We start from the raw sequence: 72,089 nt of genomic DNA on the forward strand, positions 1-72,089 counted from the left end.
GAAAAAGACCATTCCTTCCGTGTCTTGAACTCCATATTCCAGCCTCAAAATCAAAGCTCACATCAGAAAATTCATTACAAACCATGATAAAGAAGAACAATGTGAAAAGAGCCAAAGAAATGGAAGAGTCCTTGTTGATAGTGGGCTTGATTTCGTCACAAGGAAACAGGCTGTTTCCGCATTCATCCACCCCTCCCAGCTGACTGGCTTTGGAAAACTCATTCAATTCACCTGAAAATCGCTGGCAAACTGATTTGGGGAATGAATTATCGTTCCCCTGTGCAAAAGGGTTCCATTTCTTTGTCCAAAACACAAAAACTCATGTTGGTCGTGCTGCCTCTAGAATTCTAAGCATGACACGCTAATTGGTTTTGTTTGTTCTTTCCTAATGGATCTGCTGTCTAAACTCGTGTTTGTATTGCGTCAGAATACAAAATTTGGGAAGGAAGAAGGAAAAACCTACTCAGACCCAGAAATCCTTTAGGAAATTGCCGCTCAAGAAACCAAAACTCGGCTGAGGCACCCAAAACCATGACAGAAAGCCAGAATTGGAGGAAGCCAACAGCTGTACCCTGATTGAAAAAGACCATGCCTTCCGTGTCTTGAACTCCATATTCCAGCCTCAAAATCAAAGCTCGCATCAGAAAATTCATTACAAACCATGATAAAGAAGAACAATGTGAAAAGAGCCAAAGAAATGGAAGAGTCCTTGTTGATAGTGGGCTTGATTTCGTCACAAGGAAACAGGCTGTTTCCGGATTCATCAACCCCTCCCAGCTGACTGGCTTTGGAAAACTCATTCAATTCACCTGAAAATCGCTGGCAAACTGAGTTGGGGAATTAAATATCGTTCCCCTCTGCAAAAGGGTTCCATTTCTTTGTCCAAAACACAAAAACTCATGTTGGTCGTGCTGCCTCTAGAATTCTAAGCATGACACGCTAATTCGTTTTGTTTGTTCTTTCCTAATGGATCTGCTGTCTAAACTCGTGTTTGTATTGCGTCAGAATACAAAATTTGGGAAGGAAGAAGGCAAAACCAACTCAGACCCAGAAATCCTTTAGGAAATTGCCGCTCAAGAAACCAAAACTCGGCTGAGGCACCCAAAACCATGACAGAAAGCCAGAATTGGAGCAAGCCAACAGCTGTGCCCTGATTGAAAAAGACCATGCCTTCCGTGTCTTGAACTCCATATTCCAGCCTCAAAATCAAAGCTCACATCAGAAAATTCATTACAAACCATGATAAAGAAGAACAATGTGAAAAGAGCCAAAGAAATGGAAGAGTCCTTGTTGATAGTGGGCTTGATTTCGTCACAAGGAAACAGGCTGTTTCCGCATTCATCCACCCCTCCCAGCTGACTGGCTTTGGAAAACTCATTCAATTCACCTGAAAATCGCTGGCAAACTGATTTGGGGAATGAATTATCGTTCCCCTCTGCAAAAGGGTTCCATTTCTTTGTCCAAAACACAAAAACTCATGTTGGTCGTGCGGCCTCCAGAATTCTAAGCATGACACGTTAATTGGTTTTGTTTTTTTTTTATTTCATAATGGATCTGCTGTCTAAACTCGTGTTTGTATTGCGTCAGAATACCAAATTTGGGAAGGAAGAAGGAAAAACCTACTCAGACCCAGAAATCATTTAGGAAATTGCCACTCAAGAAACCAAAACTCGGCTGAGGCACCCAAAACCATGACAGAAAGCAGAATTGGAGCAAGCCAACAGCTGTGCCCTGATTGAAAAAGACCATTCCTTCCGTGTCTTGAACTCCATATTCCAGCCTCAAAATCAAAGCTCACATCAGAAAATTCATTACAAACCATGATAAAGAAGAACAATGTGAAAAGAGCCAAAGAAATGGAAGAGTCCTTGTTGATAGTGGGCTTGATTTCGTCACAAGGAAACAGGCTGTTTCCGCATTCATCCACCCCTCCCAGCTGACTGGCTTTGGAAAACTCATTCAATTCACCTGAAAATCGCTGGCAAACTGATTTGGGGAATGAATTATCGTTCCCCTGTGCAAAAGGGTTCCATTTCTTTGTCCAAAACACAAAAACTCATGTTGGTCGTGCGGCCTCCAGAATTCTAAGCATGACACGTTAATTGGTTTTGTTTTTTTTTTATTTCATAATGGATCTGCTGTCTAAACTCGTGTTTGTATTGCGTCAGAATACCAAATTTGGGAAGGAAGAAGGAAAAACCTACTCAGACCCAGAAATCCTTTAGGAAATTGCCACTCAAGAAACCAAAACTCGGCTGAGGCACCCAAAACCATGACAGAAAGCCAGAATTGGAGCAAGCCAACAGCTGTGCCCTGATTGAAAAAGACCTTTCCTTCCATGTCTTGAACTCCATATTCCAGCCTCAAAATCAAAGCTCACATCAGAAAATTCATTACAAACCATGATAAAGAAGAAAAATGTGAAAAGAGCCAAAGAAATGGAAGAGTCCTTTTTGATAGTGGGCTTGATTTAGTCACAAGGAAACAGGCTGTTTCCGGATTCATCCACCCCTCCCAGCTGACTGGCTTTGGAAAACTCATTCAATTCACCTGAAAATCGCTGGCAAACTGATTTGGGGAATTAATTATCGTCCCCCTCTGCAAAAGGGTTCCATTTCTTTTTCCAAAACACAAAAACTCATGTTGGTCGTGCTGCCTCTAGAATTCTAAGCATGACACACTCATTGGTTTTGTTTTTTCTTTCATAATGGATCTGCTGTCTAAACTCGTGTTTGTATTGCATCAGAATACAAAATTTGGGAAGGAAGAAGGCAAAACCAACTCAGACCCAGAAATCCTTTAGGGAATTGCTCCTCAAGAAACCAAAACTCGGCTGAGGCACCCAAAACCATGACAGAAAGCCAGAATTGGAGCAAGCCAACAGCTGTGCCCTCATTGAAAAAGACCATGCCTTCCGTGTCTTGAACTCCATATTCCAGGCTCAAAATCAAAGCTCACATCAGAAAATTCATTACAAACCATGATAAAGAAGAAAAATGTGAAAAGAGCCAAAGAAATGGAAGAGTCCTTTTTGATAGTGGGCTTGATTGAGTCACAAGGAAACAGGCTGTTTCCGGATTCATCCACCCCTCCCAGCTGACTGGCTTTGGAAAACTCATTCAATTCACCTGAAAATCGCTGGCAAACTGATTTGGGGAATTAATGATCGTTCCCCTGTGCAAAAGGGTTCCATTTCTTTGTCCAAAACACAAAAACTCATGTTGGTCGTGCTGCCTCTAGAATTCTAAGCATGACACGCTGATTGGTTTTGTTTGTTCTTTCCTAATGGATCTGCTGTCTAAACTCGTGTTTGTATTGCGTCAGAATACAAAATTTGGGAAGGAAGAAGGCAAAACCAACTCAGACCCAGAAATCCTTTAGGAAATTGCCACTCAAGAAACCAAAACTCGGCTGAGGCACCCAAAACCATGACAGAAATCCAGAATTGGAGCAAGCCAACAGCTCTGCCCTGATTGAAAAAGACCATTCCTTCCGTGTCTTGAACTCCATATTCCAGCCTCAAAATCAAAGCTCACATCAGAAAATTCATTACAAACCATGATAACAAAGAAAAATGGGAAAAGAGCCAAAGAAATGGAAGAGTCCTTTTTGATAGTGGGCTTGATTTAGTCACAAGGAAACAGGCTGTTTCCGGATTCATCCACCCCTCTCAGCTGACTGGCTTATTTGTTTTGTTTTTTATTTCATAATGGATCTGCTGTCTAAACTCTGGTTTGTATTGGGTCAGAATACAAAATTTGGGAAGGAAGAAGGGAAAACCAACTCAGACACAGAAATCATTTAGGAAATTGGCGCTCAAAAAACCAAAACTCGGCTGAGGCACCCAAAACCATGACAGAAAGCCAGAATTGGAGCAAGCCAACAGCTGTGCCCTGATTGAAAAAGAACCATCCTCCTGTGCCCTGAACTCAATATGCCAGCCTCAAAAACAAAGCTCACATCAGAAAATTCATAACAAACCATGAAAAAAAGAAAAAAAGAGAAAAAAGCCAAAGAAATGCAAGAATCCATAATGATATTGGGCTTGATTTAGTTGCAAGGAAACTGGCTGTTCCCAGATTCATCCACCACTAAAGCTGACTCCCTGTGGATTTCTGACTGAATTAACCTGACAATCGTAGTGAAACTCAAGAAACCAAATTTCAGCTGAGGCACCCAAAACAATGACAGCAAGCCAGAACTGGAACAAGCGAACAGCTGTGCGCTGATTGAAAAAGACCATTCCTCCAGTACCCTGAACTCCATATTGCAGCCTCAAAATCAAAGCTCACATCAGAAAATTCATTACAAACCATGATAAATAAGGGAAATGTGAAAAAGCCAGAGAAATGCAAGCCTGTGGAATCCTAACTGAATTAACTGAATTAACCTGAAAATCGCAGTGAAACTCAGTTTGGAGGCAATTAATATCTGTCACCTCAGCCAAAGTGTTCCATTTTATTTTCATAAACACAAAAACTCACCTTGGTCATGTTACCTGTAGATTTGTAAGCTTCAAACACCTATTTGTTGTGTTTTTTATTTCATAATGGCTATTCTGTACAAACTCTTCTTTGCATTGCATCAGAATACAAAATTTGGGAAGGAAGAAGGCAAAGCCAACTCAGACCCTGAAAACATTTGGGAAATTGCCACACAAGAAACCACAAATCGGCTGAGGCACTCAAAACAATGACAGCAAGCCAGAAGTGAAGCAAGCCAACAGCTGTGCCCTGATTGAAAAAGAACCATCCTCTTGTGCCCTGAACTCAATATGCCAGCCTCAAAACCAAAGCTCACATCAGAAAATTCATTACAAACCATGATAAATAAGGGAAATGTGAAAAAGCCAAAGAAATGCAAGAGTCCTTTGTGATATTTGAAAGGATTTAGACACAAAGAAACTGGCTGTTTCCAGATTCATCCCCCCCTTCCACAGACTGACTTTGGAATTCTGATTGAATTCACCTCAAAATCGCTCTCACACTCCATTTGGAGGGAATTAGAATCTGTCACCTCAGCAGAAGCGTTCCATGTCATTTTCCAAATCACAGAATCTCATCTTGGTCGTGTTGCCTATGGATTTCTAATCCTGAAAGGGCAATTTGCTGTGTTTTCTTTTTTTCTTTCATAATGGCTACTCTGTCCAAAATCTTGCTTGTATTGCATCAGAATACAAAATTTGGGAAGGAAGAAGGCAAAACCAACTCAGACCCAGAAAACATTTAGGAAATTGCCACACAAGAAACCACAAATCGGCTGAGGCACCCAAAACAATGACAGCAAGCCAGAATTGGAGCAAGCCAACAGCTGTGCCCTGATTGAAAAAGAACCTTCCTCTTGTGCCCTGAACTCCATATTGCAGCCTCAAAACCAAAGCTGACATCAGAAAATTCATTACAAACCATGATAAATAAGAAAAAAGAGAAAAAAGCCAAAAAAATGCAAGAATCCATAATGATATAGGGCTTGATTTAGTCGCTAGGAAACCGGCTGTTCCCGGATTCATCCACCACTAAAGCTGACTGCCTGTGGAATTCTGACTGAATTAACCTGAAAATCGCAGTGAAACTCAGTTTGGAGGCAATTAATATCTGTCACCTCAGCCAAAGTGTTCCATTTTATTTTCATAAACACAAAAACTCACCTTGGTCATGTTACCTGTAGATTTCTAAGCTTCAAACGCGTATTTGTTGTGTTTTTTATTTCATAATGGCTATTCTGTACAAACTCTTCTTTGCATTGCATCAGAATACAAAATTTGGGAAGGAAGAAGGCAAAGCCAACTCAGACCCTGAAAACATTTGGGAAATTGCCACACAAGAAACCACAAATCGGCTGAGGCACTCAAAACAATGACAGCAAGCCAGAAGTGGAGCAAGCCAACAGCTGTGCCCTGATTGAAAAAGAACCATCCTCTTGTGCCCTGAACTCAATATGCCAGCCTCAAAACCAAAGCTCACATCAGAAAATTCATTACAAACCATGATAAATAAGAAAAAAGAGAAAAAAGCCAAAGAAATGCAAGAATCCATAATGATATTGGGTTTGATTTAGCTGCAAGGAAATCGGCTGTTCCCAGATTCATCCACCACTAAAGCTGACTGCCTGTGGAATTCTGACTGAATTAACCTGACAATCGCAGTGAAACTCAAGAAACCAAATTTCAGCTGAGGCACCCAAAACAAAGACAATAGCCAGAATTGGAGCAAGCCAACAGCTGTGCCCTGTTTGAAAAAGACCATTCCTCCGGTGCCCTGAACTCTATATTGCAGCCTCAAAACCAAAGCTCACATCAGAAAGTTCATTACAAACCCTGATAAATAAGAAAAAAGAGAAAAAAGCCAAAAAAATGCAAGAATCCATAATGATATAGGGCTTGATTTAGTCGCTAGGAAACCGGCTGTTCCCGGATTCATCCACCCCTCCAGCTGACTGCCTGTGGAATTCTGACTGAATTAACCTGAAAATCGCAGTGAAACTCAGTTTGGAGGCAATTAATATCTGTCACCTCAGCCAAAGTGTTCCATTTTATTTTCATAAACACAAAAACTCACCTAGGTCATGTTACCTGTAGATTTCTAAGCTTCAAACGCGTATTTGTTGTGTTTTTTATTTCATAATGGCTATTCTGTACAAACTCTTCTTTGCATTGCATCAGAATACAAAATTTGGGAAGGAAGAAGGCAAAGCCAACTCAGACCCTGAAAACATTTGGGAAATTGCCACACAAGAAACCACAAATCGGCTGAGGCACTCAAAACAATGACAGCAAGCCAGAAGTGAAGCAAGCCAACAGCTGTGCCCTGATTGAAAAAGAACCATCCTCTTGTGCCCTGAACTCAATATGCCAGCCTCAAAACCAAAGCTCACATCAGAAAATTCATTACAAACCATGATAAATAAGGGAAATGTGAAAAAGCCAAAGAAATGCAAGAGTCCTTTGTGATATTTGAAAGGATTTAGACACAAAGAAACTGGCTGTTTCCAGATTCATCCCCCCCTTCCACAGACTGACTTTGGAATTCTGATTGAATTCACCTCAAAATCGCTCTCACACTCCATTTGGAGGGAATTAGAATCTGTCACCTCAGCAGAAGCGTTCCATGTCATTTTCCAAATCACAGAATCTCATCTTGGTCGTGTTGCCTATGGATTTCTAATCCTGAAAGGGCAATTTGCTGTGTTTTCTTTTTTTCTATCATAATGGCTACTCTGTCCAAAATCTTGCTTGTATTGCATCAGAATACAAAATTTAGGAAGGAAGAAGGCAAAACCAACTCAGACCCAGAAAACATTTAGGAAATTGCCACACAAGAAACCACAAATCAGCTGAGGCACCCAAAACAATGACAGCAAGCCAGAATTGGAGCAAGCCAACAGCTGTGCCCTGATTGAAAAAGAACCTTCCTCTTGTGCCCTGAACTCCATATTGCAGCCTCAAAACCAAAGCTGACATCAAAAAATTCATTACAAACCATGATAAATAAGAAAAAAGAGAAAAAAGCCAAAAAAATGCAAGAATCCATAATGATATAGGGCTTGATTTAGTCGCTAGGAAACCGGCTGTTCCCGGATTCATCCACCCCTCCAGCTGACTGCCTGTGGAATTCTGACTGAATTAACCTGAAAATCGCAGTGAAACTCAGTTTGGAGGCAATTAATATCTGTCACCTCAGCCAAAGTGTTCCATTTTATTTTCATAAACACAAAAACTCACCTTGGTCATGTTACCTGTAGATTTCTAAGCTTCAAACGCCTATTTGTTGTGTTTTTTATTTCATAATGGCTATTCTGTACAAACTCTTCTTTGCATTGCATCAGAATACAAAATTTGGGAAGGAAGAAGGCAAAGCCAACTCAGACCCTGAAAACATTTGGGAAATTGCCACACAAGAAACCACAAATCGGCTGAGGCACTCAAAACAATGACAGCAAGCCAGAAGTGGAGCAAGCCAACAGCTGTGCCCTGATTGAAAAAGAACCATCCTCTTGTGCCCTGAACTCAATATGCCAGCCTCAAAACCAAAGCTCACATCAGAAAATTCATTACAAACCATGCTAAATAAGAAAAAAGAGAAAAAAGCCAAAGAAATGCAAGAGTCCATAATGATATTGGGTTTGATTTAGCTGCAAGGAAACCGGCTGTTCCCAGATTCATCCAGCACTAAAGCTGACTGCCTGTGGAATTCTGATTGAATTAACCTGACAATCGCAGTGAAACTCAAGAAACCAAATTTCAGCTGAGGCACCCAAAACAAAGACAATAGCCAGAATTGGAGCAAGCCAACAGCTGTGCCCTGTTTGAAAAAGACCATTCCGCCGGTGCCCTGAACTCTATATTGCAGCCTCAAAACCAAAGCTCACATCAGAAAATTCATTACAAACCCTGATAAATAAGGGAAATGTGAAAAAGCCAAAGAAATGCAAGAGTCCTTTGTGATATTTGGCTGGATTTAGACACAAAGAAACTGGCTGTTTCCAGATTCATCCCCCCCTTCCACAGACTGACTTTGGAAGTCTGATTGAATTCACCTCAAAATCGCACTCACACTCATTTTGGAGGGAATTAGAATCTGTCCCCTCAGAAGAAGCGTTCTATGTCATTTTCCAAAACACAGAAACTCATCTTGGTCGTGTTGCCTGTAGATTTCTAATCCTGAAAGGGCAATGCGCTGTGTTTTTTTTTTTTTTCTTTCATAATGGCTACTCTCCAAAATCTTGCTTGTATTGCATCAGAATACAAAATTTGGGAATAAGAAGGCAAAACCGACTCAGACCCAGAAAACATTTAGGAAATTGCTACTCAAGAAACCACAAATTGGCTGAGGCACCCAAAACAATGACAGCAAGCCAGAATTGGAGCAAGCCAACAGCTGTGCCCTGATTGAAAAAGAAACTTCCTCTTGTGCCCTGAACTCCATATTGCAGCCTCAAAACCAAAGCTCACATCAGAAAATTCATTACAAACCATGATAAATAAGAAAAAAGAGAAAAAAGCCAAAAAAATGCAAGAATCCATAATGATATAGGGCTTGATTTAGTCGCTAGGAAACCGGCTGTTCCCGGATTCATCCACCCCTCCAGCTGACTGCCTGTGGAATTCTGACTGAATTAACCTGAAAATCGCAGTGAAACTCAGTTTGGAGGCAATTAATATCTGTCACCTCAGCCAAAGTGTTCCATTTTATTTTCATAAACACAAAAACTCACCTAGGTCATGTTACCTGTAGATTTCTAAGCTTCAAACGCGTATTTGTTGTGTTTTTTATTTCATAATGGCTATTCTGTACAAACTCTTCTTTGCATTGCATCAGAATACAAAATTTGGGAAGGAAGAAGGCAAAGCCAACTCAGACCCTGAAAACATTTGGGAAATTGCCACACAAGAAACCACAAATCGGCTGAGGCACTCAAAACAATGACAGCAAGCCAGAAGTGAAGCAAGCCAACAGCTGTGCCCTGATTGAAAAAGAACCATCCTCTTGTGCCCTGAACTCAATATGCCAGCCTCAAAACCAAAGCTCACATCAGAAAATTCATTACAAACCCTGATAAATAAGGGAAATGTGAAAAAGCCAAAGAAATGCAAGAGTCCTTTGTGATATTTGAAAGGATTTAGACACAAAGAAACTGGCTGTTTCCAGATTCATCCCCCCCTTCCACAGACTGACTTTGGAATTCTGATTGAATTCACCTCAAAATCGCTCTCACACTCCATTTGGAGGGAATTAGAATCTGTCACCTCAGCAGAAGCGTTCCATGTCATTTTCCAAATCACAGAATCTCATCTTGGTTGTGTTGCCTATGGATTTCTAATCCTGAAAGGGCAATTTGCTGTGTTTTCTTTTTTTCTTTCATAATGGCTACTCTGTCCAAAATCTTGCTTGTATTGCATCAGAATACAAAATTTGGGAAGGAAGAAGGCAAAACCAACTCAGACCCAGAAAACATTTAGGAAATTGCCACACAAGAAACCACAAATCGGCTGAGGCACCCAAAACAATGACAGCAAGCCAGAATTGGAGCAAGCCAACAGCTGTGCCCTGATTGAAAAAGAACCTTCCTCTTGTGCCCTGAACTCCATATTGCAGCCTCAAAACCAAAGCTGACATCAGAAAATTCATTACAAACCATGATAAATAAGAAAAAAGAGAAAAAAGCCAAAAAAATGCAAGAATCCATAATGATATAGGGCTTGATTTAGTCGCTAGGAAACCGGCTGTTCCCGGATTCATCCACCCCTCCAGCTGACTGCCTGTGGAATTCTGACTGAATTAACCTGAAAATCGCAGTGAAACTCAGTTTGGAGGCAATTAATATCTGTCACCTCAGCCAAAGTGTTCCATTTTATTTTCATAAACACAAAAACTCACCTTGGTCATGTTACCTGTAGATTTCTAAGCTTCAAACGCGTATTTGTTGTGTTTTTTATTTCATAATGGCTATTCTGTACAAACTCTTCTTTGCATTGCATCAGAATACAAAATTTGGGAAGGAAGAAGGCAAAGCCAACTCAGACCCTGAAAACATTTGGGAAATTGCCACACAAGAAACCACAAATCGGCTGAGGCACTCAAAACAATGACAGCAAGCCAGAAGTGGAGCAAGCCAACAGCTGTGCCCTGATTGAAAAAGAACCATCCTCTTGTGCCCTGAACTCAATATGCCAGCCTCAAAACCAAAGCTCACATCAGAAAATTCATTACAAACCATGCTAAATAAGAAAAAAGAGAAAAAAGCCAAAGAAATGCAAGAATCCATAATGATATTGGGTTTGATTTAGCTGCAAGGAAATCGGCTGTTCCCAGATTCATCCACCACTAAAGCTGACTGCCTGTGGAATTCTGACTGAATTAACCTGACAATCGCAGTGAAACTCAAGAAACCAAATTTCAGCTGAGGCACCCAAAACAATGACAGCAAGCCAGAATTGGAGCAAGCCAACAGCTGTGCCCTGATTGAAAAAGAACCTTCCTCTTGTGCCCTGAACTCCATATTGCAGCCTCAAAACCAAAGCTCACATCAGAAAGTTCATTACAAACCCTGATAAATAAGAAAAAAGAGAAAAAAGCCAAAAAAATGCAAGAATCCATAATGATATAGGGCTTGATTTAGTCGCTAGGAAACCGGCTGTTCCCGGATTCATCCACCCCTCCAGCTGACTGCCTGTGGAATTCTGACTGAATTAACCTGAAAATCGCAGTGAAACTCAGTTTGGAGGCAATTAATATCTGTCACCTCAGCCAAAGTGTTCCATTTTATTTTCATAAACACAAAAACTCACCTAGGTCATGTTACCTGTAGATTTCTAAGCTTCAAACGCCTATTTGTTGTGTTTTTTATTTCATAATGGCTATTCTGTACAAACTCTTCTTTGCATTGCATCAGAATACAAAATTTGGGAAGGAAGAAGGCAAAGCCAACTCAGACCCTGAAAACATTTGGGAAATTGCCACACAAGAAACCACAAATCGGCTGAGGCACTCAAAACAATGACAGCAAGCCAGAAGTGAAGCAAGCCAACAGCTGTGCCCTGATTGAAAAAGAACCATCCTCTTGTGCCCTGAACTCAATATGCCAGCCTCAAAACCAAAGCTCACATCAGAAAATTCATTACAAACCATGATAAATAAGGGAAATGTGAAAAAGCCAAAGAAATGCAAGAGTCCTTTGTGATATTTGAAAGGATTTAGACACAAAGAAACTGGCTGTTTCCAGATTCATCCCCCCCTTCCACAGACTGACTTTGGAATTCTGATTGAATTCACCTCAAAATCGCTCTCACACTCCATTTGGAGGGAATTAGAATCTGTCACCTCAGCAGAAGCGTTCCATGTGATTTTCCAAATCACAGAATCTCATCTTGGTCGTGTTGCCTATGGATTTCTAATCCTGAAAGGGCAATTTGCTGTGTTTTCTTTTTTTCTTTCATAATGGCTACTCTGTCCAAAATCTTGCTTGTATTGCATCAGAATACAAAATTTAGGAAGGAAGAAGGCAAAACCAACTCAGACCCAGAAAACATTTAGGAAATTGCCACACAAGAAACCACAAATCAGCTGAGGCACCCAAAACAATGACAGCAAGCCAGAATTGGAGCAAGCCAGCAGCTGTGCCCTGATTGAAAAAGAACCTTCCTCTTGTGCCCTGAACTCCATATTGCAGCCTCAAAACCAAAGCTGACATCAAAAAATTCATTACAAACCATGATAAATAAGAAAAAAGAGAAAAAAGCCAAAAAATGCAAGAATCCATAATGATATAGGGCTTGATTTAGTCGCTAGGAAACCGGCTGTTCCCGGATTCATCCACCCCTCCAGCTGACTGCCTGTGGAATTCTGACTGAATTAACCTGAAAATCGCAGTGAAACTCAGTTTGGAGGCAATTAATATCTGTCACCTCAGCCAAAGTGTTCCATTTTATTTTCATAAACACAAAAACTCACCTTGGTCATGTTACCTGTAGATTTCTAAGCTTCAAACGCCTATTTGTTGTGTTTTTTATTTCATAATGGCTATTCTGTACAAACTCTTCTTTGCATTGCATCAGAATACAAAATTTGGGAAGGAAGAAGGCAAAGCCAACTCAGACCCTGAAAACATTTGGGAAATTGCCACACAAGAAACCACAAATCGGCTGAGGCACTCAAAACAATGACAGCAAGCCAGAAGTGGAGCAAGCCAACAGCTGTGCCCTGATTGAAAAAGAACCATCCTCTTGTGCCCTGAACTCAATATGCCAGCCTCAAAACCAAAGCTCACATCAGAAAATTCATTACAAACCATGCTAAATAAGAAAAAAGAGAAAAAAGCCAAAGAAATGCAAGAATCCATAATGATATTGGGTTTGATTTAGCTGCAAGGAAATCGGCTGTTCCCAGATTCATCCACCACTAAAGCTGACTGCCTGTGGAATTCTGACTGAATTAACCTGACAATCGCAGTGAAACTCAAGAAACCAAATTTCAGCTGAGGCACCCAAAACAAAGACAATAGCCAGAATTGGAGCAAGCCAACAGCTGTGCCCTGTTTGAAAAAGACCATTCCGCCGGTGCCCTGAACTCTATATTGCAGCCTCAAAACCAAAGCTCACATCAGAAAATTCATTACAAACCCTGATAAATAAGGGAAATGTGAAAAAGCCAAAGAAATGCAAGAGTCCTTTGTGATATTTGGCTGGATTTAGACACAAAGAAACTGGCTGTTTCCAGATTCATCCCCCCCTTCCACAGACTGACTTTGGAAGTCTGATTGAATTCACCTCAAAATCGCACTCACACTCATTTTGGAGGGAATTAGAATCTGTCCCCTCAGAAGAAGCGTTCTATGTCATTTTCCAAAACACAGAAACTCATCTTGGTCGTGTTGCCTGTAGATTTCTAATCCTGAAAGGGCAATGCGCTGTGTTTTTTTTTTTTTTTCTATCATAATGGCTACTCTCCAAAATCTTGCTTGTATTGCATCAGAATACAAAATTTGGGAATAAGAAGGCAAAACCGACTCAGACCCAGAAAACATTTAGGAAATTGCTACTCAAGAAACCACAAATCGGCTGAGGCACCCAAAACAATGACAGCAAGCCAGAATTGGAGCAAGCCAACAGCTGTGCCCTGATTGAAAAAGAAACTTCCTCTTGTGCCCTGAACTCAATATGCCAGCCTCAAAACCAAATCTCACATCAGAAAATTCATTACAAACCATGATAAATAAGAAAAAAGAGAAAAAAGCCAAAAAATGCAAGAATCCATAATGATATAGGGCTTGATTTAGTCGCTAGGAAACCGGCTGTTCCCGGATTCATCCACCCCTCCAGCTGACTGCCTGTGGAATTCTGACTGAATTAACCTGAAAATCGCAGTGAAACTCAGTTTGGAGGCAATTAATATCTGTCACCTCAGCCAAAGGGTTCCATTTTATTTTCATAAACACAAAAACTCACCTTGGTCATGTTACCTGTAGATTTCTAAGCTTCAAACACCTATTTGTTGTGTTTTTTATTTCATAATGGCTATTCTGTACAAACTCTTCTTTGCATTGCATCAGAATACAAAATTTGGGAAGGAAGAAGGCAAAGCCAACTCAGACCCTGAAAACATTTGGGAAATTGCCACACAAGAAACCACAAATCGGCTGAGGCACTCAAAACAATGACAGCAAGCCAGAAGTGGAGCAAGCCAACAGCTGTGCCCTGATTGAAAAAGAACCATCCTCTTGTGCCCTGAACTCAATATGCCAGCCTCAAAACCAAATCTCACATCAGAAAATTCATTACAAACCATGATAAATAAGAAAAAAGAGAAAAAAGCCAAAAAATGCAAGAATCCATAATGATATAGGGCTTGATTTAGTCGCTAGGAAACCGGCTGTTCCCGGATTCATCCAGCACTAAAGCTGACTGCCTGTGGAATTCTGACTGAATTAACCTGAAAATCGCAGTGAAACTCAAGAAACCAAATTTCAGCTGAGGCACCCAAAACAAAGACAATAGCCAGAATTGGAGCAAGCCAACAGCTGTGCCATGTTTGAAAAGAACATTCCTCCGGTGCCCTGAACTCTATATTGCAGCCTCAAAACCAAAGCTCACATCAGAAAATTCATTACAAACCCTGATAAATAAGGGAAATGTGAAAAAGCCAAAGAAATGCAAGAGTCCTTTGTGATATTTGGCTGGATTTAGACACAAAGAAACTGGCTGTTTCCAGATTCATCCCCCCCTTCCACAGACTGACTTTGGAAGTCTGATTGAATTCACCTCAAAATCGCACTCACACTCATTTTGGAGGGAATTAGAATCTGTCCCCTCAGAAGAAGCGTTCTATGTCATTTTCCAAAACACAGAAACTCATCTTGGTCGTGTTGCCTGTAGATTTCAAATCCTGAAAGGGCAATGCGCTGTGTTTTTTTTTTTTTTCTTTCATAATGGCTACTCTCCAAAATCTTGCTTGTATTGCATCAGAATACAAAATTTGGGAATAAGAAGGCAAAACCGACTCAGACCCAGAAAACATTTAGGAAATTGCTACTCAAGAAACCACAAATCGGCTGAGGCACCCAAAACAATGACAGCAAGCCAGAATTGGAGCAAGCCAACAGCTGTGCCCTTATTGAAAAAGAACCATCCTCTTGTGCCCTGAACTCAATATGCCAGCCTCAAAACCAAAGCTGACATCAGAAAATTCATTACAAACCATGATAAATAAGGGAAATGTGAAAAAGCCAAAGAAATGCAAGAGTCCTTTGTGATATTTGAAAGGATTTAGACACAAAGAAACTTGCTGTTTCCAGATTCATCCCCCCCTTCCACAGACTGACTTTGGAATTCTGATTGAATTCACATCAAAATCGCTCTCACACTCCATTTGAAGGGAATTAGAATCTGTCACCTCATCAGAAGTGTTCCATGTCATTTTCCAAAACACAGAATCTCATCTTTGTTGTGTTGCCTATGGATTTCTAATCCTGAAAGGGCAATGAGCTGTGTTTTCTTTTTTTCTTTCATAATGGCTACTCTGTCCAAAATCTTGCTTGTATTGCATCAGAATACAAAATTTGGGAAGGAAGAAGGCAAAACCAACTCAGACCCAGAAAACATTTAGGAAATTGCCACACAAGAAACCACAAATCAGCTGAGGCACCCAAAACAATGACAGCAAGCCAGAATTGGAGCAAGCCAACTGCTGTGACCTGATTGAAAAAGAACCTTCCTCTTGTGCCCTGAACTCCATATTGCAGCCTCAAAACCAAAGCTGACATCAGAAAATTCATTACAAACCATGATAAATAAGAAAAAAGAGAAAAAAGCCAAAAAAATGCAAGAATCCATAATGATATAGGGCTTGATTTAGTCGCTAGGAAACCGGCTGTTCCCGGATTCATCCACCCCTCCAGCTGACTGCCTGTGGAATTCTGACTGAATTAACCTGAAAATCGCAGTGAAACTCAGTTTGGAGGCAATTAATATCTGTCACCTCAGCCAAAGTGTTCCATTTTATTTTCATAAACACAAAAACTCACCTAGGTCATGTTACCTGTAGATTTCTAAGCTTCAAACGCCTATTTGTTGTGTTTTTTATTTCATAATGGCTATTCTGTACAAACTCTTCTTTGCATTGCATCAGAATACAAAATTTGGGAAGGAAGAAGGCAAAGCCAACTCAGACCCTGAAAACATTTGGGAAATTGCCACACAAGAAACCACAAATCGGCTGAGGCACTCAAAACAATGACAGCAAGCCAGAAGTGAAGCAAGCCAACAGCTGTGCCCTGATTGAAAAAGAACCATCCTCTTGTGCCCTGAACTCAATATGCCAGCCTCAAAACCAAAGCTCACATCAGAAAATTCATTACAAACCATGATAAATGAGAAAAAAAGAGAAAAAAGCCAAAGAAATGCAAGAATCCATAATGATATTGGGTTTGATTTAGCTGCAAGGAAACCGGCTGTTCCCAGATTCATCCAGCACTAAAGCTGACTGCCTGTGGAATTCTGACTGAATTAACCTGACAATCGCAGTGAAACTCAAGAAACCAAATTTCAGCTGAGGCACCCAAAACAAAGACAATAGCCAGAATTGGAGCAAGCCAACAGCTGTGCCCTGTTTGAAAAAGACCATTCCTCCGGTGCCCTGAACTCTATATTGCAGCCTCAAAACCAAAGCTCACATCAGAAAATTCATTACAAACCCTGATAAATAAGGGAAATGTGAAAAAGCCAAAGAAATGCAAGAGTCCTTTGTGATATTTGGCTGGATTTAGACACAAAGAAACTGGCTGTTTCCAGATTCATCCCCCCCTTCCACAGACTGACTTTGGAAGTCTGATTGAATTCACCTCAAAATCGCACTCACACTCATTTTGGAGGGAATTAGAATCTGTCCCCTCAGAAGAAGCGTTCTATGTCATTTTCCAAAACACAGAAACTCATCTTGGTCGTGTTGCCTGTAGATTTCTAATCCTGAAAGGGCAATGCGCTGTGTTTTTTTTTTTTTTTTCTTTCATAATGGCTACTCTCCAAAATCTTGCTTGTATTGCATCAGAATACAAAATTTGGGAATAAGAAGGCAAAACCGACTCAGACCCAGAAAACATTTAGGAAATTGCTACTCAAGAAACCACAAATCGGCTAAGGCACCCAAAACAATGACAGCAAGCCAGAATTGGAGCAAGCCAACAGCTGTGCCCTGATTGAAAAAGAACCATCCTCTTGTGCCCTGAACTCAATATGCCAGCCTCAAAACCAAAGCTCACATCAGAAAATTCATTACAAACCATGATAAATAAGGGAAATGTGAAAAAGCCAAAGAAATGCAAGAGTCCTTTGTGATATTTGAAAGGATTTAGACACAAAGAAACTGGCTGTTTCCAGATTCATCCCCCCCTTCCACAGACTGACTTTGGAATTCTGATTGAATTCACCTCAAAATCGCTCTCACACTCCATTTGGAGGGAATTAGAATCTGTCACCTCAGCAGAAGCGTTCCATGTCATTTTCCAAATCACAGAATCTCATCTTGGTTGTGTTGCCTATGGATTTCTAATCCTGAAAGGGCAATTTGCTGTGTTTTCTTTTTTTCTTTCATAATGGCTACTCTGTCCAAAATCTTGCTTGTATTGCATCAGAATACAAAATTTGGGAAGGAAGAAGGCAAAACCAACTCAGACCCAGAAAACATTTAGGAAATTGCCACACAAGAAACCACAAATCAGCTGAGGCACCCAAAACAATGACAGCAAGCCAGAATTGGAGCAAGCCAACAGCTGTGCCCTGATTGAAAAAGAACCTTCCTTTTGTGCCCTGAACTCCATATTGCAGCCTCAAAACCAAAGCTGACATCAGAAAATTCATTACAAACCATGATAAATAAGAAAAAAGAGAAAAAAGCCAAAAAAATGCAAGAATCCATAATGATATAGGGCTTGATTTAGTCGCTAGGAAACCGGCTGTTCCCGGATTCATCCACCCCTCCAGCTGACTGCCTGTGGAATTCTGACTGAATTAACCTGAAAATCGCAGTGAAACTCAGTTTGGAGGCAATTAATATCTGTCACCTCAGCCAAAGTGTTCCATTTTATTTTCATAAACACAAAAACTCACCTAGGTCTTGTTACCTGTAGATTTCTAAGCTTCAAACGCGTATTTGTTGTGTTTTTTATTTCATAATGGCTATTCTGTACAAACTCTTCTTTGCATTGCATCAGAATACAAAATTTGGGAAGGAAGAAGGCAAAGCCAACTCAGACCCTGAAAACATTTGGGAAATTGCCACACAAGAAACCACAAATCGGCTGAGGCACTCAAAACAATGACAGCAAGCCAGAAGTGGAGCAAGCCAACAGCTGTGCCCTGATTGAAAAAGAACCATCCTCTTGTGCCCTGAACTCAATATGCCAGCCTCAAAACCAAAGCTCACATCAGAAAATTCATTACAAACCATGATAAATAAGAAAAAAGAGAAAAAAGCCAAAGAAATGCAAGAGTACATAATGATATTGGGTTTGATTTAGCTGCAAGGAAACCGGCTGTTCCCAGATTCATCCACCACTAAAGCTGACTGCCTGTGGAATTCTGACTGAATTAACCTGACAATCGCAGTGAAACTCAAGAAACCAAATTTCAGCTGAGGCACCCAAAACAAAGACAATAGCCAGAATTGGAGCAAGCCAACAGCTGTGCCCTGTTTGAAAAAGACCATTCCTCCGGTGCCCTGAACTCTATATTGCAGCCTCAAAACCAAAGCTCACATCAGAAAATTCATTACAAACCCTGATAAATAAGGGAAATGTGAAAAAGCCAAAGAAATGCAAGAGTCCTTTGTGATATTTGGCTGGATTTAGACACAAAGAAACTGGCTGTTTCCAGATTCATCCCCCCCTTCCACAGACTGACTTTGGAAGTCTGATTGAATTCACCTCAAAATCGCACTCACACTCATTTTGGAGGGAATTAGAATCTGTCCCCTCAGAAGAAGCGTTCTATGTCATTTTCCAAAACACAGAAACTCATCTTGGTCGTGTTGCCTGTAGATTTCAAATCCTGAAAGGGCAATGCGCTGTGTTTTTTTTTTTTTTTTCTTTCATAATGGCTACTCTCCAAAATCTTGCTTGTATTGCATCAGAATACAAAATTTGGGAATAAGAAGGCAAAACCGACTCAGACCCAGAAAACATTTAGGAAATTGCTACTCAAGAAACCACAAATTGGCTGAGGCACCCAAAACAATGACAGCAAGCCAGAATTGGAGCAAGCCAACAGCTGTGCCCTGATTGAAAAAGAAACTTCCTCTTGTGCCCTGAACTCCATATTGCAGCCTCAAAACCAAAGCTCACATCAGAAAATTCATTACAAACCATGATAAATAAGAAAAAAGAGAAAAAAGCCAAAAAAATGCAAGAATCCATAATGATATAGGGCTTGATTTAGTCGCTAGGAAACCGGCTGTTCCCGGATTCATCCACCCCTCCAGCTGACTGCCTGTGGAATTCTGACTGAATTAACCTGAAAATCGCAGTGAAACTCAGTTTGGAGGCAATTAATATCTGTCACCTCAGCCAAAGTGTTCCATTTTATTTTCATAAACACAAAAACTCACCTAGGTCATGTTACCTGTAGATTTCTAAGCTTCAAACGCCTATTTGTTGTGTTTTTTATTTCATAATGGCTATTCTGTACAAACTCTTCTTTGCATTGCATCAGAATACAAAATTTGGGAAGGAAGAAGGCAAAGCCAACTCAGACCCTGAAAACATTTGGGAAATTGCCACACAAGAAACCACAAATCGGCTGAGGCACTCAAAACAATGACAGCAAGCCAGAAGTGAAGCAAGCCAACAGCTGTGCCCTGATTGAAAAAGAACCATCCTCTTGTGCCCTGAACTCAATATGCCAGCCTCAAAACCAAAGCTCACATCAGAAAATTCATTACAAACCATGATAAATAAGGGAAATGTGAAAAAGCCAAAGAAATGCAAGAGTCCTTTGTGATATTTGAAAGGATTTAGACACAAAGAAACTGGCTGTTTCCAGATTCATCCCCCCCTTCCACAGACTGACTTTGGAATTCTGATTGAATTCACCTCAAAATCGCTCTCACACTCCATTTGGAGGGAATTAGAATCTGTCACCTCAGCAGAAGCGTTCCATGTCATTTTCCAAATCACAGAATCTCATCTTGGTTGTGTTGCCTATGGATTTCTAATCCTGAAAGGGCAATTTGCTGTGTTTTCTTTTTTTCTTTCATAATGGCTACTCTGTCCAAAATCTTGCTTGTATTGCATCAGAATACAAAATTTGGGAAGGAAGAAGGCAAAACCAACTCAGACCCAGAAAACATTTAGGAAATTGCCACACAAGAAACCACAAATCGGCTGAGGCACCCAAAACAATGACAGCAAGCCAGAATTGGAGCAAGCCAACAGCTGTGCCCTGATTGAAAAAGAACCTTCCTCTTGTGCCCTGAACTCCATATTGCAGCCTCAAAACCAAAGCTGACATCAGAAAATTCATTACAAACCATGATAAATAAGAAAAAAGAGAAAAAAGCCAAAAAAATGCAAGAATCCATAATGATATAGGGCTTGATTTAGTCGCTAGGAAACCGGCTGTTCCCGGATTCATCCACCCCTCCAGCTGACTGCCTGTGGAATTCTGACTGAATTAACCTGAAAATCGCAGTGAAACTCAGTTTGGAGGCAATTAATATCTGTCACCTCAGCCAAAGTGTTCCATTTTATTTTCATAAACACAAAAACTCACCTTGGTCATGTTACCTGTAGATTTCTAAGCTTCAAACGCGTATTTGTTGTGTTTTTTATTTCATAATGGCTATTCTGTACAAACTCTTCTTTGCATTGCATCAGAATACAAAATTTGGGAAGGAAGAAGGCAAAGCCAACTCAGACCCTGAAAACATTTGGGAAATTGCCACACAAGAAACCACAAATCGGCTGAGGCACTCAAAACAATGACAGCAAGCCAGAAGTGGAGCAAGCCAACAGCTGTGCCCTGATTGAAAAAGAACCATCCTCTTGTGCCCTGAACTCCATATTGCAGCCTCAAAACCAAAGCTGACATCAGAAAATTCATTACAAACCATGATAAATAAGAAAAAAGAGAAAAAAGCCAAAGAAATGCAAGAATCCATAATGATATTGGGTTTGATTTAGCTGCAAGGAAATCGGCTGTTCCCAGATTCATCCACCACTAAAGCTGACTGCCTGTGGAATTCTGACTGAATTAACCTGACAATCGCAGTGAAACTCAAGAAACCAAATTTCAGCTGAGGCACCCAAAACAAAGACAATAGCCAGAATTGGAGCAAGCCAACAGCTGTGCCCTGTTTGAAAAAGACCATTCCTCCGGTGCCCTGAACTCTATATTGCAGCCTCAAAACCAAAGCTCACATCAGAAAGTTCATTACAAACCCTGATAAATAAGAAAAAAGAGAAAAAAGCCAAAAAAATGCAAGAATCCATAATGATATAGGGCTTGATTTAGTCGCTAGGAAACCGGCTGTTCCCGGATTCATCCACCCCTCCAGCTGACTGCCTGTGGAATTCTGACTGAATTAACCTGAAAATCGCAGTGAAACTCAGTTTGGAGGCAATTAATATCTGTCACCTCAGCCAAAGTGTTCCATTTTATTTTCATAAACACAAAAACTCACCTAGGTCATGTTACCTGTAGATTTCTAAGCTTCAAACGCGTATTTGTTGTGTTTTTTATTTCATAATGGCTATTCTGTACAAACTCTTCTTTGCATTGCATCAGAATACAAAATTTGGGAAGGAAGAAGGCAAAGCCAACTCAGACCCTGAAAACATTTGGGAAATTGCCACACAAGAAACCACAAATCGGCTGAGGCACTCAAAACAATGACAGCAAGCCAGAAGTGAAGCAAGCCAACAGCTGTGCCCTGATTGAAAAAGAACCATCCTCTTGTGCCCTGAACTCAATATGCCAGCCTCAAAACCAAAGCTCACATCAGAAAATTCATTACAAACCATGATAAATAAGGGAAATGTGAAAAAGCCAAAGAAATGCAAGAGTCCTTTGTGATATTTGAAAGGATTTAGACACAAAGAAACTGGCTGTTTCCAGATTCATCCCCCCCTTCCACAGACTGACTTTGGAATTCTGATTGAATTCACCTCAAAATCGCTCTCACACTCCATTTGGAGGGAATTAGAATCTGTCACCTCAGCAGAAGCGTTCCATGTCATTTTCCAAATCGCAGAATCTCATCTTGGTCGTGTTGCCTATGGATTTCTAATCCTGAAAGGGCAATTTGCTGTGTTTTCTTTTTTTCTATCATAATGGCTACTCTGTCCAAAATCTTGCTTGTATTGCATCAGAATACAAAATTTAGGAAGGAAGAAGGCAAAACCAACTCAGACCCAGAAAACATTTAGGAAATTGCCACACAAGAAACCACAAATCAGCTGAGGCACCCAAAACAATGACAGCAAGCCAGAATTGGAGCAAGCCAACAGCTGTGCCCTGATTGAAAAAGAACCTTCCTCTTGTGCCCTGAACTCCATATTGCAGCCTCAAAACCAAAGCTGACATCAAAAAATTCATTACAAACCATGATAAATAAGAAAAAAGAGAAAAAAGCCAAAAAAATGCAAGAATCCATAATGATATAGGGCTTGATTTAGTCGCTAGGAAACCGGCTGTTCCCGGATTCATCCACCCCTCCAGCTGACTGCCTGTGGAATTCTGACTGAATTAACCTGAAAATCGCAGTGAAACTCAGTTTGGAGGCAATTAATATCTGTCACCTCAGCCAAAGTGTTCCATTTTATTTTCATAAACACAAAAACTCACCTTGGTCATGTTACCTGTAGATTTCTAAGCTTCAAACGCCTATTTGTTGTGTTTTTTATTTCATAATGGCTATTCTGTACAAACTCTTCTTTGCATTGCATCAGAATACAAAATTTGGGAAGGAAGAAGGCAAAGCCAACTCAGACCCTGAAAACATTTGGGAAATTGCCACACAAGAAACCACAAATCGGCTGAGGCACTCAAAACAATGACAGCAAGCCAGAAGTGGAGCAAGCCAACAGCTGTGCCCTGATTGAAAAAGAACCATCCTCTTGTGCCCTGAACTCAATATGCCAGCCTCAAAACCAAAGCTCACATCAGAAAATTCATTACAAACCATGATAAATAAGAAAAAAGAGAAAAAAGCCAAAGAAATGCAAGAGTCCATAATGATATTGGGTTTGATTTAGCTGCAAGGAAACCGGCTGTTCCCAGATTCATCCACCACTAAAGCTGACTGCCTGTGGAATTCTGACTGAATTAACCTGACAATCGCAGTGAAACTCAAGAAACCAAATTTCAGCTGAGGCACCCAAAACAAAGACAATAGCCAGAATTGGAGCAAGCCAACAGCTGTGCCCTGTTTGAAAAAGACCATTCCTCCGGTGCCCTGAACTCTATATTGCAGCCTCAAAACCAAAGCTCACATCAGAAAATTCATTACAAACCCTGATAAATAAGGGAAATGTGAAAAAGCCAAAGAAATGCAAGAGTCCTTTGTGATATTTGGCTGGATTTAGACACAAAGAAACTGGCTGTTTCCAGATTCATCCCCCCCTTCCACAGACTGACTTTGGAAGTCTGATTGAATTCACCTCAAAATCGCACTCACACTCATTTTGGAGGGAATTAGAATCTGTCCCCTCAGAAGAAGCGTTCTATGTCATTTTCCAAAACACAGAAACTCATCTTGGTCGTGTTGCCTGTAGATTTCTAATCCTGAAAGGGCAATGCGCTGTGTTTTTTTTTTTTTTTTTCTTTCATAATGGCTACTCTCCAAAATCTTGCTTGTATTGCATCAGAATACAAAATTTGGGAATAAGAAGGCAAAACCGACTCAGACCCAGAAAACATTTAGGAAATTGCTACTCAAGAAACCACAAATCGGCTGAGGCACCCAAAACAATGACAGCAAGCCAGAATTGGAGCAAGCCAACAGCTGTGCCCTGATTGAAAAAGAAACTTCCTCTTGTGCCCTGAACTCAATATGCCAGCCTCAAAACCAAAGCTGACATCAGAAAATTCATTACAAACCATGATAAATAAGAAAAAAGAGAAAAAAGCCAAAAAAATGCAAGAATCCATAATGATATAGGGCTTGATTTAGTCGCTAGGAAACCGGCTGTTCCCGGATTCATCCACCCCTCCAGCTGACTGCCTGTGGAATTCTGACTGAATTAACCTGAAAATCGCAGTGAAACTCAGTTTGGAGGCAATTAATATCTGTCACCTCAGCCAAAGGGTTCCATTTTATTTTCATAAACACAAAAACTCACCTTGGTCATGTTACCTGTAGATTTCTAAGCTTCAAACGCCTATTTGTTGTGTTTTTTATTTCATAATGGCTACTCTGCCCAAAGTCTTGTTTGTGGTGCATCAGAATACAAAATTTGGGAAGGTAGATGGCAAAGCCAACTCAGACCCTGAAAACATTTGGGAAATTGCCACACAAGAAACCACAAATCGGCTGAGGCACTCAAAACAATGACAGCAAGCCAGAAGTGGAGCAAGCCAACAGCTGTGCCCTGATTGAAAAAGAACCATCCTCTTGTGCCCTGAACTCAATATGCCAGCCTCAAAACCAAAGCTCACATCAGAAAATTCATTACAAACCATGATAAATAAGAAAAAAGAGAAAAAAGCCAAAGAAATGCAAGAATCCATAATGATATTGGGTTTGATTTAGCTGCAAGGAAACCGGCTGTTCCCAGATTCATCCACCACTAAAGCTGACTGCCTGTGGAATTCTGACTGAATTAACCTGACAATCGCAGTGAAACTCAAGAAACCAAATTTCAGCTGAGGCACCCAAAACAAAGACAATAGCCAGAATTGGAGCAAGCCAACAGCTGTGCCCTGTTTGAAAAAGACCATTCCTCCGGTGCCCTGAACTCTATATTGCAGCCTCAAAACCAAAGCTCACATCAGAAAATTCATTACAAACCCTGATAAATAAGGGAAATGTGAAAAAGCCAAAGAAATGCAAGAGTCCTTTGTGATATTTGGCTGGATTTAGACACAAAGAAACTGGCTGTTTCCAGATTCATCCCCCCCTTCCACAGACTGACTTTGGAAGTCTGATTGAATTCACCTCAAAATCGCACTCACACTCATTTTGGAGGGAATTAGAATCTGTCCCCTCAGAAGAAGCGTTCTATGTCATTTTCCAAAACACAGAAACTCATCTTGGTCGTGTTGCCTGTAGATTTCTAATCCTGAAAGGGCAATGCGCTGTGTTTTTTTTTTTTTTTTTCTTTCATAATGGCTACTCTCCAAAATCTTGCTTGTATTGCATCAGAATACAAAATTTGGGAATAAGAAGGCAAAACCGACTCAGACCCAGAAAACATTTAGGAAATTGCTACTCAAGAAACCACAAATCGGCTGAGGCACCCAAAACAATGACAGCAAGCCAGAATTGGAGCAAGCCAACAGCTGTGCCCTGATTGAAAAAGAAACTTCCTCTTGTGCCCTGAACTCAATATGCCAGCCTCAAAACCAAAGCTGACATCAGAAAATTCATTACAAACCATGATAAATAAGAAAAAAGAGAAAAAAGCCAAAAAAATGCAAGAATCCATAATGATATAGGGCTTGATTTAGTCGCTAGGAAACCGGCTGTTCCCGGATTCATCCACCCCTCCAGCTGACTGCCTGTGGAATTCTGACTGAATTAACCTGAAAATCGCAGTGAAACTCAGTTTGGAGGCAATTAATATCTGTCACCTCAGCCAAAGGGTTCCATTTTATTTTCATAAACACAAAAACTCACCTTGGTCATGTTACCTGTAGATTTCTAAGCTTCAAACGCCTATTTGTTGTGTTTTTTATTTCATAATGGCTACTCTGCCCAAAGTCTTGTTTGTGGTGCATCAGAATACAAAATTTGGGAAGGTAGATGGCAAAGCCAACTCAGACCCTGAAAACATTTGGGAAATTGCCACACAAGAAACCACAAATCGGCTGAGGCACTCAAAACAATGACAGCAAGCCAGAAGTGGAGCAAGCCAACAGCTGTGCCCTGATTGAAAAAGAACCATCCTCTTGTGCCCTGAACTCAATATGCCAGCCTCAAAACCAAAGCTCACATCAGAAAATTCATAACAAACCATGAAAAAAAGAAAAATGGGAAAAAAGCCAAGAAATGCAGGAGTTCTTAGTGATATTGGGCTTGATTTAGTGGCAAGGAAACAGGCTGTTCTGAGATTCATCCACCCCTCCATCTGACTGCCTGTGGAATTCTGACTGAATTAACCTGAAAATCGCAGTGAAACTCAGTTTGGAGGCAATTAATATCTGTCACCTCAGCCAAATTGTTCCATTTTATTTTCCAAAACACAAGAAATCACCTTGGTCATGTTACCTGTAGATTTCTAAGCTTCAAACGCGTATTTGTTGTGTTTTTTATTTCATAATGGCTACTCTGTCCAAACTCTTGTTTGTATTGCGTCAGAATACAAAATTTGGGAAGGAAGAAGGCAACGCCAACACAGACTCAGAAAACATTTAGGAAATTGCCACACAAGAAACCACAAATCAGCCGAGGCACCCAAAACCATGACAGCAAGCCAGAATTGGAGCAAGCCAACAGCTGTACCCTGTTTGAAAAAGACCATTCCTCCAGTGCCCTGAACTCCATATTGCAGCCTCAAAACCAAAGCTCAAATCAGAAAATTCATTACAAACCATGATAAATAAAGGAAATGTGAAAAAGCCAAGGAAATGCAAGACTCCTTTGTGATATTTGGCAGGATTTAGACACAAGGAAACTGGCTCTTTCCAGATTCATCCCCCCCTTCCACAGACTGACTTTGGAATTCTGATTGAATTCACCTCAAAATCGCACTCACACTCAATATGGAGAGAATTAGAATCTGTCACCTCAGCAGAAGCGTTCCATGTTTTTTTTAAAAACACAGAAAATCATCTTGGTTATGTTGCCTATAGATTTCTAATCCTGAAACGGCAATTTGCTGTGTTTTTTTTTTTTCTTTCATAATGGCTACTCTGTCCAAAGTCTTGCTTGTATTGCATCAGAATACAAAATTTGGGAATAAGGAGCAAAACCAACTCAGACCCAGAAATCATTTTAGAAATTGCTGCTCAAGAAACCAAAAGTCAGCTGAAGCACCCAAAACAATGAGAGCAAGCCAGAATTGGAGCATGCCAACAGCTGTGCCCTGATTGAAAAAGAACCATCCTCTTGTGCCCTGAACTCAATATGCCAGCCTCAAAACCAAAGCTCACATCAGAAAATTCATTACAAACCATGATAAATAAGAAAAAAGAGAAAAAAGCCAAAAAAATACAAGAATCCATAATGATATTGGGCTTGATGTACTTGCAAGGAAACCAGCTGTTCCCGGATTCATCCACCCCTCCAGCTGACTGCCTGTGGAATTCTGACTGAATTAACCTGACAATCGCAGTGAAACTCAGTTTGGAGGCAATTAATATCTGTCACCTCTGCCAAAGTGTTCCACTGTATTTTCCAAAACACAAAAACTCACCTTGGTCATGTTACCTATAGATTTCTAAGCTTCAAACGCCTATTTGTTGTGTTTTTTATTTCATAATGGCTACTCTGTCCAAACTCTTCTTTGCATTGCATCAGAATACAAAATTGGGAAGGAAGAAGGCAAAGCCAACTCAGACCTAGAAAACATTTAGGAAATTGCCACACAAGAAACCACAAATCAGCTGAGGCACCCAAAAAAATGACAGTAAGCCAGAATTGGAGCATGCCAACAGCTGTGCCCTGATTGAAAAAGAACCTTCCTCTTGTGCCCTGAACTCAATATGCCAGCCTCAAAACCAAAGCTCACATCAGAAAATTCATTACAAACCATGATGAATAAGAAAAAAAGAGAAAAAAGCCAAAAAAATACAAGAATCCATAATGATACTGGGCTTGATTTACTTGCAAGGAAACCAGCTGTTCCCAGATTCATCCACCCCTCCAGCTGACTGCCTGTGGAAATCTGACTGAATTAACCTGAAAATCGCAGTGAAACTCAAGAAACCAAATTTCAGCTGAGGCACCCAAAACAATGACAGCAAGCCAGATTTGGAGCAAGCCAACAGCTGTGCCCTGTTTGAAAAAGACCATTCCTCCGGTGCCCTGAACTGTATATTGCAGCCTCAAAACCAAAGCTCACATCAGAAAATTCATTACAAACCCTGATAAATAAGGGAAATGTGAAAAAGCCAAAGAAATGCAAGAGTCCTTTGTGATATTTGGCTGGATTTAGACACAAGGAAACTGGCTGTTTCCAGATTCATCCCCCCCCCCTTCCACAGACTGACTTTGGAATTCTGATTGAATTCACCTCAAAATCGCTCTCACACTCAATTTGGAGGGAATTAGAATCTGTCCCCTCAGCAGAAGCTTTCCATGCCATTTTCCAAAACACAGAAACTCATCTTGGTCGTGTTGCCTATAGATTTCTAATCCTGAAAGGGCAATTTGCTGTGTTTTTTTTTTTTCCTTTCATAATGGCTACTCTGTCCAAAATCTTGCTTGTATTGCATCAGAATACAAAATTTGGGAATAAGAAGGCAAAACCGACTCAGACCCAGAAAACATTTAGGAAATTGCTGCTCAAGAAACCACAAATCAGCTGAGGCACCCAAAACAATGACAGCAAGCCAGAATTGGAGCACGCCAACAGCTGTGCCCTGATTGAAAAAGAAGCTTTCTCTTGTGCCCTGAACTCAATATGCCAGCCTCAAAACCAAAGCTCACATCAGAAAATTCATTACAAACCATGATAAATAAGAAAAAAGAGAAAAAAGCCAAAAAAAATACAAGAATCCATAATGATATAGGGCTTGATTTAGTCGCTAGGAAACCGGCTGTTCCCGGATTCATCCACCCCTCCAGCTGACTGCCTGTGGAATTCTGACTGAATTAACCTGAAAATCACAGTGAAACTCAGTTTGGAGGCAATTAATATCTGTCACCTCTGCCAAAGTGTTCCACTGTATTTTCCAAAACACAAAAACTCACCTCAGTCATGTTACCGACAGATTTATAAGCTTCAAATGCCTATTTGCTCTGTTTTTTATTTCATAATGGCTACTCTGTCCAAACTCTTCTTTGCATTGCATCAGAATACAAAATTGGGAAGTAAGAAGGAAAAACCAACTCAGACCCAGAAAACATTTAGGAAATTGCCACACAAGAAACCACAAATCAGCTGAGGCACCCAAAACCATGACAGCAAGCCAGAATTTGAGCAAGCCAACAGCTGTGCCCTGATTGAAAAAGAACCTTCCTCTTGTGCCCTGAACTCAATATGCCAGCCTCAAAACCAAAGCTCACATCAGAAAATTCATTACAAACCATGATAAATAAGAAAAAAGAGAAAAAAGCCAAAGAAATGCAAGAATCCATAATGATATTGGGCTTGATTTAGTTGCAAGGAAACTGGCTGTTCCGAGATTCATCCACCCCTCCATGTGACTGCCTGTGGAAATCTGACTGAATTAACCTGAAAATCGCAGTGAAACTCAAGAAACCAAATTTCAGCTGAGGCACCCAAAACAATGACAGCAAGCCAGAATTGGAGCAAGCCAACAGCTGTGCCCTGTTTGAAAAAGACCATTCCTCCGGTGCCCTGAACTGCATATTGCAGCCACAAAACCAAAGCTCAAATCAGAAAATTCATTACAAACCATGATAAATAAGGGAAATGTGAAAAAGCCAAAGAAATGCAAGAGTCCTTTTTGATATTTGGCTGGATTTAGACACAAGGAAACTGGCTGGTACCAGATTCATCCCCCCCCCTTCCACAGACTGACTTTGGAATTCTGATTGAATTCACCTCAAAATCGCTCTCACACTCAATTTGGAGGGAATTAGAATCTGTCCCCTCAGCAGAAGCTTTCCATGCCATTTTCCAAAACACAGAAACTCATCTTGGTCGTGTTGCCTATAGATTTCTAATCCTGAAAGGGCAATTTGCTGTGTTTTTTTTTTTTCTTTCATAATGGCTACTCTGTCCAAAATCTTGCTTGTATTGCATCAGAATACAAAATTTGGGAATAAGAAGGCAAAACCGACTGAGACCCAGAAATCATTTAGGAAATTGCCACTCAAGAAACCAAAAGTTACTGAGGCACCCAAAGCAATGACCAAAGCCAGAATTGGAGCACGCCAACAGCTGTGCCATGTTTCAAAAAGACCATTCCTCCGGTGCCCTGAACTCTATATTGCAGCCTCTAAACCAAAGCTCACATCAGAAAATTCATTACAAACCATGAAAAAAAGAAAAATGAGAAAAAAGCCAAAGAAATGCAAGAGTCCTTTGTGATATTTGGCTGGATTTAGACACAAGGAAACCAGCTGTTTCCGGATTCATCCACCCCTGCTAGCTGACTGGCTGTGGAATTCTGATTGAATTCACCTGAAAATCGCACTCACTCTCGATTTGGAGGAAATTAATATCTGCCCCTCAGTGGAAGGGTTCTATGTCATTTTCCAAAACCCAAAAACTCATCTTGGTCATGTTGCCTATGATTTCTAATCATCAAAACCCAGTATGTTCTGTTTTTCAATTTCATAATGGATCCTCGTTCTAAACCCTTGTTTGTATTGCATCAGAATACACAATTTGAAAAGGAAAAAGGCAAAACCAACTCAGACCAACAAAACATTTAGGAAAAAGTTGCTCAAAACGAAAAATTGGCTGAGGCACCCAAAGCAATGATAGAAAGCCAGAATTGGAGAGAGCCAACAGCTGTGCCCTAATTGAAAAAGACCATTCCTCTGGTTCGCTGAACTCCTTAAGCCAGCCTCAAAACCACAACCCACATCAGAAAATTTATTACAAACCATGATAAATAAGAAAATGTGAAAAATGCAAAAAAGAAAAAGAAATGTAAGAGTCCTTTGTGATATGGCGCTTGTTTTAGTACAAGGAAACCAGCTGTTTCTGGATTCATCCACCCCTCCCAGCTGACTGACTCTGGAATTCTGATTGTATTCACCTGAAAAGAGAGAACATTTATAAGTATATTGGGACTATGGAAACTGTCATTTACAAATCACATGTTAGACTGAATCATAGACCAAATATAGGGAAGAAATCCTATGCATGTAAACTTTGTGGGAAGTCATTCAGTATTAAATTCTGCCATACCCTCCATCACAGCACTCATATTGTGGAAAACCCTCATGTGTGTAATTATTGTGTGGAAACCACTCACCAGAAGTCAGATCTCATTAGATATCAGAGAATTCACACAGGGTTGAAATCTTACAAATGTAATGACTGTGGGAAGTTCTTTGGCCAGAAGAAACACCTCATAAATCATCAGAGAATTCACACAGGTGAGAAACCTTATGAATGCAATGACTGTGGAAAATCCTTTGGCCAGAAGGCAAACCTCATAAATCATCAGAGAATTCACAGAGGGGAGAAACCTTATGAATGCAATCATTGTGGAAAAGCCTTTGCTGAGAAATCAAAGCTCACAAAGCATCAGACAATTTGTACTGGGGGAAACCTTATGAGTGCAATGACTGTGGAAAAACCTTTGCTGAGAAGTCAAACCTCAGAAAGTATCAGGGCCTTCACACCATGGAGAAAGCTTATAAATGAAATGACTGTGGAAAAGCCTTTGGTCCCATCCTTGCATACCAAGGATAAATCCCACTTGGTCTGGGTGGATGATCTTTCTGATGCATTGTTGGATTCAATTGGCCAGAATTCTGTTGCAGATCTTTGCATGTATGTTCATCAGGGAAGTTGGTCTATAATTACTTTCTTTGTTGCACTTTTTTCAGGTTTAGGAATGAAGGTGATGTTGGCTTCATAGAAAGAATTTGGGAGAATCGCCTCTCTCTCAATTGTTTTGAATAACTTGAGAAGAATTGCAGTTAGTGCTTTAAATGTCTGTTAGAATTCAGCAGTGAAGCCTTCCAGTTTTGGGGTTTTCTTGCTAGTGATGGTCTTTATTACTGGTATCATTTCCATCTGGTTATGTGTGTGTTTACGTTTTCTATATCTTTGTTGCTCAATTTAGGTAGGTTTTATGGATGGAAGGATGGTGGAAAGCCTCTTTGCTGTACTTCATAACTCATAAGATATCAGAGTATCCACACAGGGAATTTTCTACTTGACCTTTTTGTGCAAGTTATATCTCATGAAATATTAGAGAATTCACCAAGGGGAGAAATGCATGAATATAATACATGTGAATAGCCTTTGTGGTGCAAATCAGACCTCATCAAACATAAAAGAATTCTCATGGGGAGCAATTTTATGAATGTAATGACTCAGAGCCTTTTACCATAATTCAGCCCTCATTGTACATCATCAAATTCATATAGGGAAAAACTCCTTTGAAAGTAAAATCCCTTTAATTAGAAGCCATACCTCATACGACAACAGGGAATTCACGTGGGAGAGAAACCTTATGGGTGTAATGAGTGTTGGAAAGCTCTGCCCAAATCTCTCCTTATATCAGAATGCACAACATATATATCTAATGAATGAAATAAATGTGAGAAAGTCATTTCACATAGGTAATGCCTCATAATCCATCATGGAATTTGAACAAGGGAGAGACCTTAACAATATAATGAATGTGGAAGAGCTTTTCTCCAAAATTCATGTAAGTATTGTGACAAAACCTTTTGCTGGAAATCACATCCTATCCAACAGAGACTCATGTAAAGGAGAAAGCTTATAAATATTATTAGAGTCAGAAGTCAATGGTACATCAGAGAATTGACACAGGTGGTTTCTTAGGCGTATACTGATTGTGCAAAAACATTTTCTTTATTTCAGGCTTGTATAGATACAGAATTCACAAAAGGTGGTACTCTTTGCATGCTGTAAATACGATAAAACCTTTAGCCAGAAATTAGACGTCAACAGACTTCAGAGAATTCATAAGGAACAAAAGTCTATGCAATGAATTTGGAAAATGTATTTCTGCTATAAATCAGTCTTCAATTCCCATGAATAGACTCACAAATGAGAAAACATGCATGCATAGAAAAGTTTTGTACCATAAATTATCTCTAGATGGTAAACTAATATATCACACAAAAGAAAAATCATGAGTGTAATGGAATTGGGAATCACTTTGCTATAAGGCAGATTTCCAGAAAGCTTAGCAAGATTACAGAAAAGTCTCTGAAAATGTAACATGTCTGAAAGATTTGTTGGCATCACAAACTGGAGGATAGCTCAAGTGCATGTGTTTTTGTGCCTGGCATCCAAATTGATATCTCTTTTTCTTTGATGAATTCCATGTTTATTTACTTAGCAGATTTAGAGACAAAGGATTCCTGTCCATTGATTTACTACTATATGCCCACAATTGCCATGGTAAGGTCTATGGCAAAAACTGAGTGCTGGGGGCTGTGAATCTGATTCATCACTGATAACATTGAAGACATTGGTTCCTGGTTCTTATGCTGCTATGCATGGAAATGTTTCTCTAATTTCATTTTCAAATAGTTCATTGTTAATATAAAGAAATGCTTCTAATTTTTAAAATTTCATTGAAATAATTTGTGCTTAATGTGTCCTAGTCATGCATTATTACAGGGTGTAGTGCAATATTTGCACACATTTATGCAGTAAAAAGTGATCAAGCTAAGCAACTACAGTTTTATTAAGTTTTTAAAGAGTTATTTATTTGAAAGACAGAGTTACAGAGAGAAGTAGCAGCAGAGAGAGAGAGAGGTCTTCCTCTGCTGGTTCACTCCCCAGATGGCCACAATGGCCGGAGCTCTGCCAATCTGATGCCAGGAACCAGGAGCTTCTTCCAGATCTCCCACTTGGGTGCAGGGACCCAAGGACTTGGGCCATCTTCTACTGCTTTCCCAGGCCATAGCAGAGAGTTGGATCAGAAGAGGAGCAGCCAGGACTAGAACTGGTACCCACATGGGATGCTGGTGCTTCAGGCCAGGGTGTTAGCCCACTGTGCCACAATGCTGGCCCCCAAGCAACTACAGTTTCTAATTCTTCTCCATGATTTGAGACTACCAGCTCCTCTCCTTCAGTTCTTTACACAGAACCTAATATGGTTGAATGTAGTCATCTCATTATATTATGGAACACCAGAAGTTCTTTCTGCCTCTTTGATTTTTGATACCTATTATCCAATCCCCCTCTATCCCTAGCTGCTTCCCTTCTCAGCCTCTAGTAATCACAGTTCTGTGTTCAGATCCATTATTTTCTCTCACTTCCACATGTTACAAGGACCAGGTGACATTTGTGTTCCTGCTTCTGGCTTATTTCAATTAATTTAATAGTTGCCCTGTCCATTGTTTTTCACTGATGGACAGCTAGATTGGTTTCAAATCCTGGCTGCAGTGAACTGTGTTATAGTGGCTGTGTTATGGGAAAATTGCTGTATCTTTGATATGCTCTCCTCCTTTCCTTCTAATAAAATTTCCTTATTCTATATAGCCAAGAGCAAGATAACTCTCACATGGTAGGTCAATTTTTATCTTAGTTTAATTTTTGTTATTTATTTGAAAGAGTTACAATAGAGGTAGAGACACAGAGAGGTCCTCCATTAGCTGGTTCACTCTACAGATGACTACAAAGGCCAGAGTTATGCCATTCTGAAACCTGGAGACAGGAGCTTCCTCTGGGTCTCCCACATGGGTGCATGGGCCCAAGGACTTGGGCCATCTTCTACTGCTATCCCAGGAGATAGCAGAGAGCTGTATTGGAAGAAGAGCAGCTGGAACTAGAACTGGCACCCAAATGGGATGCTGGCCCTTCAGGCCAGGGCTTTAACTCACTGCACAATAGTGCCGGCCCCAATTTTTATCCTTTTTAAGGAATGACCATACTGTTCTGCATAACATCTGTACTAACTTGTGTTTTCACCCACCGTATATGACGCTTTTCTTTTCCCATGTGCTCTCTAGCATTTGTTATTTTTTATCAGTTTGGCATAAAAATGATATAGTATTGTTCATGTTTTTGTGTATTTTGAAATCAGTTAATTTGTTTATTAAATCTTTATTATTTGAAAGGTGGATTTAGAGAGAGAGGGAAAGACATAGATAGCTTTCATCTGCTGGCTCACACCCCAGAGAGTTTCAACAGTTGAGCCTGGGGCATGCTGGAGTCAGGAGCTTCATCCAAGTCTCCCACATGAGTGACAAGGACCCAAGTCCTTCGTCCATCTTCTGCTGGTTTCCCAGGTGTTTAGCAGTGAGCTAAATTGGAAGTGGAGATTCCTAAACTCAAAGTGGAACTCAGATGTTATGCTGGCCTCACAGATTGCAGCTTTCCCCACTTGGCCACAATGCCAGCCCCTCTATCAATTTAATTCCTCAAAAATAGCTCAGTAATGTTGGCATCTATCTCATTTTGTTTTTCTCTGTTATTATTCAACTTATTGATGTCTTATTTTTGTTCACATTATTCCTCTCAATTGCTCTACCTGAGGTGAGTAGGGCTGCTGTGTTGCTTAAATGAAGTGTATGCTTTAGATTACTCATTTAATGAGTGCATGTCATTCACATAGCACTTCACTGAAGTTCTACTATGTCCCAAATCCTCTTCTAGGCACAGAATTTAGACCATTTTTCTCTTAGGCCCAGATCTTGCCTTTAACATACTACTTGGAATTTAGTAGCTCATGAAATCTGCAGACTGCATAAATGAATGAATATCTTAAGGGCTGTGCTTTTGTGGAGGAACTTCATAGGAGACTGAAGGAATAAAATAAATCAAAAGTATCCACAGTATATAGAATGTATACTATTTTACAAGTCACAGAGAAGAGGAAGAAGAAGGAAAGTAGTAAGACTAGAAAGTTTGTAGCAAGACTAACAGGCGCTGGTCAAGAACTTAATAAGCACATTAGGAAAGCAGTAAGGTTTCTTTTTTTTTTTGAGGAAAAGTTTTTATTTCTAGTGATGAAATTGGCTACAGAACATTATGAAAGTTTAAAATTACAAAGAGAAATTGTCTATAATTAATAGATTCAAAATTTGACAATCAGTGAATATCATTATTAGTCATTACCAACAACAGTTATTGATTTGAAAGGCAGAGTGACAGGAAGAGGGAACCACTGTTTCACTCCCCAGACACTTGCAATAGCCAAAGCTTGACCAAGCCAAAACCAGGAACTGGGAATTCATTCTGGATGTCCCATTTGGGTGCAGGGGCCCAAGCACTTCTGCCATCCTCTGTCTCCTCCCAGGGTGCACACTAGCAGAAACTTGCCTCAAAGCAGAGAAGCTACCACTCAAGCCAGGCATTTGTATATGGGATGTGGGTGTGTGGTGGTGATAGCAAGCCCTCATAGATAAAAAAAAAAGAAGACAAAGTTATTTCTATGCCAAGGAAATTACTCTGTAGTCTTTCTCTTATAAACTACGTATTGCTGAACCTAGATAACTTTTCCTTTATTTAACAATGACATGAAAATGTCAGTTGAGTTGGCTTTCCTGAAGACCTTGTTTCTTGAATATTAGTGGCTAGCTGAGATAAATTCTTTTCATCTCTTTCTCGCTTCGGCAGCACATGTGCTCGCTTCGGCAGCACATATACTAAAATTGGAACGATACAGAGAAGATTAGCATGCCCCTGCGCAGTAAGGTTTCTTTACCTCCCTGTAGACTCTGCTCTCCAGAGGTGAACAGGGTCATCTAAACCCACTTGCTGCACACACAAACACCTGAGTGTTGTATTCTCCCACAGGTGTTGGAGACTGATATGGTGTTCTGATTTATATTTACATAATGGCTAGTGACATCGGGCATATTCACATGTTTTGACCATTTACATTTCTTCTGAGAAATGTCTATTCAGATGTTTCTTCACTGTATTTTTTGGAGTTTTTCCAATTCATGTAAATGTTCTGGAAATCTGTAAACATTCAGAGTTTTAATTTTTCCTGCCATCTGTTCATTGTATCTACACTCTGATGTTTACTTTGTTGTGAAGAAGTATCTTAGTTGGATATACTCAAATGTCTCTGTTTTTATTTTTGTGACTATTGCTATTGGAATCTTACCCAAAAGCTATTGTGTGTTGACAATATTTAGAGTTCCCCTATGTTTACTTGGGTTTGGGTCTTATGATTACATTTTAATTCACTGTGAGTTCACTTTCACATAGTGTAAGAGATGTTGGAGTCTCTTTTCAGGCTTCTACATATGGATAATCAAGTTCCTCTGCACCACTTGTGAAAGAGATTCTTCTTTCTCCAGTTCATTTTAGTTCCTTTGTTAAATATGAGTTGCTGGTAGAAATTTGAGTTTATTTCTATGCTACCAAGTCTTTTCCATTGAACTATGTGTCTGTTATTATATCAGTGCTAACACTTCTTCTTTTTTTTTTTGCAGTTTATTTATTTGAAAGGCAGAGTTACAGAGAGGTAGAGGCAGAGAGAGAGAGAGGTCTTCCATCCACTGGTTTACTCCCCAAATGGCCACAATGGCCGGAGCTCTGTTGATCTGAATCCAAGTGTCAGGAGCTTCTTCCAGGTCTCTATGCAGGTGCAGGGGCCCAAAGACTTTGGCCATTTTCTACTTTTTTCTCAGGCTATACCAGAGAGGGGTATAAGAAGTGGAGCAGCTGGGAAACATACTGGCACCCATATGAGATGCCGGCACTGCAGACGGTGACTTTACCTGCTTTGTCATAGTGCTGACCCCTGTAATATGTCTTAAAATATGGTGTGATGTCTCCAGCTTTTTTTTGCTTTATAATATTGCTTTAGATGTTAAGCATCTCTCATGTTTCTATGTGAATTTTAGCATCATTTTTTCTAGCTCTGAGAACATCGTTGGTATGTTGATTGGGATTGCATTGAATTTGCAAATTGCTTTTGGTAATATGGATATTTTGGTATTATTCTTCCCATTCACAAACATAAGTTTTCTGTGAGACTGTCAAAAAGCCTTGACAAAAATTGGAATTTATTACACAAAAATTCATCACTTTTTGGGATCATTTAAATCCATAATTTTGCACTAATATTTGATAAATAATTAAAGACTTTGAGCATTTTAGTAGGAGAAATTAAAATATTTATCAATTTATTCAAATATTGTTTAGATGTGATATTCAAATATTGTTTAGAGCCATTGTCTGTATTCCCTCTAAATTAGGATCTTTTTGCTTTTTGCCTGTTAAACTTGTCCCTTGACTCAACAACCCTTTTTAATGTAATGTAAACTGAAAATGTCATTTCATAAGCTAAAAAAAATGACAAAGAAGGAAAAAGAAGGGAGGGAGGTTGAGTATATAATTATGTTCTCCGAATTTTTTCTATAAAATATATTGAATCATTTAAAAGCTAATTAAAATTAAATTCAAAATTGGACCATTATGACCAATATTTAAAACAAGTGATTAAAAACTGTAGATGTCTTCAATTTTGATTATCATTCTTCTTTAGAATATCTGAAAGAAATCCGGTGTCTCACTTTAAAATATACCAGTGTGTTAGAATTCAGTATTAAATGACTTTGTTTAAAAGTGTTATTTAATCTATTGCTTTAAGTAGTAATACTATGGCCATTGTAAAACAAAATCCTTATCATTTTTCATAAAACAGAAAGGGCCTTTAAAACATCATCACTAAAAATATTAAGAGACCTAAAATATAACATTCTTAAAACCCAAGTGATACCATTCAAAATTTTCAAATATGCAGGGATAGTTCGTGTCAAGTAACTAAATAATTGTGAAGTGTATATATGGAATAGCTTCTATAAATTCTTTTGGCAAGGGCTGGCACTGTGCCATAGTGGGTGAGGCTGCCACCTGCAGTGCTGGTATTCCATAGGGGCATCAGTTCAAGACCTGGCTGCTCCACTTCCTATCCAGCTCTCTGCTATGGCCTGGGAAAGCATTATAAAATGGTCCAAGTCCTTGGGCCCCTGCACCTGCATAGGAGACCAGGAAGAGGCTCCTGGCTCCTGCCTTCCAGTCAGCACAGCTCCAGCCATGGAGGCCAACTGTGGAGTGAACCAGTGAATGGAAGACCACTCTCTCTGCCTGTCCTTCTCTCTCTGTGTAATTCTGACTTTCAAATAATATAAATAAATCTTCAAAAAATTCTTTTGGCAAATAGATGAAGCTACTTGTTATACATTTCAAATAAATAGCAAACATACTAGAAAAATATATTGAATAAAATTTAAGCAACTCATAGCTATACACAGAAATTTCTCACCATAACAACATAGCAACCACTAAATTTCCAAATTCAATTTTCCACAACTTAGAATCTTTAACTCCAGAAGGAGTACAAAATTGACAGAACAGTGGCCTATGTATCAGGATACCTAATGCTAATACAGAATTATCCCTGCCACAACTTACCTATGTGACCTTGAACAGTTCACTTAACTTCTCTGGGGTTGGCATTTAGCATCCTCATGTGATAAAGGAGGCTTGGATAAGATCAGTTGTACTCTATCTTGAGACTTCAATGATCTCTCAGTTTCCAAACAGGCACCTTAAGGGAAAGTAAACCTTTAGATCAAAGCTTACATTTTTAAATCTAAATATATTTTAAACTGTTTCTACAACTAGTACAAAACAACACATTCAAATGTGTACCATGCCACTTTTCAATATTTGGGAATAATTAATGCATCATTTTAGAGCATTGTCTTGAGGCCAGTGCTGTGGTGTACCTAGTAAAGCCACTGCATGCAGTGGGGGCATCCCATATGGAGGCCGGTTCAAGTCCAGGCTGCTCCACTTTCCATTCAGCTGTCTGCTATAGCCTGGGAGAGCAGTAGGAAGTTGGCCCAAGTCCTTGGGCCCCTGAATCTGCATGGGAGACCCTGAAGAGGTCCTGGCTCCTGGTTTCAGATTGGCATATCTCTGACCTTTTAGGCCATCTGGGGAGTGAACCAGCAGATGGAGGACCTCTCTCTCTCTCTCTCTTCCTCTTGTTCAATATCTGTGTAACTCTGACTTCCAAATAAATAAATAAATAAATCTTTTAAAAAATCAAAAGAATATTGTCTGGCACACAGTGAACCACTAAGTACAAGATATTATTAGTAATATTAGATTGAAATATTGAAATAAACTAGGCAATAAGCCTTAAGATGCAAATTAATACCAAGAAATATAATCTCAAATTTCTGTGTTCAACAAGGTAGTCTCTTTTCACTACTAACTTTATACTAAATAAGATATTTTGATATTTTGTTAAGAGTAAATTTATCGGGGGCCAGCGCCGTGGCTCACTTGGTTAATTCTCCACCTGTGGTGCTGGTATCCCTTATGGGCAAAGTGTTCTAGTCCTGGTTGCTCCTCTTTCAGTCCAGCTTTCTGCTATGGCCCGGGAAGGCAGTGGAGGATGGCCCAAGTGCTTGGGCCCTGCACCCGGATGGGAGACCAGGAGAAAGCACCTGACTCCTGGCTTCGGATGGGCACAGCTCCAACTGTGGCAGCCATTTGGGGACTGAACCAATGGAAGGAAGACCTTTTTGATTTCTCACTGTATATAACTCTACCTGTCAAATAAAAAAATTATTAGTTTTTCATAAAAACTGCAGTATTGAAAAAGTTCTAAAATCCCTCTACTTCTAAATGTCTGTGACTGCTAACTCATTAGCACATATTGCATTCTTTACATCTGGGTAATCATGACAATTCACTTTTAAATGATTAACAGATCTGCTGTTATATATAAATACATGCTTTTCCGAAAATCATACAATAAGCAGGCTACATACTTTACTTCAAGTAAAACTGCCATATCCAGTCCTACAATTGTAAATAAGACAGTTTCAATTGTTCAGCATTATCAATTATAAATTCCAATCGTGTAGCAATACTCATAAAAATTTAGGGGGCCGATGCTGTGGAGTAGCAAGTAGAGCTGTGGCTTGCAGTGCTGACATTCCAATTGGGTGCCAGTTCAAGTCCTGGCTACTCAAATTACTATCCATCTTTTTAGGCAAGTAAGACTTACTATCCAGCAGTAGAGGATGACCCAGGCCCTTGGGCTCCTGCACCTGCATAGGAGACCCAAAAGAAGCTGCTGGCTCCTGGCTTTGGATTGGCAGAGCTCCAGCCATTGTGGCCAAATGGGGAGTGAACCAGTGGTTGGAAGACTGCTCTCCCTCTCTCTCTCTCCTTCTCTGTGTAACTCTGACTTTCAAGTAAAATAAATGAATCTTTTTTTTAAAAAGGATGAAATAAAAAGGAAGATGAAGACTACAAAATTGTTTAATATTTTTAATAAATATAAATTTCCAAAGTACAGCTTTTGGATTACAGTGGCTTCCCCTCCCCAAAACATCCCTCCCACCCATAACCCTCCTATTTCCTGCTTCCTCTCCCATCCCAGAAGATTACAAAATTGTATGAAGGACATTTGTACAGTAAACAAATATACTGATTTCCAATGCAATATTTGAATACTTGAAGCAGGAAGGCTAAGTACTTCTTTGCCAAAATAACATGTTTTGTCCAGTGTAAAACCCATTTGCCATCCCAATACACAAAGGGATTTGGGGCAAGAAGGAAAAAAGAAGTCCACACATGCAGAAATTTTAAGCAAAACAAAATAGAGAATGTATTTAGTTTCATGAAAATCACACAAGAATTAATAGTATTCTACCAATTTGCAACAAATATTTTTACTTTAATGAATGAATGAATTTTCAGTTACATAGCAGAAAACTTCTACCCTCTCCCATAAAACTGAAAAAGAAATTTTTTAAAAGTAAAAACTGATGAAAGAATTCTGCAATATATGTTAATGTTAAGTAGCCCAGCAGAGTTTATTTAGAAATACAAACACACACACAGAAAATAAATACATTAAAATCTTACTGAATAGTCCAGTAATAGTTCAGGATCCAATATGTGTGCAAAAGATTCTGGATTTCCCAGTCACTTTGTATAGGAAATGATGTGCTTTGCTATGTAGCATGTACCTGTAGATTCCTGAACACCTCCACTTTGCTTCAATTAATGAGTATAGAAAGTTGTACAGCAAAGACCAAGAATGTCCAAGGGAGTTCAGGAAAATCAATTGAACGAGTCAAACTACTATGAATGTATACTGAATGCTCTGTTTTTAATATGTCTTACTTAACTAAAAAGACATGAGGGCTATTGCTCTCTCTCTTAATACAACTAAGGAGAAGATATCACCAATGCTCAAGAAAAATGAATACACAGCAGAGCTAATACAAAATCCCAAAATTCCAAAATAGAAAAACTGGATATGCACTCCTTACACACACCCTGAAGTGACAATGAAGGAGAACAAATCTAAAATTAGAAAAAATTCTTTTTTTAAAAGATTTATTTATTTATTTGAAAGTCAGAGTTGCACAGAGAGAGGCAGAGAAGAGAGAGGGGTCTTTCATCCACTGGTTCACTCCCCAGTTGGCTGCAATGGCCAGAGTTGTGCCAATCCAAAGCCAGGAGCAAGGAGCTTCTTCCAGGTCTCCTACATGGGTGCAGGGGCCAAGGACTTGGGCCATCTTCTACTGCTTTCCCAGGCTTTAGCAGAGATCTGGATCCATATGAGCTGCCAGCACTGCAAGTGGTGGCTCTACCCACTATGCCACACCACTGGCCCTGAAAATTCTTGTCAAATTAAGAACATTTAACCTTTGTTTTAGAGTGCATTATTAAAATATCTAAACTGGGGGAATACATAATTTCTTTCTTTAGAAATCAGAAGAGAAAAAGAACACTTCAAGCCTACTGTGACATCACACAGAAGGAATGGAGAATCATGACCTCAATTAGCCTAGGGACAGAATAAAAGGGAGGGAAATAGGAACAACAGAATTAAGATGAATAAGCTTTGAGAGCTGAGGGAATCTGAATGTAAAGAAAAGGCATGCAGTTAACTGAAACAATAGAGATAAGTCTGAGAGGAAAAAACATTGTTAAGTCATATTAATGGGGCCAGAGCTGTGACTTAGTAAAGTAAAAAAAAAAATCTAAAATTTGTTTTTAAATTATATAATTAAAAAGATTAAAAAAAGATGTTCAATCTTAAGTCTCTACAGCATAAGATATACATCAATTTTCCCAGGTTCTATTTGCATTTATTAACAAAGTTTCATGGGTATAATCACTGAAGTGGTTCCAATAAGTCTTTTTATAAAAATTATTTTTTATTTTGACAGGCAGAGTGGACAGTGAGAGAGACAGAGAGAAAGGTCTTCCTTTTTCTGTTGGTTTACCCCCTAGTGACCGCTGCCGCCAGTGTGCTGCGGCTGGCACATGGTGCTGATCCAAAGCCAGGAGCCAAGTACTTCCTCCTGGTCTCCCATGCAGGTACAGGGCTCAAGCACTTTGGCCATCCTCCATTGCACTCCTGGGCCATAGCAGAGAGCTGGACTGGAAGAGGAGCAACTGGGACAGAATCTGGCTCTCCCAGCAGGACTAGAACTTGGTGTGCCTGCACCGCAGGTGGAGGATTAGCTTATTGAGCCATGGCGCCTGCCTCCAATAAGTCTTAACCTGGGATGCAACTAAATTTAACAAGGATACTCAATAGGAATTTTAGAAGAATTCCAAAATATGTATCAGAATAAAAATACTTTACTTGGTAGATCTCTTTTTAACTATACTATTGTCTAAATTTCCAAATGTCAGATGTACTAAAAAAATCCCCAAAGCAGCAGAGTTGGTCCGACATGATGAGGAATAAAATAAAGAAAATGAGAATTTGCAGATCCCAGATTAAAATAACCAAGAAGGCCCAATAACAGAAAACTCAATGTCTTCATACACTAACATTTATTACCTCAGATTTATTTAACAAAAAGGTGATTATTCCAGCTACATCCCATTAGGTAGCCCAATTTTACCTGCTAAATCCATTTAAAAAAAGCACCTCATGATATATTACTAAAATCATATTGCTATATGCCATCCACCATGTCCACTGTACCTTATACCTAATGTTAACAGATTTGATGAAAATCAGTAGATAAATGATGTGTTTTAACCAAGTGTGGGAAATGTCTTTTGTTCAACGTTTTTCCAAAAACCCCTCAGTCTCAGTTTGCCTTCACATTGAAAAGACACTTCTGAGGTTTACTAATCAGTCCAGCTTCTTCGGGCCTCCCTCCAATGAAAGGGGCTAAAATCCATCAAAATAAACTCTAGGCACTGTCCTTGTGCTCCCAGTGACTTTTTCACTCTAGGGGCTCACAAACCTTCTACATTCTTTAGATCACCTGTGATGTCCATTAGTTCTCAAAGACTATGATGCAAGTAATTTCCCCTCTTGGAACCTTGTTATTAACTGTGCTGTATGAGAAATGAAGTCTCCTACACACCTTGTGCTTACGATTCTCCAAACCATGTTGCCTGCTAGGACTTTGGCCATGAATATAGGACAGCAATACCTGAACATGATTACTGAGATCTCCTTAATAAAGGATAGACTGGGGCCAGCACTGTGGTGCAGTGGTGTAATCCTTTACCTGCAGTGCTGGCACCCCATATGAGCACCAGTTCTAGTCCCCATTTCTCCTTTTCCCATCCAGCTCTCTGCAATAGCCTGGGAAAGCAGTAGAAGCTGTTCCAAGTGCTTTGGTCCCTGCCAAAATGTGGGAGACCTGGAAGCTCCTAGCTCAGATTGGCCCAGCTGCAGACATTGCAGTCATTAGGGGAGTAAATGAGCATATGGAAGACCTTTCTCTCTGTCTCTTCCTCTCACTGTCTGTAAGTACACCTGTCAAATACGTAAATAAATTCTATATATATATATATTTACAATTATTTATATATATATATTTATGTATATAAATATATTCATATATAAAATATATTATGCTTTATCATATAATATATTATATAATACAGAATAATTATAAACAGATAATATTATATAATTTACTATAACTATTATATATATTATATATTATATATATATATATATATATATATATATTATTGAGATGACTTCAATAGCCAGAGTGTGGCCAGGTTGAAGCCAGGAGCTCCTCCTCCAATGTGTGTGGCAGCAACCCAGGCACTTGGACCATCTTTCACTGCTTTTTCAATCCATGGGAAGGAGCTGGATCAGAAATAATTATATATTTATATATAAATAAATTCATATATAATATTTATATATAATTACATATTATATATTTATGATAATTATATGTAATTCTATATTATGTATAGAAATATATAATATATATTATAATATATAAATATATATATGATGGATCAAAATGTGGCATTCTCCATTTGGCAGAAGAGACAGGCTCCAATATCTACTGTCTATGTCAGTATGTCAGTATAATGCAGGAGGTAACCCCTCTACCAAATAAGAAAAGCTATTTCAGTTCAGCTGGACATCATTCTGCTGACTGTTGACCTTATTACTGTTAGTCTGGATGCTTTCATTGGTTGCAATCCAGAGACCCAATTTTCCCATAGATATAAACATCAGCAAACATGAAAATTTGGTAAGAAAAGCTTAAGCTCAGAGTTATGATTAATAACTATTTTAACAAAATTTCTCAGAACCCATCTAATCCAAACCTTGGACAATTGGGAGCTGTTGTACTTAGCCCACCCATAATCAAAATGGATTCTAAATCCTTCAACTGCAAGGAGAGTATCATAGACATTAATGCTCCAAACGGATCCAGTTCCCTGCTAATGTGTCTGGAAAAGCAGCACAGGGTGACTCAAATATTGGGGCTCCTGCACCCATGTGAGAGACCTGGAAGAAGCCCCCGGCTCCTGATATCAGTCTGTCCTAGCCACAGTCATTGCAGCCATTTGAGGAGTGAACAAACCAGGAGGAAGATCCATCTCTCCCACTCTCTCTTTCTAGTGCTGCCTTTCAAATTCATAAATAGACCTTTAAGAAAGTCGATCACTTCAATAAATTTGCCATTGCTCAGTCATGATGACTTTTACTACCTTAAATTCTTTTTCAAAAGATTTATTTATTGGAAAGCCAGAAAGAGGAGCTGGTGGTTGTGGTGCAGTGGACAAAGTTGCTATCTGTTACATTGGCATCCTGTATGTGCACCAGTTCAAGTACCAGCTATTCCATTTCTGATCCAGCTCCTTACCAATGGACTGAAAAAGCAGGGAAAGATGGCCCAAGTGCTGGGATGCTGCCACGCACATCGGAGGAAAAGCTCCTGGCTTCAACCTGGCCACACTCTGGCTATTAAAGACATCTCAAAAATGAATTAGGTGGTGGAAGATTTCTGTCTCTCCCTCTCTCTGTAACTCTTTCAAATAAGTAATTAAATATTTTAATATGATAAAAAAAGGCAGAGAGACACAGAGACAAAGAGAGAAGGAAAGAGAAGCAGAGAGATATCCCATCTGCTGGTTCACTTTCTATATGGCTACAACTGTGCAAGACCAGGTTTCAAGTCCCCATTGAGGTTACAGTTCTCCAAATTAGATGACAAGAAGGAAAGAATTTGAGCTATTATCCATTTCTTCCCAGGGATATTAACATGAAACTGATTTGGAAGTGGAGTACCCAAAACTCAGATTAGCACTGCAATATATGATGCGGGCATCTGTTGTGATGGTTAACAAATTGGAAATCCTAGAGGAAAAATCAACAGATTCCTGGACATACACAATATACCAAAATTGAGTCATGAAGACACATAGAAAAGCTAAACAAATCAAAAACCAAGAAAGAGATTGGATGAGTAATAAAGACCCTAACAAGAAAGAAAAGTCCAGGATCAGACAGCCTCACTATTGAATTCTACAAGTCTTTTAAAGAACTAATGCTTCTCAAACTATTCAACACAATTGAAAGAGAGACAATCCTCTCAAACTCCTTCTATTAATCTGACAATGACTCATTCTATCATTTATTTATACATAATGTTGAGAAAATCAGAAGTATTTATTAGGACTTCTGCTAAAATGCACTAGATTTATAATTTTTAAATACATCTTTCCTAGATGTAATGCAGTCCTGTGCTACTTTAGAGTATCAGAAATTTAAAATGTTGGACTGGTGCTGTGGTGGAGCAGGTTAACACCCTGGACTGAAGTGCCAGCATCCCATATGGGGGCTGGTTCAATACTCAGCTGCTCCACTTCTGATCCTGCTCTCTGCTATTGCCTGGCAAAGTAGTAGAAGATGGCCCAAGTCCTTGGGCCCCTGTACCGATCTGGGAGATCTGGAACTAGCTCCTGGCTCCTGGCTTCGGATCAGCAGAGCTCTGGCAGTTGCAATCAATTAGGGAGTGAACATCAGATGGAAGACCTCCCTCTTTCTCTCTGGCTCTCCTCTCTGTCTGTAACTCGACTTGTAAATAAATAAATAAATAAATCTTTAAAACAATTAAGAAATTTAAAAAGGGAAAGATTTTTAAAAGATGTATTTATTGTGAGGCAGAGTGACAGATATAGAGAGGAAGAGAAAGAGAGGTCTGCTATCCACTGGTTCACCCCTAAATGGCCATAATGACTGGAGCTGGGCCGATCTGAAGCCAGGTGCCAGAAGCCAGGAGTCAGCAGCTTCCTCCAGGTCTCTCACATGGGTGCAGGGGCCCAAGCACTCAGGGCATATTCCACTGCATTCCTAGGCCATTAGCAAAGAGCTGGATTGGAAGTGCAGGAGCAGGGACTCAAACTGGTGCCCATGTGGGATGCTGGTGCTGCAGGTGGATGCTTAATCTACTATGCCACAGAGTGGGCCCAGGGAAAGGTTTTAGGAAGACATCTTTCATGTAGACTAGGCTGCAATATTGCAAGGTAAGGTTTAGCTTTTATTTCCACACATCAGTATTCATCTTTTAGCAACTATAAATACTGAATATCATACATATAGACATAAATATAGGTAACTGCAGATTTTGTTGTCATTCTTTCTAATTCTCTTTTAATGTCTGCTAATAGGCCATCTTATGGATTATTATATTGATGTTACCTGTACACAACCATCAGGCATTTCCACTGTTGAATGTGTTTATGTGTACAGGTAGTTTTGTTTGTGTGTACATGAATGCACATTTGATGGAGATAGCACTGACAGTAATACTGTGAGAACTCCTAATGCTGATTTCAAACTTTCTATCCTCCGCAGAGATGGCTGTCATTGAAGTAGACCACAGGGCCCCTTTGCTGTTGTGGACTGAAATGTGCCTCCCTAAAACTCAAACACTGAAGTGCTAACCACCAACATAACTCTACCTGAATAAAGTGCTTTTAAGCAGATCAAATGATAGATGTGTCTGTCACATCAGAGAAGGGCTTCTGGAAAAATCGAGCCTATTAGCACCTTGATCTGATATTTTCAAGCTCTACAACTCTGAGAAGTAAAATTCCATGATTTAAATCATATTCTCTGTGGTATTTTCTTAGCAAATTAATATATCCTCATTTCTGCTAGCATTTTCTGCTGTCATCTAGAAGGTCCTTGTGATTAGCAGAGAAATATAGAAAGTAAAAACTATGATTTTAGATTACCAAGTATCTACTAACATAAAAAAGATATCCCAGAAGCAACCTACTACCATCCTCCAGGACCCAGAAAAAAAAAAAAACAGGAATGAGTCAAGTTGTGGGGCAGTAGAAAAGTGAATAATGAAAGATCACAGCAGAAGTAAATAAGGAAGGGTTTGATGCTGTGGTGTAGTAGGTTAATGCCTTGTCCTGCTGTGCATGCATCCCATATGTTGTTGCTAGAAGACCAGGTTCTCCACTTCCAATCCAGCTCCCTACTAATGCACCTGGGAAATTGGTGGAAGATGGACCATGTTCTTGGGTGCTGGCACCCACATGAGAGACTTGGAAGAAGCATCTGGCCTTTCAAATAAAGAAATCTTAAAAAAATAGAAGCAGTGTTAGCACTGTTGGAAAAACAGACACATAGTTCAATGGAAAAAATAGGCAGCTGAAATAAACTGACTTTTCTACAGCCAACCCCTATTTAATAAAGGAAATAAAACAAACAGGAGAAAGAAGAATCCCTTTAGCAAATGGTTTAAAGGAAAGTGATTATCCATATGTAGAAGCCTGAAAAGATACCCCAACACCTCATACACTATGTAAAAGCAACTCAAGGTAAATTAAAAGTCTAAATATAAAACCAAAACCTTGAGAGCTTGTTTTGAGGTTCTAGCAGGGGAGCGCAGCTACTCATATACCCTTGACCGAAGACCGGTCCTCCTCTAGCGGGGAAGGTCGTCCTCTTCGACCGAGCATGCAGCTTCGGGAGGGACGCACGTGGATTGGTGAGGGAGGAAGGGGACACCCGCCTAGCCAGCCAGATCAGCCGAAGCAACCCTGGCGATCAATGGGGTGACAGATGTCGCAGCCAGATCGCCCTCACATCCTGAGTTCACGCCGGAACTGAGGGAAGGAAGCAATGCCGTCGGATCTGGCCGCTCTGCGGGAGTCTGAGGAACAACTCGCACCAGGTGGCCGCCGTTCTGTTGTCATGGGTAAAGGAGACCCCAACAAGCCGAGGGGCAAAATGTCCTCCTATGCCTTCTTTGTGCAGACGTGCCGGGAAGAGCACAAGAAGAAACACCCTGACTCTTCGATCAATTTCGCAGAATTCTCTAAGAAATGCTCGGAGAGATGGAAGACCATGTCTGCAAAGGAAAAGTCCAAGTTTGAAGATATGGCAAAAAGTGATAAAGCTCTTTATGTCAGGGAGATGAAAAATTACGTTCCTCCCAAGGGTGCTAAGAAGGGAAAGAAAAAGGATCCTAATGCTCCTAAAAGACCACCATCTGCCTTCTTTCTCTTTTGCTCTGAACATTGCCCAGAGATCAAAAGTGAACACCCTGGCCTGTCCATTGGGGACACTGCAAAAAAATTGGGTGAGATGTGGTCTGAACAGTCAGCCAAAGATAAACAACCATATGAACAGAAAGCAGCTAAGCTAAAGGAGAAATATGAAAAGGATATTGCTGCATACCGTGCCAAGGGCAAAAGTGAAGCGGGAAAGAAGGGCCCTGGTAGGCCCACAGGCTCAAAGAAGAAGAATGAACCTGAAGATGAGGAGGAAGAAGAGGAAGAGTAAGAAGATGAAGATGATGAGGAAGAGGATGAAGATGAAGAATAAATGGCTATCCTGTAATGATGAGTGTGGAGTGTGCGTGTGTGCTCAGGCAGTTGTTTTGCTAAGAATGTGAATTCAAGTGCAGCTCAATATTAGCTTCAGTATAAAAAAACTGTACAGATTTTTGTATAGCTGATAAGATTCTTTGTAGAGAAAATACTTTTTTTTAAAAAATGCAGGTTGTAGCTTTTTGAGGGGCTACTACATACAGTTAGATTTTAAAGCTTCTGATGTTGAATGTTCCTAAATATTTAATGGTTTCTTTAATTTCTTGACTTGTGTATGGTAGCACAGCAAAGTTGTAGGAATTAGTATCATTTGTAAATTTGGATTTTTTGTTAGGATGTTGCATTCTGTGTTGTTTTTTTAAAAAAATTTGTAATAAAATTATGTATGTTAAAAAAACCCAAAACCTAAGTAAACATATGAGAAACTGTAAAACATTAGCATAGACAACAGTTTTGGGTCAGATTCCAAAAGCACAAGTAACAAAATAAAATATACAAATTTGAGCATATCAAATTAAGATACATCTTCACAACAAAGTAATCAACAGAGTGAAGATACAATGGACGGAATGGCAGGAAACATTGAAAACTCTGACTATGACAAAAGATTGATAGCCAAAACATACTTATATAGAACTGGAAAAACTCCAAACAAGAAGCAAAATGTACAGTTCAGAAATGGAGAATGATCTGAATAGATGTTTCTCAGAAGAGGAAATCTCAATGGTCAAGACATAGATGAACATGCCCAATATCACTAGCCATTAGGGAAATGTAAATCAAAACCAATAGCAGACTCCATCTGTGGGAGAAGACAATGCTTGGGTTTTCATTTGTGCAACAAGTGGGTTTAGAGGACCCTGTTCACCATTAGAGGGCAGAGTCTACATGGAAGTAAAGAATCCTTAATACTTTCCTAATGGGCTTGTTGAATTCTTGACTAGTGCCTATTACCTTTGCCACACCCTTTCCAGTCTCACTACTTTCCTTCTTCTTCCTCTTCTCTATAGCTTGCAAAAACAGTATATCTTCTATATACGGAGGATACTTTTGTTTTGTTTTATTCCTTCTGTCTCATGATGTTCCTCTAAGAAATCACAACCCTCCAAATATTCATTCATTTATGCAGTCTGCAGTTTTCATGGGCTACTACATGGCAAAGTACTAGGTTAAAGGAAAGGTATAGGTCAGGAACTGAGCAAAGTTCACAATGATGTAGCCATTGGGGAAATGAACCTGATGGAAGACATCTCTCTCTCTCTCTCTCTCTCTCTCTCTCTCTCTGTCTCTCCTTCTCTCTCTGTGTAGCTCTGATTTTCAAATAAATAAATAAATCTTTAAAAACTAACTAAATAAATATACTAATAACCTGGTGGCAACACCTTTCTATCAGAACATGTGAAGCACTCAAACACAGTTTGTCCCAGAAAGTCAGCCATAGTTTTCAAGGGCACATCTTCTACTCCATTTGTGGACACCTCTGTGTGGCGTAAGGGGTACTTATTTCTTCCATTCTTCTTTCTTACCACTCTCACAGTTATAACTTCTATTGATGCTTCCACAGAGCAGTCTTTATGAAATTGTAGAACTAATATCCTCCCATTTCAAAAATGTCATGGGTTTAACCACAGAACCCAAAATAAGACAAGTAACTGGCCTTCATAATTACACAGTGTGGAATGTAAGATTCTCAGTGGAGCACTGGGTAACTGTAAAGTACTGGGCAGAGAAAAAGATGTTACTTATCTGTATTTATGATGTTGTAATTCTCCACTTTATGCAAACTCAGATTAAAAGGGCTCCAGTTAGTGGGCAACACTGTTGCATAGTGGGTAAAGCTACTGCCTGCAGTGTCAGCATCCTATATGGGTGCCGGTTGGGATCCTGGCTGCTGCACTTCCCATCCAGCTCTCTGCTGTGGCCTGGGAAAACAGTAGAAGATGGCCCAAATCCCTCATCTCCTGCACCCACCTATGAGACCTGGACAAAGCTCCTGGCTTCTGGTTTTGGATCCAAACAGCTCCAGCCATCCATCTCTGCTTCTACCACTCTGTAACTCTGCCTTTCAAATAAATAAATAATTATTTTAAAAAACAGCTTCATCCCAGAAGAAGCTCCTGGCTTCAGACTGGCACAGCTCCAGCTGCTGCTGCCAATTGGGGAGTGAACCATCGGACAGAAGACGTCTCTCTCTCTTTCTCTCTCTCTCCTCACTCTGTGTAACTCTTTCAAATGAATAAATAAATCTTTAAAAAAGTAGCTCCAGTTATTGACAACACAGTAGACTTGCATTAATTTTAGTTCTCTTCTTATTTTGCAAAGGGATCAGTGGCAGGTAAAAAGAGTTGACAGCCTTGCTAACAGGAGAAGAAATAGCTGAAGACAGAATATGAAAAGCAGCCAAATACATCATCAAAGAAAGAGAAGTGGACCCCATCCAACACAAACCTTTAAAAGTGGATGCTCACAATTAATGAGTGAAACAGCTGCCCACTGAAATCTTATCTAGGGAGGGAAGATGTCCTAAGTTCTGCTTCTGTAAACTCCAGTCATAAAGCTATCCTAATAAATCTGTCCCTGGCATCTCTTTTACAAACATACTGGACCCCCTGACCATTGGAAATGTGGACCTAAGTCATGAAGGCTGCCATTTAAACCCACCAATGCTGTAACAGCTAAGAAACTTGAATTTGATGCTCAGTTCTCAGGAAATCATTCCAGCTGAGCCTAGGGCCATTAATAGAAACTCCTTGGATCCTCCACTGTCTCTGTGCCTGTTTGAAAGAAGGGAGTTTTCCCACCCCAGGTTTCTGGAACAGCTTCAAATTCCACATTGGAAAAATCTGATAATTAATATGAGAGGGATCAATGCACACTTCACACTGCTCCCCACCAGGAAGATGAGGTGCAAGATGAGAGCAGTGGGGCAGATCCTAGTCAAATCCTCCTTCCCACCCCTCTGCTGCCCCAGGCTCCCTGCTGAAGGCCACCCAGCCCCACCCTGCAGGAACCAGCCCAGGAAACATCAAGAGACCTGGCCAGACTGCATTCTGAGACCACCCACAGTGGGAACCCAGCTTATTTAACTGTGGAGAGCCGGAGTCTTTCTGCCTTCCTTCCCTGCGTGTGCATGTTCCCAGAATGCTGCCCCCTCTCTCCTGTAACCACTAAATAAAGCACATTAGGGACAGTTTGGGTGAGGTCCTGCAGGAGAGATTCCAGGCACTGGGAGCCTGGGAAGTGGAGGTGGGAGACAGAACAGCCCGGGTCCCAGTCCTGACCTCGGGGGAAGCTGCCATGATCGATGGCACCCTGGCACCCACCCTTCTCCCACACATGCCCCGCCCCTTCCTGCATGCCAAACCTGCAGCAGAAAGTCCCTGGAGCAGGTACCCTTTCTTCCGGACATGCGGGGAGCAATTCGGGAGTGGCGGGAAGAGACTCCCTGGTAAGTGGGACCCACAGGTGGAGGATGAAGAGGGAAGACGCAGCAGGAGGCAGGCTTAGGGTGAGCACTTGGAAACTGCCTGGGATCGCACGTGCAGAGCAGGAAATGGAGTAAATGCCAGAGAAGGAGAAGCACAGCCCCCAGGGCTGACCCTGATCAGGGAATGAACTCCCTCTGTTCCAACTCAGGCCCCAGGGAATGGCAGCAGCACACGCATGTGCACAAGCATTCAGAAGGCATAATACATCCAAGCTCCTGGGAACTCTGGGAAATGGAGTACAGGCCGCAGCATCAGTAGAGACACCAGCTGACCCTCCCAAAGGCTGTAGTCAGGGCTGGGTGCCCACAACCAGAGGGCCTTTGCTTTTATTCAGTCCCTCCTTCCTTTCCTTCCCCCCACCAAAATCTCAGGGATCAGTTGCTTTCTTCCTTTCCTGAATCAAATCTGAAAGAGTGACACTCACTGCTGCTAACTGACCCCAAATCCTGGCTCCCTCATAACCTCTGTCTCTTCCAGAAAAATCTTATTTACTACTTTGGCCCTAGAAATCATAAATGACTATGATAGAATGTAGCTTTTAACAGAGGTGTAGAAGGCATGGTTTAATATCCAGTTTTGAGAATACAATTTTCATTTGTGTTTTATTGATGTTTATAGTTCTTTTAAGATTTATTGATTTATTTGGAAGTCAGAGTTACAGAGAAGGAGAGGCAGAGACAGAGAGAGAGAGAGAGGTTTACCATCTGCTGGTTCACTCCCCAATTGGCAGCAGCAGCACAGCACCGACCCCTTATAGTTCTTTTCAAATCATTTTAAACTGTCTTTTTATTCATCTAGTACAGAGACAGAAGAATGGACACAGAGCTAACATAGCTGCGTATTCAAAGAGACAGGTTAAGGGGTTAAATGCCTTATATCATAGCATTTATACCTTAGATTAATTCTGGGGACAGTATTATCTGGAGTTTACAAACTAGAAACTGAATGGAAAGAGCTTAGAAAAGCATGGTGTTTTTTAATATCATAAAAAAGTCTAAGTTAAAGGCCAATCAAGGGGCCAGCACTGTGGCATAGCATGTAAAGCATTGACATTCCATATGGGTGGAGGTTGAGTCCCGGCTACTCTGCTCTCGATCCAACTCTCTGCTATGGCCAGGGAAAGCGGTGGAAGATGGCCCAAGTCCTTGGGCAGCTGCATCAGTGTGGGAGACCCAGAAGAAGCTCCTGGCTGCTGGCATCAGATCAGTACAGCTCGAGCCATTGTGACCAATTGGTGGGTGAACCAAAAGATGGAAGATGTCTCTCTGTCTCTCTCTCCCCTTCTACTCTGTGTAACTCTGACTTTCAAATAAATAAATAAATCATTTTTAGAGAGCCAATCAACATATAACACTAGCTTAAAAATCTTTCTTTTCTCTTGGGTCTCAGTTTTTAAAATCTGATTTATCAAAAGGAAAAAATGTGAGTGAGATGAAGAGTACCTACAAAAATAATTTACTGTAATTATTTACTGTAATAATTTACTGTAATGATGTACTGTAATTTACTGTAATATTTTACTATAAAGAACCACATAGGATTATAACTTGTCTAGAAAACAAAGGAGATTCAAAGTTGCTATTATTTCATGGTTATTTGTTCTTATTTTTAATATCAAGATAGTATATAAATATTATGCACTCCTAGGTATTTGTGTGTTGTTTGATATGTTTTATTTTTTAATCAGAAATTCAAAGAGATAACTGGGTAACATGGAGTTCTGTGTTTCTGATTACTTCTCTCAATTAGAGATCATGGGATTAGAGTTGGTGCTAGATTAAGAATGCTTCAATCTTTATCCACTGACTTCACACCAGCATTTACTATGTTAAACAATATTCTTTGGGTAGATGGCTCTTTCTTGCCAGACTGTAACCTTCATGGGGTCTAGAAACATATTTGCTTTGACACTAAAACTCAGCATCTTGACAGTCAGTCTTTTAGTTGAATAAATACATGATATACAAAATAAATATTTCTGCCCCTCAAGAACTGCCTAAGAGAGAAGAAAATAGAAATCAATTTGATGACTCTCAGTATTAGGTGAATATATAATTTGTCATTCTGACATAAGCCTTGTCATAAAAAGGGCATATGAATAATCACACAGAGTTGAAGTGTATGAACACCTAGGGCCAAGTGGATTAAAAGTTCAGCCTAGCTATGTAAGGCATTCCATGTCAATAGGAGAGGAAGGAGGAAGAGGGGAGGGAGTGTAGGTGGGAAGGTGGTTACGGAGGGAAGAATCACCATGCTCATTACTTAGCAGCAAAGAGAGAATCTGTGATCATTTGTTGCTTACGAAAGGGTGATAGGCATTATTTAATTAAAATGCAGGCATCACTGTTCTCCTGTCTCTGAAATAGGAAGTCTATAACTCAGAATTCCTTGCTGTTTCATCAAAAACAATTCAAAACAAAAACCTAATTAAGCATAAGTGGAAGTTGTGCATTAGAAGTCTATTCTAATCTCTAGGAGGTTCAGGGGTTGGAAAATTCATCTAAAATCTTGCTGCCAAATGTCCCACACATTTTCCATGAACACTACCCTTAAGCATAAGTTTTTTAAAAAAAAGATTTATTTATTTGAAAGTCAGAATTACAGAGAGAGGAGAGGCAGAGAGAGAGAGAGAGAGAGAGAGAGAGAGAGAGAATCTTCCATCTGCTGGTTTACTCCCCAATTGGATGCAATGGCCAGAGCTGAGCTGATCCAAAGCCAGGAGCTAGGAGCTTCTTCCAGGTCTCCCATGTGGGTTCAGGGGTCCAAGGACATGGGCCATTTTCTACTGCTTTCTCAGGCCACAGCACACCTGGATTGGAAGTGGAGCAGGCTGGACTCCAACCGGTGACCATATGGGATGCTGGCACTGCAGGAGGCAGCCTTACCTGCTATATCACAGCACAAGCCCCCATAAGCCCTATCTTCTGCAGAACCAGCACCCCAGACACCAGCCACCACATAGCATCCCATGGCACATTCAACCCTGGCAATGTTCTGCAGCTCTTGCTCCTCTCCACTTTCACTGGAAGAATCTGCAACTCCTTGTTTTCATGCAAGTAATTCTGATTCAGATGATGCCCCTGACACAATTGGCTGGCAAGTTCCATGGCAGGTGTCCACGGCCTAGCTAAATGCAAAGCTGGAACATTTTAAACTTTTCACTGCCATGGTGAGACACGGACTCCATCTAATGAAGTAGGGGATTTTTCAGGGAGTCTAGAGAATCAAATATGACAAAATGATAAATCTTAACCAAAGAGTGCCATGGTACAGATGAAGAGAACCCAAAATGTATTTTTCTATCTTTTCTTTTCTGAGTTAAGTGCCTAAAAACAAAGCCAATGAGGGTTAAACAGACCCATTCTGAAAATTCCTTAACATCTTCATTTTCATCCAAATTAATATATTACTTGAAGGAAATAAATTTTACATAAATGAAAATGCAGTACCACAGACAAGTGTACAGAACATAGCCCTTCAGTTAGCTTCACACCATCTGGGTCCATTAATGTGTTCTTCCAGAACCCAAGCTGCAGTACAATAGAACCACAGCCTCTGACATTCCTCCTCCACCCCGATGGATCTTGGGTTTTCCTCCCACCTCCCCTCTCCTGTGAATACATCAGTAGCAGGATAAATGGAATCCAAAGATACGATGATGTTATTTAACATGGAATAAACATAGTGTTTTAGTCAGTACAATCCTCAATACTACAATAATAATTCCGAGTTCACTGATTATGAAAGTAAGTATAAGAAATCTATTCCTAAGTAATCATAACATCGAGAGCTGAATGTAGACTTTCAGAGGGAAAGAAACAGAGAATTGTGTAGACATGTGTATCTCTATAATAGAGATTTACCGCTGTACTTTATAGAGAGTACACTATGTTTGTATTTTCTTGTTTTTTTTTTTTTTTTTTTTTTTTTTTTTTTTTTTTTTTTTGCAGTCTGGAATAGTTTATTACATCCAGCTTGTCACTTTGGAAATTTTATGATTAGACACTAATATACAACAAATTTTGAATCCTTACAGACAATATAGAGCACCCTAGGCCCTCCCAAGGGCAGAAAACAGACCAAGAGCTCATAGACTAGCTGCAACTGCAAGAAGCAGATGAAGATATCGTCAGAAAGATACATATTCCTGCAGTTTGGCTGCTGAGCAGTTCTGCCCTTATGGATCTCATCTCTGTTTCAGATCGTTAAAGAAAGTTACATGCTTTCTGACATTTCTAAAGATTTCAATAATGAGAATCTAATATATGTTCACTATGCTAAGAGCTTCAGAACAGCCCAAAGATGTGGGCCATCTATTGCTTTCCCAGGCCATAGCAGAGAGCTGGATCAGAAGAGGAGCAGCTGGGACTAGAACCGGAGCCCATATGGGATGCTGGCACTTCAGGCCAGTGCTTTAACCTGCTGTGCCACAGCACTGGCCACAACGTAGTATTTCTAATAGAAGATATGGTTAAGTCATTAACTCCTCTAAAATACAAGTTAAGTATTAGTTTTGAAACTCTGATTCATTCATGAGAAAAACAAAAGGTTAATTTTCACTCTTTGCTTCTGGGTATGTAAATTTTCTTCTAAGAAATTAATCATGACTTTTACATCTCAGACCCTATTATGAGTAAGTAGAAAATATTGTGGGGTCATACGCTCATTCTATCAAAGGAACATTTCTCCAATTAAAGAAAACATTATGGGCATCCCATATGGGCACTGGTTTGAGTCCTTGCTGCTCCACTTCTGATCTAGCTCCTGGCTATGGCCTGGGAAAGCAGTAGAAAATGGCCCAAGTGCTTGGGCCCATGCACATGCATGGGAGAACTTGAAGCTCTTAGCTCCTGGCTTCAGATCAGCGCAGCTCCAGCCATTGCAACCAGCTGGGGAGTAAACCATCAGATGGAAGACCTCTCTCTCTCTCTCTCTCTCTGTGTGTGTGTGGGTGGGTGTTTGTAACTCTTTCAAATAAATAAACAAATCTTTAAAAAAAAAAGCCAGGGGTCAGGGAAATTTCATCCAGGTCTCTCGCTTGGGTGCAAGACTCAAGGATTTCTACCATATTCTACTGCTTTCCCAGTATGTTTTCAGAGACCTGCATCAGAAGTAGAACATGCAATGGTGTCAATAGAGGATGCTAGTGCTGCAGGTGTGGCTATAACCCATTTTGCCACAGTGCTGGCCCCGTAACAATTTTTAATTCCTAGTAATTAACAGGGAAGAAAGAAGTATGGCAGGATACCTTTTTTAAAAAAAATATTTTATTCATTTGAAAAAGATATATGGAGAGGTAGAGAGTGAGCTGATCAGAAGCCAGGAGCCAGGAGCTTTTTCTGGGTCACCAACATGAGCAAAAGGGCCCAAGGACTTGGGCCATCCTCTACTGTTTTCCCAGGTGCATTAGCAGGAGGCTGGACTGGAAGTGGAGCAGCTGGGACTCTACCAGCACTCATATGGGATGCCTGTATTTCAGGCCAGGGCTTTAACCTGATGTGCCACAGTGCTGGCTCCAACAGGTGACCTTTTACTCTCAATAATCTCTTCTTGGTATTGGCAGCAGTTTGTAATTTTTTGTTTATTTGCCTTCTTCTTAATCTATATTTTTAAAAAAATTACAAAAAGTTCCAGCACCCTGAGAACCTCCATCACAAGGGCATACAATCAGATGTTTGTCCAGAAAAGGGTGGTGTAGATGCAAGGTGGAAAATGCAAGGTGAGTTGATTCATCTTTCTCAGGCTGTGGTTTCCATGGGCAACTTTTACAACCAACTGCCTTATTCGTTCCTCTTCCACAGAGTGGAAAACATGTTAAGTCATCCTATTTAGCCAAAAGCCGGTTGCAGCACTTCAATATGTCATCAATCCAGGGCCAGCATTGTGGCACAAAGGAGTAAGTTACCAACTGCAACAGCAGCATGCCTTATGGCACTGCTTTGAGACTCACCTCCTTCACTTCTCGTCCAGCTCTTTGCTTGGGAAAGCAGCAAAGATTGCCCAAGAGTTTGGGTTCCTACACCCACATGGGGGACTGGGACAGAGTTCCAGGGTCCTGGCTTCAGCCTGGCTCAACCCAGCTATTGTGGCCATCTGGAAATGAGCCAGCAGATGAAAGATAGATCTCTCTCTCTCTCTCTCTCTCTTCCTTTTACCTAAACATACATTACATACATAAATGAAGATGCATCAATGTAGCAACTTTTTGAGGAAAAGTCTTCTGATTATTGCAGGTACTGTCTCAATGCATAAAAATATTCAGACACAAAAATTATAAACTGATTTATATTTATATTTCTCAACCACATACTTTTCAGAAAAAATTGTCTGCCACTCAGCATCAGGTATCAGTCTGAAAGCATTCATTAAAAATCAAGTAATTTTACTAAACACAAAAACCTCTAGTATAGGCTGCATATAAACCAGTGGCTTCCATGGGTATACACAGATTGATTTTTGTTAATTTACAGGGATCACTGCACTTCCCTGGCACGGAGCTGTCTGAAGAGTTTAAACACTGATGGGTGTGGCATTATTTCTGATATTTGCTTATTATCCAGAGTGCATTTATTCAATATCTATCATGAACTCCACACTCTATATATAAATCTATTTTAAATATGTTGATATTTAATGGTACTTACACACTTAAAAACTGAGCTAATCCTCCTAACTTCTCTCTGGAATAGCTGTGCCTTTGACATTGCCTTTTTTCACACATATGGAAATGCATAATATGCTTCTGTATGGTACTTCAGAATTTATAAAAGGCTTTTCAGGTAAAATTTACATAACATCATGTGAAGGTGGCCAAAGGACACAGTCTTCTCATTACAGAGGGGAGAGCTATGAAGTGACTCTCCGAACAGTTACTCAGATTCTGTCAATCAGGTTCAGAACCTTCTTAGGTATCAGATACACATCTAGATTTTTTCCCTACTGTCTCTTTGTCAGAATTCCCAGCTTATGAGTGAACTTCAGTCTGAATGAATGCTAATATTCAAGGTTCAAAGTGAAAAAGTTACTGAGGTTTGTATTGGTAAGTAAAGCATGTATCTAAATGTTACTTGTATTTAATAATAAGTATTGAATCATGAAACTGAATATAAGATTATGCAAATTTTTAAGATGAAGAGCATATATTTAAAACCACATTCTTACATTTTGCAAACGTGTTGAAACACCTTACTGGAGCATGTGTTTGGCATAGTGGTAAAGCCTTCCACATCCCAGTCAGAATGCTCAGGGCTCAAGCCCTAGCCCTGCTTCTGCTTCTGGCTTCCTGCTAACAGAACCCTGGGAGGCAGCAGCTGATGGCTCAAGTACTTGAGTCTCTGCCACCTGTGTGGGAGACCCACACTGAGTTCCTGGCTTCAGCCTGACCCAGCTCTGGTTGGTGCAGACATTTGAGGAATGAGCAGTAAATGGAAGGGCTCTCTCTGCCTGGCAAATAAACAAAAATAACTATACAGACCTTTTCTTAAGGTGTCTTGTTCACATCTAAATGATTTCCCTTTTCACAGTAAAATGCCTAACTGTCCTCTTTAGTAACAATGCATGTTTTGCTCTCCATGTCCACTCCTGAGCTCCAAGTACTGGCAGCTCACCCTAGCATGCTGACTGGTTCCAATGTTCAAGTACTCATCTCCCATTCTCTTTTGGTGGGTCTACCGGAAAGAAAGGAGAGTATCTACAGTAGTTAATATCTTACTGTTGCTCTTGCTGTCCACCTGCAGGCCTCAAGGATGACCACCTGAATACACACTGTGAAGTTCTGGACGTAGTTTCCAAACTTCAGTCACTTTGCAGTGGAGGGACTCTGTCCTCGTCAATCACCTGAAAGCCTGCAGGAGTAGGGAGAAGCTGTGTTTGAAGAATTCACAAATACAGTGCATTGAAGCCAACCACTACCACCCCCACCACACCCCTACTTCAGGGTTCTGGCAAATCCCAAACCAGGAGTTTGGGACCAGCAGTGGTTCAGGAGGTGACCTCAACTCCTTACTCTGAACAGCTCCAAAGTGCCTGGTGCACCCAGCGGGAGCTCAGTGCCTCGACCTCCCGCCCTCCTGCCCTTGCCACCAGGACGCCCGGCTTCCAGAGCCTCCAGGAGGCCTGCAGCAGACCCGCAGGTCCAGGCGCACTGGGTTGTGCATCCAGAGCAAACCCAAAATACAGGCCCAGCTCAAGTGTCACCTCCCCACAAAGTCTCTGTATCCTACTCCCTCCCGGAAGGCTGCGGGCCAGCACTCAGAACTGGGAGTCGCGGCATTTGGGGTTCACCCATGCTCCCATGAAGGAAGATGCCCCATGGGAACCCCGCTCCACCTGTGGGCAGGGCTAGGGAAGGAGGGCCGAGTCAGCCTCCACCCTAGGACTGCAGCCTGGGAAAGTCCAGGGCCCCAGCGCCCTTGCCGGGCATGGGGTCTCACTAAGTGTGCTCTGAGCCAGGGCCTCAGCCATCAGCAGCTCTCTTGGTTCCAGAATCTGCTGCAGGACAGCTCAGGCTCCGCCCAGTGGGGGAACCTCGGGCCAATCCTTCCTGCCCTGGGGCAGGACCAGTGCTGCCAGACCCGCCCCATGTAGGCTGGCTATAAAGGCGGTGGTCATTGGTGAGCAGCTGGTAGTTGCGGTGTAGGCTGGTGATGTGGGTCGTTTAGCTTCTTGGCTGTTTTGTACCTTGGGGCTAGAATGCAGGTGGAGGCCCCAGAGTCAGGAGGGTCAGGAGAAGAAGAGACAGACCTGGTGAGTGCGACCGCCCACCTCTCCCACCGGCCCTGCTGGCTGAGGCTTGCAGCACGTGCTGAACTTGGGGAAGTAATGAAGGCCAAGTCTCATCAGGAAAACCAAGTGTGCGGTGCTGATTTACTCACTGACACAGCATCTGTGTGGTCTGCATGGGCAGACAGGGGGAAAGGTTTCGTAGGAGGGTGCTGTTGGCACACTGGGCTGCATGCAGCTGCCTGCTATAGGCATCCAGGGCAGCAGAGTCCTGCAGGGTCCCTAGAGTCCTGGCCATGCTGTGCCTTCCATCATCCACCCTCCTGCACTGATGCTGGGGGAAGTGCTTCTGTGGTTGATATCTCATTTGAATCCATGGTCATTTTCTCATGATGGGATGATCTCACACAGTGACAATCATGGGACAAATCACTGTTCTGCAGCATTTTCCTACCAGGAGCATTGCAGGTAGACAGGGGGCAACGGGTGACCAATGGCACCTCCTGTGCATGGTCTCTGGCCCATCCAGGACCGAAGGTGGAAAGGAAAGGAGAGGAGCCGGCTCAAGGCAGTTCTGCTGTGGGTTCCATCAGGTGCAAAATGTCTCCTGATTGCAGTTAACCTTGCAGGGAAATTGTCTCCTTTTGTGGGCCAGAGACAGCATCTGCTTTATTAGCTGTGCAGTGTATTGATAATTAAAATTTGGGCAGTCCTATCTTTAGTCCTCAGAGCGTAGTTACATTCTGAGGAATTGATGAAACTGCTCAGTACTTCGGGGCTGAGTGTAATATTAGATGGGCAAGCCTGTTGTTGGCTTTTGGTTTATAGCTATTGGGCAACTTTATTTGGTAAAAATGCATTCAGGCTCAGTAGTGTATTCAAGGATAACCACTTAGTGAATTGTCTTTTTTTTTAAGAATAAGAGTATTGAAGACCAGGTTGAGCTACCTATGGCAAAACTCCACCATTCCTGGGAAGGCCACAATTGGCAAGAAAAGCAGGTAGCAAGCTTTCATCAAGTAAGTTGAGATTCCTGTGTTTGCAATCTGAAGAGCTCACTGCTGAGCTGGGAGGGGAACTGCTCTGAGCACAACTCATTAGAGAACTGCTCTTGCAGACCTTCCCCTAAGGAAGCACTGTTGTGGTCAGAAGCATTCCAGGAGCTGCTGGCCAGCAACTGTGAATTAGGCTTGAATTGAATCCATTGCAAGTATCACAAGAGTGCAGAAAGGCTGTGTCCTCAAATCAGCAGCTCACCAGGGAGAATTTGACTTAACCTAGAAGGTCTGTTTATCTCCGCTTATTTCGCAGCATATTCATACCAGGTGGGGGAGATAAATCAGCCTTCAGCTCTGCAATGGCAGTGCTCTTGGTTGAGGCTGAGGATGCTTTTCATTGCATGCAGTGTTTGCAAGAGACTTAGTTCCCTGAGGATTTATGCCTCTCCTGTAAATACATTTTTGGCATTAAAACAAACTGAAATATTTCTGTTTTAGTAGTATGGAACCAACTTAAGTATTTTGCCTACAGGCATCTTTGTCTTTAAAGAGCTAAATCCGCAGGATTACAGGGTTGAGTAAAAACTAGAGAATAGCTAATCCTCGTACTAGAAAAGTACAAGGGATTATTTGATCATTAGCTTCCTCATATTCCTCATGTTTCTTTTTATTTTTCTACCTTCTCTTCCCTACATACAGATGGTCTGGCTGTATTGGAGGCTTTTCTAAAAACTGAATTCTGTGAAGAAAATATAGGCTACTGGCTGGCTTGTGAAAACTTCCAAAAAAGATCCACCCACCCCAGAAGCCATCCTTATATGCAAGAAAAATATATACACTCTTCTTAGAAAAAGGCCCAAAAGAGGTAAGACACAATTCCTCATTTCATCATAAAGAGTACACTCTTGACATCAAGAAGCAACAAAAGAAGTAAAGACATAAGACTAAAGCAAGGGCCAGGGAATCTGAAAAGCTTCCTCTCCTGGTGTCCTGTCTTTCAAATAAGTCTCCCCAGACCTGGCAGGTGGAGCTCATCACACATTACCGCTTCTAATTTTCACTTTCAAAGAGCAGAGCCCCCTTCTCTAACAAAGGATAATGAGTGATCTTTGTCTCAGATGAACATGCTTTCAAACCAAAACTCTTATTATCCAAAATATAAGAGAAGCTATGACTCCCAGCTTTACAACTGCCTCGAAAAGTGTTTATTGCTTGATGGAGAATAACTTTCTGAAGTTGTATTTTTTTGCAAGGCAGAGTTACAGAGAGAAAAAGAGAGGGAAAGACAGAGGTCCATCTGCTGACTCACTCCCTAAATGGCCACAATGGCCAGGGCTGGGCCAGGCTGAAGCCAGCAGCTTCCTCCAGGTCTCCCATGTGGGGGCAGAGGACCAAGTGCTTGGGCCATTCTCTGTTGCTTTACCCAGCAAGGAGCTAGGGAAGAAGAAGAGCAGCTGGGAGTCAAACTGGCATCCATGTGGGATGTTAGTGCTGCAGGCAGCAGTGTAACTTGCTATGCCACAACACCAGCCCCCAGAAAGAACTCTTATCCCTGGTCTTTCTTTTGAGTCAGAATGCTACCAGGATTTGTGTTGAAAACCAGAGATCACCACAGAACCCCATGAGAAGAAAAAGGAGGCCCAGAGTAGAGGACATGTTCTGTTTCCTAAGGCAGAAGTTTTTGACTGCCAGAGACAAACATTCAGTTCAGCCTGGGTGTTTGGGAAACATCCCTCACAACTGTTGATTCCAGTTCAGGTAGTAAATCAGGAAGCTGGTGACTGTCCAGGAGATGCCTGTATCAGAACAGCTTCCACCACCGTGAAGACATAGGCAGGAAATACGTGGTCTATTTGGGGTGGGTCTCACTGGAAAAGCAGGACTCTGAGATGGAAGATAATGCAATGGAATGCTGTTGTTCTAGACTCACTTAAAATCAATAGGTCTGGGATTCTGTGGCCTTAGCTACATAGCTCTACATCTTTCCTTAAATCCATCCATATTACCACATGGTTTTAATTCTAGGTTTTAAGTCCAAACTAATGTAACATGTTTATTATGTAGAATCATCCATTCTATTGTTGTGTATTGCTGAAGCTGAAGTGATGTTTGAATTGTTAAATGGTATATAAAATAGTGAGTGCTCATGTGTAGAAAACCACAGTGGCTGTTCCAGTGCCAAAAACTCTTGAAGGCAGTTAAGCTTTGAAGTGGTCTTTGAATATTTGAATACATTTATTTTGATAACTAATGTCATTGAATACTCAGAGTCCAGGTGTGAGTTGATTTGATTTTGGTAACTGGAAATATGACCAACATAAGATCTTTGTAGTAGAGAAGAAGCATGCATTACTGAATCTGTTCAGGGATCACAAAGTGACCTGAATTGACCAGTTTGGGGTGGAAATCCCTAAGGCGCGACTGGGCCTGGGCCGGGCTGCTGTCGGTGGGGCAGAAGGAGAGGGGAGATGCCTGGGACATGCGGGCCAAGGCTGCAGGTGTTCCTATTGGCCCCTGGTCACCCGTGGGGCCTCAGCCCCTCTCACAATGGAACCGCACATGCACCTCAGATCGTTTTTACCCCTAATTCCACTTTAAAGAAAAGTTTATCAAGGCTGGCACCATGGTTTGGGGGTGCAACCAGAACTGCAGGGCCTGCATCACAGTTGCTGATTGAAGTCCTTGCCACCCAAATTCCTGTCCCACTCCAGCCAACAGGTGCAGTGGTGATGGACAGGTGCTTGGACCCCACACCACATGGGAGAACTGGAAGGGGGCTCATCGGCCTTCAACCTCACCCAAACATTGGGGAATCAAACCAGCAGATCGAAGACCCCTGTCTCTATGCCTTTCAAATAAATCTCTTAAAATAAATAAAAAAGAAATGCAAAAATAAAAAGAACCAGCTAAATAGAAGTGAACTGTATGGAGACAAACACCAATATTACATTACTCAACTCTCCACTGCTCCAATGAACAAAGAAGACAAATAAGAGGGATATAGGCCTCCCCTTTTTTGTTATGCTTCCCTTGGTTCTAACTAGCATGGGCTTGCAGAAAATGCACAAGGAATCCATTCTCTTCTGTGGTCAATACATGATCTCAGAATTTCCCTTATTCATTTGCCTAACAGATTTTGATTATGTTACTCTAAGGAAAGGGAAGGCAACAAAACTGCCCTTTTCCCCCATTTTAAAAATCTATTATTTATTTGAAAGGCAGAGTTACAGAGAAGTGGTAGAGACAGATCTTCCATCTGCTGGTTCACTTCCCAAATTGGCCTCAGCTGAGCCAATCTAAAGCCAGGTGCTTCTGCCAGGCCTCCCACATGAATGCAGTAGTTCAAGCACTTGGGCCACCTTCTGATGCTTTCCCAGGCACATTAGCAGGGAGCTAGATTGGAAGTGGAGCAGCTGGGAGTTGAATCAGCACCCATATGGGATGCTGGCACAGCAGGCCATGGCTTTACCCACTGTGTTGGTACTGTGTGTGTGTGTGTGTGTGTGTGTATGCATTTTTATTTCAAAGACTCATTTATTTATTTGAAAGGCAAGGTTAGAGAGGGAGAGACATAAGAAAAGAGATCTTTCAACCTCTGGTTCACTCCCCAAATGTCCACAACAGCAGAGGCTCGGCCAAGCCAAAGCCTGGAGGCTGAACAGCAGATAATCTTTAGTTATTAATTTAAAATGAATAGGCTGTAGCTGGTGCTGTGGCATATAAGGTGAAGCCACCACCTGCAGTGCTGGCATCCCCTATGGGCACTGGTTCATATCCCAGCTGCTCTGCTTCTAATCTAGCTCCCTGCTAATGTGCCAGGGAAAGCAGCAGGAGATGGCTCAAATACTTGGGCCCCTGAATCCATGTGGGAGACCTGGAAGAAGCACCTGGCTTTGGATTAGCCCAGCTCCAGCTGCTTGCAGCCATGTGGGGAGTAAAACAGCATACAGAACATCTCTGTCTATTTCTGTGTCTCTCTCTATAATTCTGTCTTTCAAATTAATAAATAAATCTTTAAAAAGGGTTTATTAACATATACTATAATCCAATCCAGGAACAGTAAGAGAAGCATTAAATATTGCTACCTATATTTTTATTTATTTTTTATTTTTTAATTTTTTAAACTTTTATTTAGTAAATATAATTTTCCAAAGCACAGTTTATGGATTACAAAGGCTTCCCCCCCATAACTTCCCTCCCACCAGCACCCCTCCCATTTCCCACTCCCTCTCCCATTCCATTCATATCAAGATTAATTTTCAATTATCTTTATACACAGAAGATCGATTTAGTTTATATTAAGTTAAGATTTCATCAGTTTGCAGCACACAGAACATAAAGTGTAAAATACTGTTTGAGTACTTGTTATAGCATTACTTCACATTGGACAACACATTAAGGACAGAGATCCCACATAAGGAGTAAGCACACAGTTATTCCTGTTGTTGACTTAACAATTTGACACTCTTGTTTATGGCATCAGAAATCTCCCTGGGCTCTAGTCATGAGTTGCCAAGGCTATGGAAGCCTCTTGAGTTCACTGAGTTCGATCTTACTTAGACAAGGTCATAGTCAAAGTGGAAGTTCTCTCCTCCCTTCAGAGAATGGTACCTCCTTCTTTGATGGCCTGTTCTTTCTACTGGGATCTCACTCCCAGAGATCTTTTATTTAGGTCCTTTTTTTTTTCTTTTTTGCCAGAGTGGCTTTCTGCTGCTCCTCTGCACGCGGAGGAGCCACACCGGACCGGATGCTTGTTGTTCCCTTTTTTTACAAGTCCTTTCTATAGTAAAGTAAGAATAAGTAAACAGCAAACTCCCAAAGCAAGAATGAGTAGAGAGAAGTGAGAAAGAACGAAGTAACGAACTTCCCCGCGAACTCTCCAACGCACTCTCCAACCAACCCACACCACCATGCTGTCTCTCTCCTCCTATATAGTCCTCTCCACCAATCCGTGCTCCGCTACCCACATGCCGAGCGTGCCGCTCTCCTCCAATCAGGAGCAGCTCTTGCAGCTTATCAAGTTGGTAAGGGGCAGCTGGGTAGAAGCTGTACGCTCCTCTCCCAGCGCCACATTGTGGGAGAGCAGATGCATAGAATAAGTCTTAATTCCAGTAACAGTATAGTCCGAGTTGCTCCCCACAGATCCCCCTTTCTTTTTATTTTTTTGGCGTTGATACGCACCTGTGTAAAGTTCAGCGTGATCTTCATGCTTCTGACTGTCTTGTTTGTCGTGCTACTTCAGAGTTCGTTGAAAAATGTCCCATATTCAAGATCCCAGGGATTGGTTATTCATTGTTTTTCTTCCTCAAATAGAGTTTTTTTCTTCTAGCTCTTCTGCTGGTAGGTTTACCAACCGAATTCTTCTCTCAGGGGTCCATATTATTTGTGCCGCACCCTGTGGAAAAAAACAAACGGCGCCTCGTATTCTTCTGAGTAAGGGGAATGGGCCTTTCCATTGGTTGTCCTGTAAATCCTTCCACATTACCCACTGTATTGATTCCTTATCAGCTGATTGAGCATGCATTTCTGCAGGTGTTTTACCGTTCTTTTTCTTGTTCAAAAAATTAATTGTATAAAGAGCTAGGGCCAAGGCATCCTTGTTGGATGTGGCCATTTCCCCTATTCCCCCTTTTTGTTTAATTATTAAATTTTTTAAATATAAGTGAGTGCGTTCTACCACAGCTTGCCCTTGTGGATTGTATGGAATACCGGTAATATGGGAGATTCCGAATTCTTTCAAAAATGCAGCAAAACGAGTTGATGTATACGCTGGGCCGTTATCCGTTTTGATCACATGAGGAACTCCCCAGGCTGCAAAAGCCTGCAAGCAGTGTTGGATTACTTGTTGTACTCCGTCTTTATTCATGGCTGTGGCCATAACTACACCTGAATATGTATCTACAGTGACGTGAACACAGCTTTGTCGCCCAAAAGAGGGGATATGTGTAACGTCCATCTGCCAGATATGTCCTGGTTTAAGGCCACGGGGATTGGCTCCCACAGGAATCTTTGGAACTATGGTAACAACGCACTTTTCACAGGATCTAATAATATCTTCTGCTTGCTTGCGGGGAATATTAAATTTAAAACTTAAAGTGTGGGTGTTAACATGCCATTTAGAGTGATATTCTTTAGCTTGTTCCAAAGCGGTGCATGCAAGCAAGAATCTTGAATAATGATCTGCCATCATGTTTCCTCGAGTAAGTGGGCCAGGTAAATTAGAATGAGCTCTTATGTGGCCTATGTAAATAGCATGCTCTCTTTGATTTAATAACCCCTGATTTTCACTTAAATAAGAATAGACTGAGGAGGATTTAAGAATAAGGCACTGTGTAGCAAGCATCTGAACTGCATTCACCACATATGCACTATCAGACAAAATATTCATGGGTGCGCTCTCTCTGCGTAATACTGTTGCGATAATAGCTAATTCTGCATGTTGTGGAGAAGGGGATGCTGTTAAGACAAAATATCGTTGATTGTTAAATATAGCTGCTCCTGTTCCGCCTTTAGCTCCATCCGTAAATATGGTAACTGCCCCTTGAATTGGATCCCTTCGCACCTTCTGCACCCGTTTTATTGAAACCTGTGTGCAGAAGTTAACAAATGGATGGCGAGGGTAGTGATTGTCAATCTCTATTTGTAGAATGAGAACTATGTATGCCCATTGCCAGCATTCCCTTGTAAAGGCTTCTACTGCCTCTTGAGCAAAGGGAACTACACATCGCTTTGGAGTCTTCCCCGCCATTTCTGTCACCTTTTTTTATTGCTGTTAATATCAAATCAGCCACCGCTATGCCTTGGGTGTATAGTACACGCGGTGCATGTGAATGTGGGTATACAAACAACAAGGGTCCTCCTTGCCAAATGACTGCGAAGGGATACAGCTGTTCCATAAAAATTAATATTTCTAGGGCTTGTTGTGGATCACATCTTTCCATCTGCATTGCTTTAATTTGTTTTTCGATTTTCTGTAACGCCAAGCGGGCTTCTTTTGTCAATCTACGAGGGGAATCAAGCTGGGCATCTCCTTCTAAAATATTGAATAATGGCATCATATCTTCGGTGGTTAATTTACAATAGGGCCTCAACCAATTTAAATTGCCACATAATTTTTGGAAGTCATTAAGGGTCTGCAACCCATCTATTGCAATTTCAAATTCTAATGGGGTCACCTTTTCAGAAGTTACTTAAAGCCCTAAGTACTGTACTACTTCCCCTTTTTGTATCTTCTCTGGCGCTACTTGTAACCCAACTTTTTCCAAATATAATAGCAGCAGCTTATATGCTTCCATAAGGTGACTTTCACTTTCAGCCGTTATTAACAAATCATCCATGTAGTGTAAAATTTGTACTTTTGGGCACTGTTGTCGAACCGGCTCTACTGCCTGGTCAACATATAGCTGGCATATGGCAGGACTGTTAGTCATTCCTTGGGGAAGTACCTTCCATTCATATCTTTTGTCGGGACCTTGATGATTAATGGAAGGTACGGTGAAAGCAAACCTCTGAATGTCTTGTTCATGTAGAGGTATGCTAAAAAAGCAGTCCTTCAGATCGAGTACTATTAATGGCCAATGCTTTGGGATCATAGTAGGAACCGGGAGTCCGGGTTGTAATGCCCCCATGGGTTGCATCTGCTGATTAACAGCCCGTAAATCATGCAACAACCGGTATTTCCCCGATTTTTTCTTTATCACGAATATTGGCGTATTCCATGGGGAGGTTGATGGTTGCAAATGGCCTGCCTCTAATTGTTGTAACACTATATCATTTACCGCAGCCAGCTTTTCCTGGGTAAGGGGCCACTGTGGTATCCACTTTGGCTTGTTGTCCAGCCATGACAATGGCAGCGGCTGCATCTCAGTGGCCCCCACGAAAAACCCGTGTCCTGTCTTTTAAAATCGCCTTTGGGCTGGGCTAGGTCCCTTCTGCCTTCTCTGGAGCCTAATCCTCTCTCCTGATATCCCTTTTTATACATAATACGCCGTCCTGTAGAACTCTCCAATTGGTCCTCATTTGTTAATGTCAGTCCCAATTGTTCTAAAATGTCTCTTCCCCATAATGTGATAGGGAGTGCACTAACATAAGGTTGCACATTTCCCTTGTTCCCTTCTTGATCCTGCCAATGAAGCACCTGAGCACTTCTTGATGGTGTCATGGCCGCACCTAGGCCTACTAAAGTATTATCTCCTGGCTGAAGGGGCCATGACTTCGGCCAATCATTTTCTGAAATTATACTTACATCTGCACCTGTATCTAGCAGGCCCTGAATCGACTTTCCTCTAATGGTTAAGGTCCACAGAGGTCGATCTGCTAAAGATAGGGACAAGGCTGCAAATTTCTCCCCTTGGGGTCCGTGAACATCCTGTGCTCCAATCATGATCAGCATTTGAGCCACAGGTTCTTCTGGCTTGATTTGAATAATACCCTTTGTAGATTGTATTAGCACTTTTAACTTATCAAAAGGTAATTGAATGACTCCGGTAATGACCATTAGGCCTCTTAAAGCATTTGTTTCTTTTCCTATGATTATTCCAAGTCCCTTATGCTCCACTGAAATTGTTTCTGCCCTCACCTCTATGGCTTGTGGCCCCATTTGAGGTGTTAGTACCGAATATTCGGTGTCTCGTAACTCTGCGCAGTAAATATTTGGTTTTTGTATTGTTGGGACCGTGGCACCCACCGATTGTTTTGGCCCCAGGGTGCAGGGGCCCACATTCCGTTTTTTTGCTGTTGTCCATATACACCTGATCTTCTTATGGGGCCCGGCTCATTTGGCATCCTCAGGGGATTGCCTGCGCTT

General features: G+C 40.9%; 1 pseudogene; it reads left to right on the forward strand.

Moving 5' to 3' along the window:
• The first annotated feature begins 36,563 nt into the window (after positions 1-36,563).
• On the forward strand, positions 36,564-36,631 carry LOC138845098 (U6 spliceosomal RNA; annotated as a pseudogene).
• The last annotated feature ends 35,458 nt before the right edge of the window (positions 36,632-72,089 follow it).

This window comes from Oryctolagus cuniculus, chromosome 13 (genome assembly GCF_051225735.1).
Source record: "Oryctolagus cuniculus isolate XC-2025 breed Fujian yellow rabbit chromosome 13, ASM5122573v1, whole genome shotgun sequence".
NCBI lineage: Eukaryota > Metazoa > Chordata > Mammalia > Lagomorpha > Leporidae > Oryctolagus > Oryctolagus cuniculus.